We start from the raw sequence: 72,089 nt of genomic DNA, 5'->3' as shown, positions 1-72,089 counted from the left end.
GCAGTGAGTCCCAGACCAGAGGGTAGGTACGGCAGTATTGGGCAGTGAGCCACACACCACACAGGTACGGCAGTATTAGGCAGAGAGCCCCAGACCAGACAGGTAGATAATGATATACGGCAGTATTTAGGCAGTGAGCCCCAGACCAGAGGGTAGATACGGCAGTATTGGGCAGTGAGCCACACACCACACAGGTACGGCAGTATTAGGCAGAGAGCCCCAGACCAGACAGGTAGATAATGATATACGGCAGTATTTGGGCAGTGAGCCCCAGACCAGAGGGTAGATACGGCAGTATTGGGCAGTGAGCCACACACCACACAGGTACGGCAGTATTAGGCAGAGAGCCCCAGACCAGACAGGTAGATAATGATATACGGCAGTATTTAGGCAGTGAGCCCCAGACCAGAGGGTAGATACGGCAGTATTGGGCAGTGAGCCACACACCACGCAGGTACGGCAGTATTAGGCAGAGAGCCCCAGACCAGACAGGTAGATAATGATATACGGCAGTATTTAGGCAGTGAGCCCCAGACCAGAGGGTAGATACGGCAGTATTGGGCAGTGAGCCACACACCACGCAGGTACGGCAGTATTAGGCAGAGAGCCCCAGACCAGACAGGTAGATAATGATATACGGCAGTATTTAGGCAGTGAGCCCCAGACCAGAGGGTAGGTACGGCAGTATTGGGCAGTGAGCCACACACCACACAGGTACGGCAGTATTAGGCAGAGAGCCCCAGACCAGACAGGTAGATAATGATATACGGCAGTATTTAGGCAGTGAGCCCCAGACCAGAGGGTAGATACGGCAGTATTGGGCAGTGAGCCACACACCACGCAGGTACGGCAGTATTAGGCAGAGAGCCCCAGACCAGACAGGTAGATAATGATATACGGCAGTATTTAGGCAGTGAGCCCCAGACCAGAGGGTAGATACGGCAGAATTGGGCAGTGAGCCACACACCACACAGGTACGGCAGTATTAGGCAGAGAGCCCCAGACCAGACAGGTAGATAATGATATACGGCAGTATTTGGGCAGTGAGCCCCAGACCAGAGGGTAGATACGGCAGTATTGGGCAGTGAGCCACACACCACACAGGTACGGCAGTATTAGGCAGAGAGCCCCAGACCAGACAGGTAGATAATGATATACGGCAGTATTTAGGCAGTGAGCCCCAGACCAGAGGGTAGATACGGCAGTATTGGGCAGTGAGCCACACACCACGCAGGTACGGCAGTATTAGGCAGAGAGCCCCAGACCAGACAGGTAGATAATGATATACGGCAGTATTTAGGCAGTGAGCCCCAGACCAGAGGATAGGTACGGCAGTATTGGGCAGTGAGCCACACACCACACAGGTACGGCAGTATTAGGCAGAGAGCCCCAGACCAGACAGGTAGATAATGATATACGGCAGTATTTAGGCAGTGAGCCCCAGACCAGAGGGTAGATACGGCAGTATTGGGCAGTGAGCCACACACCACACAGGTACGGCAGTATTAGGCAGAGAGCCCCAGACCAGAGGGTAGATAGTATGATACGGCAGTATTGGGCAGTGAGCCACACACCACACAGGTACGGCAGTATTAGGCAGAGAGCCCCAGACCAGACGGTACATACGGCAGTATAGCCAGTGAGCCCCAGACCACAAAGGTAGAGATATACAGCAGTATTTAATTATTTATTAGGCAGGCAGTATTTAATTATTTATTAGCCAGTGAGCCCCAGACCAGACGGTACATACGGCAGTATAGCCAGTGAGCCCCAGACCACAAAGGTAGAGATATACGGCAGTATTTAATTATTTATTAGGCAGGCAGTATTTAATTATTTATTAGCCAGTGAGCCCCAGACCAGACGGTACATACGGCAGTATAGCCAGTGAGCCCCAGACCACAAAGGTAGAGATATACGGCAGTATTTAATTATTTATTAGCCAGTGAGCCCCAGACCAGACGGTACATACGGCAGTATAGCCAGTGAGCCCCAGACCACAAAGGTAGAGATATACGGCAGTATTTAATTATTTATTAGGCAGGCAGTATTTAATTATTTATTAGCCAGTGAGCCCCAGACCAGACGGTACATACGGCAGTATAGCCAGTGAGCCCCAGACCACAAAGGTAGAGATATACGGCAGTATTTAATTATTTATTAGCCAGTGAGCCCCAGACCAGACGGTACATACGGCAGTATAGCCAGTGAGCCCCAGACCACAAAGGTAGAGATATACGGCAGTATTTAATTATTTATTAGGCAGGCAGTATTTAATTATTTATTAGCCAGTGAGCCCCAGACCAGACGGTACATACGGCAGTATAGCCAGTGAGCCCCAGACCACAAAGGTAGAGATATACGGCAGTATTTAATTATTTATTAGGCAGGCAGTATTTAATTATTTATTAGCCAGTGAGCCCCAGACCCGACGGTACATACGGCAGTATAGCCAGTGAGCCCCAGACCACAAAGGTAGAGATATACGGCAGTATTTAATTATTTATTAGCCAGTGAGCCCCAGACCAGACGGTACATACGGCAGTATAGCCAGTGAGCCCCAGACTACAAAGGTAGATATATACGGCAGTATTTAATTATTTATTAGGCAGGCAGTATTTAATTTTTTATTAGCCAGTGAGCCCCAGACCAGACGGTACATACGGCAGTATAGCCAGTGAGCCCCAGACCACAAAGGTAGAGATATACGGCAGTATTTAATTATTTATTAGCCAGTGAGCCCCAGACCAGACGGTACATACAGCAGTATAGCCAGTGAGCCCCAGACCACAAAGGTAGAGATATACGGCAGTATTTAATTATTTATTAGGCAGGCAGTATTTAATTATTTATTAGCCAGTGAGCCCCAGACCAGACGGTACATACGGCAGTATAGCCAGTGAGCCCCAAACCACAAAGGTAGAGATATACGGCAGTATTTAATTATTTATTAGGCAGGCAGTATTTAATTATTTATTAGCCAGTGAGCCCCAGACCCGACGGTACATACGGCAGTATAGCCAGTGAGCCCCAGACCACAAAGGTAGAGATATACGGCAGTATTTAATTATTTATTAGCCAGTGAGCCCCAGACCAGACGGTACATACGGCAGTATAGCCAGTGAGCCCCAGACTACAAAGGTAGATATATACGGCAGTATTTAATTATTTATTAGGCAGGCAGTATTTAATTATTTATTAGCCAGTGAGCCCCAGACCAGACGGTACATACGGCAGTATAGCCAGTGAGCCCCAGACCACAGACCGCCAGACTGGCAGATTCAGTGCAGGCAGCAGTGCAGCACCAGTGGACTATATATATTTATATTTAATATAATTAATAATTATATATATAATAATTTAATGGCACAGCACAGCACCAGATGTATGCCCCAGCACAGAGGTGACAGTAGTACTACAGGCAGGTACACAGTTAGACTGTTCTTCTAAGCAGAGGAGAACATAGTATAGTACACAGCAGCACTGAGGGAGACAGCCCTAGCAAATAAAATAATTAATTACAGCACAGCTCACCAGAGGTAGACCGCACAGAGGAGACAGTAGTACTACAAGTACACAGTTAGACTGTTGTCCTAAGCTGAGAACAGAGTACACAGCAGCACTGAGGGAGACAGCACCAGCAAATAAAATAATCAATTACAGGCAGCACAGCACACCAGAGGTAGACCGCACAGAGGAGACAGTAGTACTACAAGTACACAGTTAGACTACTACACAGCAGCACTGAGAGACAGCACCAGCGATTGCAAAAGCTCAAGGTCAAGCTCAAGTTTAAGCCCCAGCAGCAGCACCAACACACCCTCTCCCAACCCACTACTTGACTGGAGTGAAGATGGCGGGGGCGCGGCAGCTGCTTATAAAGCCTCGCGAAATCCGACGCCGGGAGATGACGTTCTAATCACGCGGACGGACCGAGTCAGGCGGGAATCTCCGAGCGCTGCTCGGAATCGGGCTCGGAATGATGACGTCCGTGGGGGCTCGGATCTCTGAAATCCGAGCCCGCACATCTCTATTTTTAAGTGTGATGAAGTGGGGCACATCAGTACACCTTGCCCCGAGAAGAAGTCATCACTTGTTCCTGTGACTGGCCACGCAATGAATCCGGTGCCCGCTGTTCTGGGTATGGAAGGACCACCGGAACAGCCTTAAGGTACCTTGCAAGTGGATATGGTAGGAACTCAAGTAGCAGTCGGTCTACTAGACTCTGGTGTTGATGTGACTCTTGGGCCTTTAGCACTAGGGAGTACTGAGAACTTTATTCCTCAGACTGCAGCTGAGAGATGTGTGGGTGGGGTACACCCCGAGGTGCGCAGGGCTCAGGGATATCTGGACTGGGGAGGTGGAAGAAGCCCCAGGGATGTCAGAATACTGGACAATGTACATGATACCATATTGTAGGACACTGATCTGGGGAGGAGGTATGCTGCATATCAAATTGATAATGATGTTATTAATACTGCAATGCTATAAACCTCTGAGCGTCTGATACTCCCGCCATTCTTTTAACCCTAACAGACTAAGAAACCCACCATTGAAACTGCCCCTCCCTTTTCCCTTCAAACTGAGTCATTTATTTTGGCGAATTAAAGGTCACATTTATTAATCAGATTACAAATATAATCTTACTCGCTCAGGTGGCAAAGATAGCACTGCGGTCCACCAGCCCTCCAACGTAACTGAATCAAGCCTCCCGGGGAGGGGGGCCCCTTCTCGCAACTGAAACCTGTACCCGCCCGGGGCCCCCCAATTGCCCCCCTCGACGCCAGGCCTTGGATCTTGCACCCCCTCTTCTGGGGTGCCTCCGTTTCCTGGCGCCAATCTTTGGCTGGCCCGCAGTACTTCCGCCTCTGTTAAGACAATCTCTGCTGTATCTAGCACCGCCCAGGGTCCCCCAATTGCCCCCTCCGATGCCAGGCCTTGGATCTTGCACCCCCTCTTCTGGGGTGCCTCAGTTTCCTGGCGCCAAACTTTGGCTGGCCCGCAGTACTTCCGTTTCTGTTAAGACTATCTCTGCTGTAACTAGATGCTGTTTGGATGTTGCTCCTTCTTCGTCCAAGGGTGGGTGGGTGGGACAATCCTTACTGCGTGCCCTCTTGCTCTCTCTGATCCCCCCCTTATACCTGTCCTGTCCTTAAGTATGGGTCTACTCCCATGGGGAGGCGCCTATTACCTGCTTCTCTCTTTCCTTCCCCCTATTCAGTTCCTGCTACCTCCCTGCCCCCATCCTGATAACAGCTAGACAATGGGAGCACTTCATGGCCTTTGGTAGCCCAGACTTAATAGTTTATGGTCTCTCCTGGCTATTCGCCGTTCGCTCCTTTTAAACCTCTGAGCGTCTGATACTCCCGCCATTCTTTTAACCCTAACAGACTAAGAAACCCACCATTGAAACTGCCCCTCCCTTTTCCCTTCACCTGGAATAATCAAACTGAGTCATTTATTTTGGCGAATTAAAGGTCACATTTATTAATCAGATTACAAATATAATCTTACTCGCTCAGGTGGCAAAGATAGCACTGCGGTCCACCAGCCCTCCAACGTAACTGAATCAAGCCTCCCGGGGAGGGGGGCCCCTTCTCGCAACTGAAACCTGTACCCGCCCGGGGCCCCCCAATTGCCCCCCTCGACGCCAGGCCTTGGATCTTGCACCCCCTCTTCTGGGGTGCCTCCGTTTCCTGGCGCCAATCTTTGGCTGGCCCGCAGTACTTCCGCCAACGCTAGGTTCCTAGAACCATAGCCCGCCACCTCACCATGACCTTCCCTCGCCCTATTAATCTAGAACCTACATGTAACCATCTGCACGCTCTTCTCTACTCCTGAACTGAAATGCTTCCCCACTGTATCTCACCCTTGGACCCTGTTCTGGGAGTCCTCATTCTCCTCCTGTAAAGAAAACAGACCGCTGGAGACCCCTGTTCCTGAAGGTTGTTGCGAATGCCTCTCTGAGCATCGCTGCCTTAACAAGCTCTTTGCATGCGCCCTTTACTGCCGCCATGAGCTGCAGCTTCTCCCTGACACAGGCGCTAACGAGTCTTTCACCAGCTTGTTCACGCCATCTTGACAACCTTCCATAAATGAGGTGGACATGTTAAACCTTGCGGCTGCGCATGTGGTGCCGCTTCCCTAAAGGCTTCCAACTTTCCCCTTGAGTAGGCATCCGCACTGATGTTATCTACCCCTGGGACGTGCTTGGCGCGAAAGTTAATGTTGTGCCGCAGGCAAACCAATACCAAATGCCTTATCAGGTTGATCGCTGGTGGGGAGAAGGCACTCTGCCTGTTGACTGCTTGAACCACCCCCATGTTGTCACACCAGAAGGTTATTTCCTTGTTGGCTAACCTGTTACCCCACAACTCCAACACTACTATGATCGGGAACAGCTCTAGCAGCAGCATGTTCCTGGTCAGCCCTGCTCCAACCCAGCTCTGCGGCCACTGGGATGCGCACCATTCTCCCACGAGATATGCCCCAAAACCACAAGACCCTGCTGCATCGGTGTACAGCTGCAGCCTCTTGCTCGCCACAGGCGGTGCCGGAGAGATGCGAATACCATTAAATTCCCTTAGAAATGTTTCCCAACATGCCTTCTCTAATTTCTGTTGTCAGCTTAATCGGATGATGCATCTTTCTTACCCCTGCTGTGGCCCTTTCCAGTTGTCGGCAGCAGGGCAGGCGACAGGGGGGGTCAAGGGGGTCACTTGTACCGGGTCTCAAGCTTGTGAGGGACCCCAAGGTTCTGAGGGAGACTCGGGGGCTATAAGCATGGCTGTGTCAGTGCAGTGCCTAGCAATGTTTTAAAAAGGCACCTGCCTGGATTCCTGGGTACTTGACTGGAACCTCCCTCCGATATAAGTGAATATTAATTATATTTCCTTTGGAACAATAAAAAAAACATGTTTAATATGCATAATACTAACAATGTTCTGCTCAAGGGGGCGGGGTATTGGGCCCCCTAGATATATCAGTGTACCAGGCCCCAAGATTTCTGTTGCCAGCCCTGGTCGGCAGAAGATTCTGCTCATTGGGATAAACCCTGCATGTGAAATTCAGTGACCCCAGCAATGATTGGAGATGTTTTAGTGTAATCTTGTTCGCTCTGGCATGCTCCCCAATCTGCCTCATAAAGCCGGCAACCTTGTCCTCTGGTAACCTACACAGCCTGTCGGTGGTATCTATTTCTATTCCCAGATACGACAGTTTGTTCATAGGCCCCTCTGTTTTCTCCGTTGCTATGGGAACCCCAAAAGTGTGGAACAGCGCCTACGTGGATTTTAACAAACGCTCGCATGTGTCAGTGTTCGCCTGGCTGACCCTTAGAAAGTCATCCAGATGGTGCGCAAATGTCCTGCAGCCTGTCCCCACCTCAACGCACCTGTGCAGAATCGTGCTGAATTTTTCAAAAATGGCGCCATCCATGGGTAAGCATAGATCCACATAATAACTGCCCTTGAACTTTAGTCCCATGAATCCGTGACTATATGGGTGAAGGGGGAGGAGCCTAAATGCTGATTTGATATCTTCCCCAATTGGGCCTGTACCTCGCAGCTGCGCACTATTCTGAGCGCCTCTTGAAAAGACTGGTAAGCGACGCTGCACTGTTGCTTTTCCAAGGCGTCATTCACTGATTTTCCTGCTGGGAATGACAGGTGTTGGATGAGCCTGAATTTCCCATGACCTGGCCTTTCGGCATGCGCTTTGGACTCCCTGCGCTAACACATATCCGACTGACCTGCAGCTGCTCCGTGCCGCTGTCACTAATGGTTTCTTCACTATGGCAAATGTAAGGCTCTTGCTACTTTATGCACATACAATGTATGGGCCATTGGAACCTGGTTATACCATCATTTTGCCACCACACTAGAACTCCTGTCAAGAAAGAGTCCGTTTGCATACTACGCTTTCGGCATTGCCGTATCTCAGCGTCCGTCAGGGTCATCAGCCTGCCCACCTCCTCCGATCATTAGGCGTCTGCATGTGGAAGAGGAAGGGTTGCACTGCGAGGTGACATAAAGCATGTTAGTTTGTTCTGTGTGTAAATACGTTGCATCATGCAGTCTCCCAAACCTGAGCAATAATCCTATAATGCCACCTTCCCTGCATTCTCCTTTTTCCCTTTCCTACCCTGCCTCTATCCGTATACAAGTGACTGAATAGCTACCCCCATGGAAATTTGTAACATCCCATGAAGCCCCGTTGGCATTGGACATTTCACTAAGCTGTTTACCACCCATGTTACACAAAATGACTTTCATTTTACTGTGATTATTCTGCTTTGCTTATTCCTTTTCCGAATTTCCATCACATTCCGCCTAATTGGCAAGCTAACGTGCACTGAGCGGTTACCTGTACTGTGCAGTTATGTGTGCACCCATTTATTTATTTTTTAATGTATAATCTGTTAAAGGGCCCATCTACTTTGCACCCAGCGTCAGCAGTATTACTTCCCTGCTAAGGCCAAGCATGTACCCCTTAAAAACTTAACTTACAAACTTAGTTGCTGTGAGAACTATGGTTCCACCCCTGTGCCCTAATTATATTCATTACTTCTTATACATTAATTGACTTAACAAAATTCTAAACAGCAACAGATTTTGTATACAGCAGCCGATTAACCCAGCCCTTTTCATGAAATAACAGTAGTTTGGATCTGCCAAAGATATAAAAGTCTAATATGAAGTAAAATGCTTCTGCACAACCGTAATGAATTCACTTATTGATCTCCTGTACTACTACTATTCTTATTGTACATACACGCATGTAACAATGAATTTACTAATTTGTATGTGACACCATATTATATTACTGACTGCAGCTTAATGTAACCTGTTACCATTTATCATTCCCCCAATCATCAACATCTTTATAATACTGTCTATTATACCCCTATGATGTCTTGCACGCTGAAAATTGCACCATATAATGAATTTTCTTGCCTTATATTGCATTATATTAACTTCAAAAACAAAACAATGCGTTCCCATATTTGCATTCTGCCTATCTAAACTTATGCTTTGCCATATCCTAATAACAGTGCTGCACAATATTATATTATGTTACTTAAAACTATGTAATTCCCCTATACATGTGATCTGAAATAACTCAGCTCTGTAATCATACATTTCATGTTTGTACGGCGCTGCACAACACTTGTGGCGCCTTATAAATAATACTATAATAATAATATGTTTTACATTGCTGGGCAGCCAATGTTTGCTCTGCCTAGTGGGCGGGGTAGGTGAAGGTATTGTCATGATCTCTGCATGCTATGCTATGTAAACATGCCTTCAGTAATTTAATTAGGGGGAGGGGGGAAAGGGGACATTGTTTGCAACTTGCCTGAATTCTTTGGGCCTAATTCTTTGCTGTTTTTCTAAAGGCTGCAGCAAGTATAATAATAAATCCATAAGTACTAATTGTTTGGCCTTAAACTACTGTGCATTGATTTAGGTGCGTTTATTCCTTAGGGAAAAGTTACCCGGCATAATATAAACATGTGATAAAATTCTTGCTGCGTTAAAGATTGAATTCATAAAATTACAGAGACATTGGGAGTTTGTAGCAGGGTAGCAGGGTGCCTAATATGGAATTAAGTAAAAGACTAAGAAGGAATGCAATTGCAAATAAATATCCCCAGATATACCCCAAATAACTATCGAGATACTTATCCTAATATTTCTGGTTCACTATCTGGGATTCTGGATGTTCTTGCTGGATAAAGACAATCCTTACTGCGTGCCCTCTTGCTCTCTCTGATCCCCCCCTTATACCTGTCCTGTCCTTAAGTATGGGTCTACTCCCATGGGGAGGCGCCTATTACCTGCTTCTCTCTTTCCTTCCCCCTATTCAGTTCCTGCTACCTCCCTGCCCCCATCCTGATAACAGCTAGACAATGGGAGCACTTCATGGCCTTTGGTAGCCCAGACTTAATAGTTTATGGTCTCTCCTGGCTATTCGCCGTTCGCTCCTTTTTCCCTAATCCTGTTTCTCCCCAGGTGATCACTGCTGAACAACCAAGCAGCAGTACAAATGTATGTGGTTTGAAAAATTAATGTGATGTTGGTAATGGTAGCTAACAGAACAGAAGCTAAGGATGCTTCTGTTCCTCAGGTGACCCCTGCTGAGCCAAACAAAAGTAATGCACAAATATGTGAGAGGGATGCAGATTGTGTGTCCCGGAACATAACACTTTGCAATTTCACAGGGGTGGAAGTGGTCATACTGCATGTACCAAGGTAGAAGTGGGTGCTGTATCCTTGTCAGAGAATGTGGTAAATGTAGCAGTGTTAGGGGTTGCAGAAGATGTAAAAGCCCCCCCCCCCCCCTGTAATCACAACCCAGAAAAGCTGTGAGTTAATCTCTGCCTGTGTAGAAGGTGACTCACCTGAAAAAGAACCCTCTTCACCCCCCTCCCCTCCTGTAGACATGAATAGTTCAGACACTGTCCTGGGGGAGGGCAGGCCAGTATTACATGCCTGGTATCCCCACACTGATCAGCTGGTCAGAAGCGAGGCACTCCAGGCAGAACAGCAGACAGATCCCACTTTGGTCTCTTTCAGAGAGCGAGGCAAGGAGGTCACTCTGAGAAATACCTCAGACAGATTTTTGGTGGAAAATGGGCCATTATATTGTAAGCCCAATGCTTTAGAGGACCCAGTGGAAGACAAGCCAGTTACTGAGACAGTAACAGCAACAGGGTCCCCGCCCGGAGTGGAATGATTAATCTCAGCTCCTGTAACCTCTGCAGGACTGGGCTGTGGTGTGTCCAAGACAGGGGACAATGACCTGCTGGTATTCCCCCTTGCAGAAACGTGCCCCCCTTCACAATTCACACACACAGACACAGAGGGTGAATCTCCTTAAACAAGCATAGCAATGAGGTGTGAGGCATTGAGGTGTCAGTCAGCTCAGGAGAGGTACCGGGAGGGTGACAGTGTTAGGGCCATGGCTGAAATGATGTCCATCATAGTTATTGGTTACCTTATGTTGTTTCAAGGAACATTACAATCCCTGCTAGCATTGGCCCGAAGTCGCCTTACGGCTGCTGAAGCTAAGCAGAGGTTCTGGAATGTCTACACCACAGGGGGATGGCCGTTTGGGGTGTGGCGGAATGGTCTGGTACTGATCTCAGTGAGTCAAGCCAAACTGCCAGCTGCCGGGGAGAGTCCATGCCCAGGAGTCCGACGCACAGCTGGGGTGGGCTGTGTCAATGCCAGCCGGGATGGGAAAGGGGGACACAGCTTCCACTATATCAGTGTGCTCACAGACTATGGGTTCGAGGACACCTGTGTGCTTTTAGTTTGCCATCTCCTGGGCGAGGGGCAGGGACTAGGCCCATTGACCACCCTAGCCACAGCTATGGCGTCAGGTGGTGCCATGACAGAGGCCAAGTATAGGGAAGTGTTAGTAGAGATTCAGCAGAATCAGTGGTCAAACACCCCACACCGGTACCAAACCTGCTTTGCAGGAAAATGCACCTACAGATGGAGCGTGAGTCATCTTTGCAGGGGATTGCAGAAGATTTGCCATCCGCCATCCCCTGCCAGCCGCCGTAAGGGGACGCGCACGCACGAGATGCACGCCCGTCCCCTTACAATGGGGATCCCCTCCGGGTCCCCGCCGCCTCGCCGATGGTCGCCCCGGGTCCCCGCCGCCTCGCCGTTGGTCGCCCCGGGTCCCCGCCGCCTTGCCGCACCCCCCCTAACCCTGTCCGTCTCCCTGAAGTGGAGACGGACAGGGTTCCCGTCCCCCCACCGACGGGAAACTGAGACACACGTGCATGTACATTCTAATAGGTATATCACATTTTTACTGCCACGGATTCAGCTTTAAATAGTGGTCCTGTGAAATTAAACAGCAAGTCTTGAAAAAGGAAGTATTCCGAAACGCGTTGACGTGGTTGGTCTGACGTCACTCGCCGTCAGAAGTCTATCGTGCAGGTACTGGACCGTGCCCTGAGAGACAGCTACCCCTTCAGCGTCTGCAGCGCCGGGGATTGGTAACATCTAGCTGACTTGATGTATCGCGGTGACACCTGTTCATGTGCTGCTGTTTTTAACCTGTGTGTGGATCCTACGTGTGAATAAAAATCGTTTACCCTGATTTTGGAGTCCTTGGAGTGGATCCCAAAGATACCGTTACTTGAACGCGTGACAGTATGTTAATGTAAGTCTCGTTTACCTGCTTTTAGTTCTCCTGACAGTATGTTAATGTAAGTCTCGTTCTCCTGACAGTATGTTAATGTAAGTCTCGTTCTCCTGACAGTATGTTAATGTAAGTCTCGTTCTCCTGACAGTATGTTAATGTAAGTCTCGTTCTCCTGACAGTATGTCAATGTAAGTCTCGTTCTCCTGACAGTATGTTAATGTAAGTCTCGTTCTCCTGACAGTATGTCAATGTAAGTCTCGTTCTCCTGACAGTATGTTAATGTAAGTCTCGTTTACCTGCTTTTAGTTCTCCTGACAGTATGTTAATGTAAGTCTCGTTCTCCTGACAGTATGTCAATGTAAGTCTCGTTCTCCTGACAGTATGTTAATGTAAGTCTCGTTTACCTGCTTTTATACAAAGAAGTCTGTGGTTCAATCGTTTGTGGTGCAAAAGAAACTGCTATGTGAACGCGAGTGGGGAACATAAAGTAAGTGTGGTTTATATAGCCCACTAAAGCACAGTACCCGTGCCCCGGTTTCTCCTGCTCACAAGCTAAACCCAATTTTTGTCGAATATCTGTTACTTGTCTGGAGGATTGATGGCCTCCTAAGGAAAGAGAACCTAGCTGCTATTATCTTAGCGCCAGTTACAAATTACCCATTTAGTATTGTGTAGCCAAATAAAGCATGCCTCCTGTTATTATTATGTGTAATATCAGGACATGTCTTGTATTATGTGTGTAAACTATCGGTGACCCAGGGAGTGTAACCATCTGTATAGTTCTCTGGAGTTAGGATGTCAGATAAGATCTGAGACCCCTCATAAACCATGGTCCAGAAGAGAGGTTAGAGATGGTCTCCTTCCTCTTATCAGTGAAGCCTGTCTGCTATGGATCTCACTTGACAAGGAAGGAGGATCAATCACTTTGTAAACAGCAGATGAATTCTGCATGTACTGTAGAAGCAACATTACCTAGGGACAAGTTCCAGGAGGTAAGGGGTCAAATCCCAAGGGTGGGAGGGATGAGGGAGCCTGCAACTATAACTGTCCCTCTTGTCAATAGGTCACTGGTACTACTTGGGGGAACAGCAAACTGTGAAGTGACCAGAGATTTCTTGTGGAGACCCCCCCACTACAGGACCTGTACTTAGGTGTAAGATACCGTCCTTCATTTTTCCCTTTTATATTATTTTGAGTTGTACAGTATCTTGTGTGTACTTTTAAAATCATTGTACCATCTTGTAACCATTTTTATCACTTAAAGCTCAGTAGTATTTCTAGGAATAAATAATACATATTCCCAGTTCTGATTCTGTGTTCTTAGGACCTGTAAGCCAAAGAAGAGAACGCTACACCGTTACCATTTTTATACTGCATTGTGTGGTCAGGTGCGAGCCAAGCCGCTCCTTGCGCAGTTTCAAAGTGCTAAAATCAGGTTTTGGCTGGTGGCAGTGTACCTCAAAGAGGGGACCCGAGTGTACAAAGTGAACCCCAGTCTGGAGATTCTCAGATTGAAGTATCTGAATAGGCGACCGGTGGGTCCATGACACTGACGGTAACAGGGAATCCCCTATTGACCAGGTCCCGTGAGATCAGAAACCTCAATCTGTTGACCTGAAGGACATAGCCAGAGCGTAAGGCAAGCATCCGGTCACAGCCTCACTGCGCTCTCCATGATTCTGGCTTGGTGCCTCACTGCGCTCTCCATGCTTCGGGCTCGGTGCCTCACTGCACTCTCCATGCTTCGGGCTTGGTGCCTCGCTGCGCTCTCCATGCTTTGGGCTCGGTGCCTCGCTGTGCTCACTATGCTTTGGGCTCAGTGCCTCGCTGTGCTCACTATGCTTTGGGCTCAGTGCCTCACTGTGCTCACCATGCTTTGGGCTTGGTGCCTCACTCGATTACCCCCTAATGCTATGAAGGTCAAATTATGAGCTCACCCTCTAAAAGATTTTTCACATCCCATTGACGAATATATACAGCAGGTGTAATTGTGAGTAAGATATACAGTAACCGCTTCTACAGGCCAGAGACACAACCAGTGTGAGATGCTGATGACTCAAATACACTTTATTACATTTATTGCTGAACACACACCAAGCCGTCACTGTGACTCAGCACCCACAGTCTGTGCCAGGTATAAAGCTGCCGGAAGCACAGGATCATGTGACCACCGGGTCCTCAATGTCTGCTGTAACTGTTCACTTCCTCCGATTCCCTGTAAGATAAACGGTGACAATGTAACTGCTCCGTGCCACAGGTTCTCCTCGTCATCGTCTACATCATCGAATTCATCAGGAAAATATACAATATCATTGAGATCCAGTAAATAATTATTAAGGTAATAATATATAGGTACTTATGTAATATCTGGGCTCCCATTTTTCTTGTGAGACCGCGTCCCCTCGCCACGCTTCGGGCACGGTGGCTCGCTGCGCTCAACACACTATATAAGATCAACTCCATGCGTAGTTGGATAGTAGGGGTATGAAAAAATGGGGTGCATTTAACATGGGAGCCCAGATAATACATAAGTACCAATATATAGAAAAATGAACTCTCTCCCTGCCTCATTTCTGCTTCCATCCGCCCCCAAAATGCCCAAGTGTGTAACTCGCCACAGCTGTTTGGTGCCAGGGTTTGCACATGTGCAGAAAATGCGCGTGTGCAAACTCCCCACCATCGGAATGGGGCCGTATTCGGCCTCTTTCGATCTGTAACGGAATAGGTCCATTGTTTTAATTCTTTAGGCCTACAGTATATTGACCACTGTGTCATATTTGTGAGCTGTGAGACCTCTACGGCATCACCATGCCCAATACTAACCACAGAAACCGAATATGTAAGTGTCTTCTGCCCCTGGTGGATGATACATGTACTGCACCCAATACAGAGCACTTGAAGGATGCCACATTGTATTGGTAAGCCACATGGTGTTCGCAGAATATTATTTGCAAGTTTTGAATCTTTCCTAACTTATTTTATAGTAACATCATGTACATGTATGTATTCAGTCTGCTCCTGTACATGTATGTATTCAGTCTGCTCCTGTACATGTATGTATTCAGTCTGCTCCTGTACATGTATGTATTCAGTCTGCTCCTGTACATGTATGTATTCAGTCTGCTCCTGTACATGTATGTATTCAGTCTGCTCCTGTACATGTATGTATTCAGTCTGCTCCTGTACATGTATGTATTCAGTCTGCTCCTGTACATGTATGTATTCAGTCTGCTCCTGTACATGTATGTATTCAGTCTGCTCCTGTACATGTATGTATTCAGTCTGCTCCTGTACATGTATGTATTCAGTCTGCTCCTGTACATGTATGTATTCAGTCTGCTCCTGTACATGTATGTATTCAGTCTGCTCCTGTACATGTATGTATTCAGTCTGCTCCTGCACATGTATGTATTCAGTCTGCTCCTGCACATGTATGTATTCAGTCTGCTCCTGTACATGTATGTATTCAGTCTGCTCCTGTACATGTATGTATTCAGTCTGCTCGTGTACATGTATGTATTCAGTCTGCTCGTGTACATGTATGTATTCAGTCTGTTCCTGTACATGTATGTATTCAGTCTGCTCCTGTACATGTATGTATTCAGTCTGCTCCTGTACATGTATGTATTCAGTCTGCTCCTGTACATGTATGTATTCAGTCTGATCCTGCAGCTACTGTATGCATTGTAATTCATGTGTGTGTTCCACAAATATCATTGTGCTACATCCACATCTGAGCACTGCAAAGGGGAATTCCCTACAAACACCGACACATATACTGCATTGCCACTGTGAGTGCGGGTAATGCCACTGTGAATGCAGGTAATGCCTCTGTGAGTGCGGGTAATGTCTATGTGAGTGCGGGTAATGTCTATGTGAGTGCGGGTAATGTCTATGTGAGTGCGGGAAATGTCTATGTGAGTGCGGGTAATGTCTATGTGAGTGCGGGTAATGTCTATGTGAGTGTGGGTAATGTCTATGTGAGTGTGCGTAATGCCACTGTGAATGCAGGTAATGCCTCTGTGAGTGTGGGTAATGTCTATGTGAGTGCGGGTAATGTCTATGTGAGTGCGGGTAATGTCTATGTGAGTGTGGGTAATGTCTATGTGAGTGCGGGTAATGCCTCTGTGAGTGCGGGTAATGTCTATGTGAGTGCGGGTAATGTCTATGTGAGTGCGGGTAATGCCTATGTGAGTGCGGGTAATGTCTATGTGAGTGTGGGTAATGTCTATGTGAGTGCGGGTAATGTCTATGTGAGTGCGGGTAATGTCTATGTGAGTGTGGGTAATGCCACTGTGAATGCAGGTAATGCCTCTGTGAATGCAGGTAATGCCTCTGTGAGTGCGGGTAATGTCTATGTGAGTGCGGGTAATGTCTATGTGAGTGCGGGTAATGCCTCTGTGAGTGCGGGTAATGCCTCTGTGAGTGCGGGTAATGCCTCTGTGAGTGTGGGTAATGCCACTGTGAATGCAGGTAATGCCTCTGTGAATGCAGGTAATGCCTCTGTGAGTGTGGGTAATGTCTATGTGAGTGCGGGTAATGTCTATGTGAGTGCGGGTAATGTCTATGTGAGTGCGGGTAATGTCTATGTGAGTGCGGGTAATGCCTCTGTGAGTGCGGGTAATGCCTCTGTGAGTGCAGGAAATGTCTATGTGAGTGCGGGTAATGTCTATGTGAGTGCGGGTAATGTCTATGTGAGTGCGGGTAATGTCTATGTGAGTGTGGGTAATGTCTATGTGAGTGTGCGTAATGCCACTGTGAATGCAGGTAATGCCTCTGTGAGTGTGGGTAATGTCTATGTGAGTGCGGGTAATGTCTATGTGAGTGCGGGTAATGTCTATGTGAGTGTGGGTAATGTCTATGTGAGTGCGGGTAATGCCTCTGTGAGTGCGGGTAATGTCTATGTGAGTGCGGGTAATGTCTATGTGAGTGCGGGTAATGCCTATGTGAGTGCGGGTAATGTCTATGTGAGTGTGGGTAATGTCTATGTGAGTGCGGGTAATGTCTATGTGAGTGCGGGTAATGTCTATGTGAGTGTGGGTAATGCCACTGTGAATGCAGGTAATGCCTCTGTGAATGCAGGTAATGCCTCTGTGAGTGTGGGTAATGTCTATGTGAGTGCGGGTAATGTCTATGTGAGTGCGGGTAATGTCTATGTGAGTGCGGGTAATGTCTATGTGAGTGCGGGTAATGCCTCTGTGAGTGCGGGTAATGCCTCTGTGAGTGCGGGTAATGCCTCTGTGAGTGCAGGAAATGTCTATGTGAGTGCGGGTAATGTCTATGTGAGTGTGGGTAATGTCTATGTGAGTGCGGGTAATGTCTATGTGAGTGCGGGTAATGTCTATGTGAGTGCGGGTAATGTCTATGTGAGTGCGGGTAATGTCTATGTGAGTGTGGGTAATGCCACTGTGAGTGCGGGTAATGTCTATCTGAGTGCGGGTAATGTCTATGTGAGTGTGGGTAATGTCTATGTGAGTGTGGGTAATGCCATTGTGAGTGCTGGTAATGCCACTGTGAGTGCTGGTAATGCCACTGTGAGTGCGGGTAATGTCTATGTGAGTGTGGGTAATGCCTCTGTGAGTGCGGGTAATGTCTATGTGAGTGCGGGTAATGTCTATGTGAGTGCGGGTAATGTCTATGTGAGTGTGGGTAATGCCTCTGTGAGTGTGCGTAATGCCACTGTGAATGCAGGTAATGCCTCTGTGAGTGTGGGTAATGTCTATGTGAGTGCGGGTAATGTCTATGTGAGTGCGGGTAATGTCTATGTGAGTGTGGGTAATGTCTATGTGAGTGCGGGTAATGCCTCTGTGAGTGCGGGTAATGTCTATGTGAGTGCGGGTAATGTCTATGTGAGTGCGGGTAATGCCTATGTGAGTGCGGGTAATGTCTATGTGAGTGTGGGTAATGTCTATGTGAGTGCGGGTAATGTCTATGTGAGTGCGGGTAATGTCTATGTGAGTGTGGGTAATGCCACTGTGAATGCAGGTAATGCCTCTGTGAATGCAGGTAATGCCTCTGTGAGTGTGGGTAATGTCTATGTGAGTGCGGGTAATGTCTATGTGAGTGCGGGTAATGTCTATGTGAGTGCGGGTAATGCCTCTGTGAGTGCGGGTAATGCCTCTGTGAGTGCGGGTAATGCCTCTGTGATTGCGGGTAATGTCTATGTGAGTGCGGGTAATGTCTATGTGAGTGTGGGTAATGTCTATGTGAGTGCGGGTAATGCCTCTGTGAGTGCGGGTAATGTCTATGTGAGTGCGGGTAATGTCTATGTGAGTGCGGGTAATGCCTATGTGAGTGCGGGTAATGTCTATGTGAGTGTGGGTAATGTCTATGTGAGTGCGGGTAATGTCTATGTGAGTGCGGGTAATGTCTATGTGAGTGTGGGTAATGCCACTGTGAATGCAGGTAATGCCTCTGTGAATGCAGGTAATGCCTCTGTGAGTGTGGGTAATGTCTATGTGAGTGCGGGTAATGTCTATGTGAGTGCGGGTAATGTCTATGTGAGTGCGGGTAATGTCTATGTGAGTGCGGGTAATGCCTCTGTGAGTGCGGGTAATGCCTCTGTGAGTGCGGGTAATGCCTCTGTGAGTGCAGGAAATGTCTATGTGAGTGCGGGTAATGTCTATGTGAGTGTGGGTAATGTCTATGTGAGTGCGGGTAATGTCTATGTGAGTGCGGGTAATGTCTATGTGAGTGCGGGTAATGTCTATGTGAGTGTGGGTAATGCCACTGTGAGTGCGGGTAATGTCTATCTGAGTGCGGGTAATGTCTATGTGAGTGTGGGTAATGTCTATGTGAGTGTGGGTAATGCCATTGTGAGTGCTGGTAATGCCACTGTGAGTGCTGGTAATGCCACTGTGAGTGCGGGTAATGTCTATGTGAGTGTGGGTAATGCCTCTGTGAGTGCTGGTAATGTCTATGTGAGTGTGAGTAATGTCTATGTGAGTGCGGGTAATGTCTATGTGAGTGCGGGTAATGTCTATGTGAGTGTGGGTAATGTCTATGTGAGTGTGGGTAATGTCTATGTGAGTGCGGGTAATGTCTATGTGAGTGTGGGTAATGTCTATGTGAGTGCGGGTAATGCCTCTGTGAGTGCGGGTAATGTCTATGTGAGTGCGGGTAATGTCTATGTGAGTGCGGGTAATGCCTATGTGAGTGCGGGTAATGTCTATGTGAGTGTGGGTAATGTCTATGTGAGTGCGGGTAATGTCTATGTGAGTGCGGGTAATGTCTATGTGAGTGTGGGTAATGCCACTGTGAATGCAGGTAATGCCTCTGTGAATGCAGGTAATGCCTCTGTGAGTGCGGGTAATGTCTATGTGAGTGCGGGTAATGTCTATGTGAGTGCGGGTAATGCCTCTGTGAGTGCGGGTAATGCCTCTGTGAGTGTGGGTAATGCCACTGTGAATGCAGGTAATGCCTCTGTGAATGCAGGTAATGCCTCTGTGAGTGTGGGTAATGTCTATGTGAGTGCGGGTAATGTCTATGTGAGTGCGGGTAATGTCTATGTGAGTGCGGGTAATGTCTATGTGAGTGCGGGTAATGTCTATGTGAGTGTGGGTAATGTCTATGTGAGTGTGGGTAATGTCTATGTGAGTGCGGGTAATGTCTATGTGAGTGTGGGTAATGTCTATGTGAGTGCGGGTAATGCCTCTGTGAGTGCGGGTAATGTCTATGTGAGTGCGGGTAATGTCTATGTGAGTGCGGGTAATGCCTATGTGAGTGCGGGTAATGTCTATGTGAGTGTGGGTAATGTCTATGTGAGTGCGGGTAATGTCTATGTGAGTGCGGGTAATGTCTATGTGAGTGTGGGTAATGCCACTGTGAATGCAGGTAATGCCTCTGTGAATGCAGGTAATGCCTCTGTGAGTGCGGGTAATGTCTATGTGAGTGCGGGTAATGTCTATGTGAGTGCGGGTAAAGCCTCTGTGAGTGCGGGTAATGCCTCTGTGAGTGTGGGTAATGCCACTGTGAATGCAGGTAATGCCTCTGTGAATGCAGGTAATGCCTCTGTGAGTGTGGGTAATGTCTATGTGAGTGCGGGTAATGTCTATGTGAGTGCGGGTAATGTCTATGTGAGTGCGGGTAATGTCTATGTGAGTGCGGGTAATGCCTCTGTGAGTGCGGGTAATGCCTCTGTGAGTGCGGGTAATGCCTCTGTGAGTGCAGGAAATGTCTATGTGAGTGCGGGTAATGTCTATGTGAGTGCGGGTAATGTCTATGTGAGTGCGGGTAATGTCTATGTGAGTGCGGGTAATGTCTATGTGAGTGTGGGTAATGTCTATGTGAGTGTGCGTAATGCCACTGTGAATGCAGGTAATGCCTCTGTGAGTGTGGGTAATGTCTATGTGAGTGCGGGTAATGTCTATGTGAGTGCGGGTAATGTCTATGTGAGTGTGGGTAATGTCTATGTGAGTGCGGGTAATGCCTCTGTGAGTGTGGGTAATGCCACTGTGAATGCAGGTAATGCCTCTGTGAATGCAGGTAATGCCTCTGTGAGTGTGGGTAATGTCTATGTGAGTGCGGGTAATGTCTATGTGAGTGCGGGTAATGTCTATGTGAGTGCGGGTAATGTCTATGTGAGTGCGGGTAATGCCTCTGTGAGTGCGGGTAATGCCTCTGTGAGTGCGGGTAATGCCTCTGTGAGTGCAGGAAATGTCTATGTGAGTGCGGGTAATGTCTATGTGAGTGCGGGTAATGTCTATGTGAGTGCGGGTAATGTCTATGTGAGTGTGGGTAATGTCTATGTGAGTGTGCGTAATGCCACTGTGAATGCAGGTAATGCCTCTGTGAGTGTGGGTAATGTCTATGTGAGTGCGGGTAATGTCTATGTGAGTGCGGGTAATGTCTATGTGAGTGTGGGTAATGTCTATGTGAGTGCGGGTAATGCCTCTGTGAGTGCGGGTAATGTCTATGTGAGTGTGGGTAATGTCTATGTGAGTGCGGGTAATGTCTATGTGAGTGCGGGTAATGTCTATGTGAGTGTGGGTAATGCCACTGTGAATGCAGGTAATGCCTCTGTGAATGCAGGTAATGCCTCTGTGAGTGTGGGTAATGTCTATGTGAGTGCGGGTAATGTCTATGTGAGTGCGGGTAATGTCTATGTGAGTGCGGGTAATGTCTATGTGAGTGCGGGTAATGCCTCTGTGAGTGCGGGTAATGCCTCTGTGAGTGCGGGTAATGCCTCTGTGAGTGCAGGAAATGTCTATGTGAGTGCGGGTAATGTCTATGTGAGTGTGGGTAATGTCTATGTGAGTGCGGGTAATGTCTATGTGAGTGCGGGTAATGTCTATGTGAGTGCGGGTAATGTCTATGTGAGTGTGGGTAATGCCACTGTGAGTGCGGGTAATGTCTATCTGAGTGCGGGTAATGTCTATGTGAGTGTGGGTAATGTCTATGTGAGTGTGGGTAATGCCATTGTGAGTGCTGGTAATGCCACTGTGAGTGCTGGTAATGCCACTGTGAGTGCGGGTAATGTCTATGTGAGTGTGGGTAATGCCTCTGTGAGTGCGGGTAATGTCTATGTGAGTGCGGGTAATGTCTATGTGAGTGCGGGTAATGTCTATGTGAGTGTGGGTAATGCCTCTGTGAGTGTGCGTAATGCCACTGTGAATGCAGGTAATGCCTCTGTGAGTGTGGGTAATGTCTATGTGAGTGCGGGTAATGTCTATGTGAGTGCGGGTAATATCTATGTGAGTGTGGGTAATGTCTATGTGAGTGCGGGTAATGCCTCTGTGAGTGCGGGTAATGTCTATGTGAGTGCGGGTATTGTCTATGTGAGTGCGGGTAATGCCTATGTGAGTGCGGGTAATGTCTATGTGAGTGTGGGTAATGTCTATGTGAGTGCGGGTAATGTCTATGTGAGTGCGGGTAATGTCTATGTGAGTGTGGGTAATGCCACTGTGAATGCAGGTAATGCCTCTGTGAATGCAGGTAATGCCTCTGTGAGTGTGGGTAATGTCTATGTGAGTGTGGGTAATGTCTATGTGAGTGCGGGTAATGTCTATGTGAGTGCGGGTAATGCCTCTGTGAGTGCGGGTAATGCCTCTGTGAGTGCGGGTAATGCCTCTGTGATTGCGGGTAATGTCTATGTGAGTGCGGGTAATGTCTATGTGAGTGTGGGTAATGTCTATGTGAGTGCGGGTAATGCCTCTGTGAGTGCGGGTAATGTCTATGTGAGTGCGGGTAATGTCTATGTGAGTGCGGGTAATGCCTATGTGAGTGCGGGTAATGTCTATGTGAGTGTGGGTAATGTCTATGTGAGTGCGGGTAATGTCTATGTGAGTGCGGGTAATGTCTATGTGAGTGTGGGTAATGCCACTGTGAATGCAGGTAATGCCTCTGTGAATGCAGGTAATGCCTCTGTGAGTGTGGGTAATGTCTATGTGAGTGCGGGTAATGTCTATGTGAGTGCGGGTAATGTCTATGTGAGTGCGGGTAATGTCTATGTGAGTGCGGGTAATGCCTCTGTGAGTGCGGGTAATGCCTCTGTGAGTGCGGGTAATGCCTCTGTGAGTGCAGGAAATGTCTATGTGAGTGCGGGTAATGTCTATGTGAGTGTGGGTAATGTCTATGTGAGTGCGGGTAATGTCTATGTGAGTGCGGGTAATGTCTATGTGAGTGCGGGTAATGTCTATGTGAGTGCGGGTAATGTCTATGTGAGTGTGGGTAATGCCTCTGTGAGTGTGCGTAATGCCACTGTGAATGCAGGTAATGCCTCTGTGAGTGTGGGTAATGTCTATGTGAGTGCGGGTAATGTCTATGTGAGTGCGGGTAATGTCTATGTGAGTGTGGGTAATGTCTATGTGAGTGCGGGTAATGCCTCTGTGAGTGCGGGTAATGTCTATGTGAGTGCGGGTAATGTCTATGTGAGTGCGGGTAATGCCTATGTGAGTGCGGGTAATGTCTATGTGAGTGTGGGTAATGTCTATGTGAGTGCGGGTAATGTCTATGTGAGTGCGGGTAATGTCTATGTGAGTGTGGGTAATGCCACTGTGAATGCAGGTAATGCCTCTGTGAATGCAGGTAATGCCTCTGTGAGTGTGGGTAATGTCTATGTGAGTGTGGGTAATGTCTATGTGAGTGCGGGTAATGTCTATGTGAGTGCGGGTAATGCCTCTGTGAGTGCGGGTAATGCCTCTGTGAGTGCGGGTAATGCCTCTGTGATTGCGGGTAATGTCTATGTGAGTGCGGGTAATGTCTATGTGAGTGTGGGTAATGTCTATGTGAGTGCGGGTAATGCCTCTGTGAGTGCGGGTAATGTCTATGTGAGTGCGGGTAATGTCTATGTGAGTGCGGGTAATGCCTATGTGAGTGCGGGTAATGTCTATGTGAGTGTGGGTAATGTCTATGTGAGTGCGGGTAATGTCTATGTGAGTGCGGGTAATGTCTATGTGAGTGTGGGTAATGCCACTGTGAATGCAGGTAATGCCTCTGTGAATGCAGGTAATGCCTCTGTGAGTGTGGGTAATGTCTATGTGAGTGCGGGTAATGTCTATGTGAGTGCGGGTAATGTCTATGTGAGTGCGGGTAATGCCTCTGTGAGTGCGGGTAATGCCTCTGTGAGTGCGGGTAATGCCTCTGTGAGTGCAGGAAATGTCTATGTGAGTGCGGGTAATGTCTATGTGAGTGTGGGTAATGTCTATGTGAGTGCGGGTAATGTCTATGTGAGTGCGGGTAATGTCTATGTGAGTGCGGGTAATGTCTATGTGAGTGTGGGTAATGCCACTGTGAGTGCGGGTAATGTCTATCTGAGTGCGGGTAATGTCTATGTGAGTGTGGGTAATGTCTATGTGAGTGTGGGTAATGCCATTGTGAGTGCTGGTAATGCCACTGTGAGTGCTGGTAATGCCACTGTGAGTGCGGGTAATGTCTATGTGAGTGTGGGTAATGCCTCTGTGAGTGCTGGTAATGTCTATGTGAGTGTGAGTAATGTCTATGTGAGTGCGGGTAATGTCTATGTGAGTGTGGGTAATGCCATTGTGAGTGCTGGTAATGCCACTGTGAGTGCTGGTAATGCCACTGTGAGTGCGGGTAATGTCTATGTGAGTGTGGGTAATGCCTCTGTGAGTGCGGGTAATGTCTATGTGAGTGCGGGTAATGTCTATGTGAGTGCGGGTAATGTCTATGTGAGTGTGGGTAATGCCTCTGTGAGTGTGCGTAATGCCACTGTGAATGCAGGTAATGCCTCTGTGAGTGTGGGTAATGTCTATGTGAGTGCGGGTAATGTCTATGTGAGTGCGGGTAATGTCTATGTGAGTGTGGGTAATGTCTATGTGAGTGCGGGTAATGCCTCTGTGAGTGCGGGTAATGTCTATGTGAGTGCGGGTAATGTCTATGTGAGTGCGGGTAATGCCTATGTGAGTGCGGGTAATGTCTATGTGAGTGTGGGTAATGTCTATGTGAGTGCGGGTAATGTCTATGTGAGTGCGGGTAATGTCTATGTGAGTGTGGGTAATGCCACTGTGAATGCAGGTAATGCCTCTGTGAATGCAGGTAATGCCTCTGTGAGTGTGGGTAATGTCTATGTGAGTGTGGGTAATGTCTATGTGAGTGCGGGTAATGTCTATGTGAGTGCGGGTAATGCCTCTGTGAGTGCGGGTAATGCCTCTGTGAGTGCGGGTAATGCCTCTGTGATTGCGGGTAATGTCTATGTGAGTGCGGGTAATGTCTATGTGAGTGTGGGTAATGTCTATGTGAGTGCGGGTAATGCCTCTGTGAGTGCGGGTAATGTCTATGTGAGTGCGGGTAATGTCTATGTGAGTGCGGGTAATGCCTATGTGAGTGCGGGTAATGTCTATGTGAGTGTGGGTAATGTCTATGTGAGTGCGGGTAATGTCTATGTGAGTGCGGGTAATGTCTATGTGAGTGTGGGTAATGCCACTGTGAATGCAGGTAATGCCTCTGTGAATGCAGGTAATGCCTCTGTGAGTGTGGGTAATGTCTATGTGAGTGCGGGTAATGTCTATGTGAGTGCGGGTAATGTCTATGTGAGTGCGGGTAATGTCTATGTGAGTGCGGGTAATGCCTCTGTGAGTGCGGGTAATGCCTCTGTGAGTGCGGGTAATGCCTCTGTGAGTGCAGGAAATGTCTATGTGAGTGCGGGTAATGTCTATGTGAGTGTGGGTAATGTCTATGTGAGTGCGGGTAATGTCTATGTGAGTGCGGGTAATGTCTATGTGAGTGCGGGTAATGTCTATGTGAGTGCGGGTAATGTCTATGTGAGTGTGGGTAATGCCTCTGTGAGTGTGCGTAATGCCACTGTGAATGCAGGTAATGCCTCTGTGAGTGTGGGTAATGTCTATGTGAGTGCGGGTAATGTCTATGTGAGTGCGGGTAATGTCTATGTGAGTGTGGGTAATGTCTATGTGAGTGCGGGTAATGCCTCAGTGAGTGCGGGTAATGTCTATGTGAGTGCGGGTAATGTCTATGTGAGTGCGGGTAATGCCTATGTGAGTGCGGGTAATGTCTATGTGAGTGTGGGTAATGTCTATGTGAGTGCGGGTAATGTCTATGTGAGTGCGGGTAATGTCTATGTGAGTGTGGGTAATGCCACTGTGAATGCAGGTAATGCCTCTGTGAATGCAGGTAATGCCTCTGTGAGTGTGGGTAATGTCTATGTGAGTGTGGGTAATGTCTATGTGAGTGCGGGTAATGTCTATGTGAGTGCGGGTAATGCCTCTGTGAGTGCGGGTAATGCCTCTGTGAGTGCGGGTAATGCCTCTGTGATTGCGGGTAATGTCTATGTGAGTGCGGGTAATGTCTATGTGAGTGCGGGTAATGTCTATGTGAGTGCGGGTAATGCCTCTGTGAGTGCGGGTAATGTCTATGTGAGTGCGGGTAATGTCTATGTGAGTGCGTGTAATGCCTATGTGAGTGCGGGTAATGTCTATGTGAGTGTGGGTAATGTCTATGTGAGTGCGGGTAATGTCTATGTGAGTGCGGGTAATGTCTATGTGAGTGTGGGTAATGCCACTGTGAATGCAGGTAATGCCTCTGTGAATGCAGGTAATGCCTCTGTGAGTGTGGGTAATGTCTATGTGAGTGCGGGTAATGTCTATGTGAGTGCGGGTAATGTCTATGTGAGTGCGGGTAATGCCTCTGTGAGTGCGGGTAATGCCTCTGTGAGTGCGGGTAATGCCTCTGTGAGTGCAGGAAATGTCTATGTGAGTGCGGGTAATGTCTATGTGAGTGTGGGTAATGTCTATGTGAGTGCGGGTAATGTCTATGTGAGTGCGGGTAATGTCTATGTGAGTGCGGGTAATGTCTATGTGAGTGTGGGTAATGCCACTGTGAGTGCGGGTAATGTCTATCTGAGTGCGGGTAATGTCTATGTGAGTGTGGGTAATGTCTATGTGAGTGTGGGTAATGCCATTGTGAGTGCTGGTAATGCCACTGTGAGTGCTGGTAATGCCACTGTGAGTGCGGGTAATGTCTATGTGAGTGTGGGTAATGCCTCTGTGAGTGCTGGTAATGTCTATGTGAGTGTGAGTAATGTCTATGTGAGTGCGGGTAATGTCTATGTGAGTGCGGGTAATGTCTATGTGAGTGCGCGTAATGTCTATGTGAGTGTGGGTAATGTCTATGTGAGTGTGGGTAATGCCACTGTGAATGCAGGTAATGCCTCTGTGAGTGTGGGTAATGTCTATGTGAGTGCGGGTAATGTCTATGTGAGTGTGGGTAATGTCTATGTGAGTGCGGGTAATGTCTATGTGAGTGCGGGTAATGCCTCTGTGAGTGCGGGTAATGCCTCTGTGAGTGCGGGTAATGGCTATGTGAGTGCAGGAAATGTCTATGTGAGTGCGGGTAATGTCTATGTGAGTGTGGGTAATGTCTATGTGAGTGCGGGTAATGTCTATGTGAGTGCGGGTAATGTCTATGTGAGTGTGGGTAATGCCACTGTGAGTGCGGATAATGTCTATCTGAGTGCAGGTAATGCCACTGTGAGTGCGGGTAATGTCTATGTGAGTGTGGGTAATGCCACTGTGAGTGCTAGTAATGCCACTGTGAGTGCTGGTAATGCCTCTGTGAGTGTGGGTAATGTGTATGTGAGTGCGAGTAATGCCACTGTGAGTGCGGGTAATGTCTATGTGAGTGTGGGTAATGCCTCTGTGAGTGCTGGTAATGTCTATGTGAGTGCGAGTAATGTCTATGTGAGTGCGGATAATGCCTCTGTGAGTGTGGGTAATGCCACTGTGAGTGCGGGTAATGTCTATGTGAGTGTGGGTAATGCCTCTGTGAGTGTGGGTAATGTCTATGTGACTAATGGAGTGATGTTACTGTACTCTGTGTCTGAGGGAGTCATGTCACTGTACTCTGTGCCTGATGGAGTGATGTCACTGTACTCTGTGCCTGAGGTAGTGATGTCACTGTACTCTGTGTCTGATGGAGTGATGTCACTGTACTCTGTGCCTGAGGGAGTGATGTCACTGTACTCTGTGCCTGAGGGAGTGATGTCACTGTACTCTGTGTCTGATGGAGTGATGTCACTGTACTCTGTGCCTGAGGGAGTGATGTCACTGTACTCTGTGCCTGAGAGAGTGATGTCACTGTACTCTGTGCCTGAGAGAGTGATGTCACTGTACTCTGTGCCTGAGGGAGTGATGTCACTGTACTCTGTGCCTGAGAGAGTGATGTCACTGTACTCTGTGCCTGAGAGAGTGATGTCACTGTACTCTGTGCCTGAGGGAATGATGTCACTGTACTCTGTGCCTGAGGGAGTCATGTCTCTGTACTCTGTGCCTGAGGGAGTGATGTCACTGTACTCTGTGCCTGAGGGAGTGATGTCACTGTACTCTGTGTCTGATGGAGTGATGTTACTGTACTCTGTGCCTGAGGGAGTGATGTCACTGTACTCTGTGCCTGAGAGAGTGATGTCACTGTACTCTGTGCCTGAGGGAGTGATGTCACTGTACTCTGTGTCTGATAGAGTGATGTCACTGTACTCTGTGCCTGAGGGAGTGATGTCACTGTACTCTGTGCCTGAGAGAGTGATGTCACTGTACTCTGTGCCTGAGAGAGTGATGTCACTGTACTCTGTGCCTGAGGGAGTGATCTCACTGTACTCTGTGTCTGATGGAGTGATGTCACTGTACTCTGTGCCTGAGGGAGTGATTTCACTGTACTATGTGCCTGACGGAGTGATGTCACTGTACTATGTGCCTGAGGGAGTGATTTCACTGTACTATGTGCCTGAGGGAGTGATGTCACTGTACTCTGTGCCTGAGGGAGTGATGTCACTGTACCCTGTGTCTGATGGAGTGATGTCACTGTACCCTGTGCCTGAGGGAATGATGTCACTGTACTCTGTGCCTGAGGGAATGATGTCACTGTACCCTGTGCCTAATGGAGTGATGTCACTATACTCTGTGCCTGAGGGAATGATGTGACTGTACTCTGTGCCTGGTGTAATGATATTACTGTACCCCATCCCTGAGTGTATTATGTGACTGTACCCCGTGCCTGAGGGAGTGATGTCACTGTACCCTCTGCCTGATGGTATGCTGTGACTGTACCCCATGCCTGAGGGAGTCATGTCACTATACTCTGTGCCTGAGGGAATGATGTGACTGTACCCCGTGCCTGAGGGAGTCATGTCACTATACTCTGTGCCTGATGGAATGATGTGACTGTACCCTGTGCCTGATGGAATGATGTGCCTGTACCCTTTGCCTGAGTGTATGATGTGACTGTACCCTGTGCCTGAGGGAATGATGTCACTGTACCCTGTGCCTGAGTGTATGATGTGACTGTACCCTGTGTCTGAGGGAATGATGTCACTGTACCCTGTGACTGATGGAATGATGTGCCTGTACCCTGTGCCTGAGTGTATGATGTGACTGTACCCTGTGCCTGAGTGTATGATGTGCCTGTACCCTGTGACTGAGTGTATGATGTGCCTGTACCCTGTGACTGAGTGTATGATGTGCCTGTACCCTGTGCCTGAGTGTATGATGTGCCTGTACCCTGTGCCTGATGGAATGATGTCACTGTACCCTGTGCCTGAGGGAATGATGTCACTGTACACAGGGTGACATTAAATAGAGGTCGATTTTGGATTTTTGGCGATAAATAGGAAACAAAATGGCGTATTCGCATTTTTTACAAATTGTCCATTTAATAGGGTGTGCAGCGGCCCGTATTTCGCATTTTTGTGCGATAATTCACACTTTCTAAGAGTGCGCAAAAAAATCGCAAATTATTTCGCATCCAGATGTTTTCGCACAGAAAAGTATACAAATCGCGTATTTAATTTGATGCGCAAACAGAAATCGCACTTTTGAGTTGTCTATAAATCGCACTTTTTTCAGACCAGGTTCTGATGTGCGAATTGGTCAGAGACATGCACAGATCATTGTGATCTGTGAATGTTTCTGGTGTAAAACTAGAGTTAAATTAAAAATTGAAAAAAAAAAAAACAACCAGCGTGGGGGCCCTCTCCTGAGTATAACCAGCCCCAGGCTCCAAGAGCCGGTACTGGTTTTATAAAATCACGGGGCAAACCAAATAGGGGTCCCCTAAATTTTATAAAACCAGAAACAGGCTGAAGGGCCGGTGCTGGTTCCCAAAATACGGGGGACAAAATGAGTAGGGGTCCCCCGTATTTCAAGAACCAGCACCGGGCCCAACCAGCCACCAGGGTAATGCCACAGCCGGGGGGAGACTTTTTATACAAGTCACCCCAGCCAAAACATTATCCCCCTGACCGGTCAGCATGGGCAGGGGTCCTGGGGAAGTGGGGACCCCCCAATGAAGGGGTCCCCCCCCTCCAGGACTTACCTGACCAGGCTGAAACCCAGGGCTGTCCTTGATGCCCCTGGGCTGTGGGCATCGAGCTGATATTTGGAGTAAAAAATAGAAAAACTATTGTGTATTGCTGTGGCCAGCACCGCATGCAGGGACTTGGAGAACCACAAGTCCCAGCATGAGGGGCAATAAAGGGCCCGCTGGGACTAGTAGTGCCCCAGCCATACGCTGGTCTTCCGTAGAAGCCCCGAAGATCAGCGTTGTGAGTATATTTTGCTTCCACAGGTTCCCCACTATGGATTCTACAGGACAAGGGGACCGATCTACTATCATCACAGGTATGTATGGATGGATGGGCTCCGTATGTAATAAAGTTGTACTGTAAGTGTGTGTGTGTGTGTTTGTTTAACTATTTGTACTGCTGGGGGACTACTAGTCCCAGTGGGCCCTTTATTGCCCTGCATGCTGAGACTTGTGGTTCTCCAAGTCCCTGCATGTGGTGCAGGCTTGTAGTGCCACAGCAATACACAATAGTTTTTCTATTTTTTACACCAAATATCAGCTCGATGCCCACAGCCTAGGGGCATCGCGGACAGCCTCGGGATTCAGCATGGGCAAGTAAGCTCTGGAGGGGGGGGACCCCACTTCCCCAGGACCCCTGCCCATGCTGTCCGGTCAGGGGGTGAATGCTTTGGCCGGGGGGAACTTGTATAAAAAGTCTCCCCCCGGCTGTGGCAATACCCTGCTGGCTGGTTGGGCCCGGTGCTGGTTCTTGAAATACGGGGGACCCCTACTCATTTTTTCCCCCGTATTTTGGGAACCAGGACCGGCCCTTCAGCCTGGTGCTGGTTTTATAAAATCAAGGGGACCCCTATTTGGTTTGGTCCCATGATTTTATGAAACCAGGACTGGCTCTTTGAGCCCGGGGCTGGTTATGCTCAGGAGGGGAACACACGCGTTTTGTTTCGCTATTTTTTTTCTTACCAAAAATCGCATGTTTTGAAATGTGCACATTTCCATGACTTAAAATCGCCACATATCGCTCCATATCGCAATTTTTCCCTGCGAATTCGCATTTCATTAAATACAAGGGGAAAATGCGAGTTCTAAAAGTGCGACTTGCGGCGATATGGTGCGATTTCTAAAAATGCGATAAAATCGCATTCTATTAAATGTCACCCTCTGTGTCTGATGGAGTGATGTCACTGTACTCTGTGCCTGAGGGAGTGATGTCATTATGCCCTGTGTCTGAGGGAGTGATGTCACTGTACTCTGTGCCTGAGTGTATGATGTCACTGTACTCTGTGCCTGAGTGTATGATGTCACTGTACCCTGTGCCTGAGGGAGTGATGTCACTGTACTCTGTGCCTGAGTGTATGATGTCACTGTACTCTGTGCCTGAGTGTATGATGTCACTGTACCCTGTGCCTGAGGGAGTGATGTCACTGTACTCTGTGCCTGAGTGTATGATGTCACTGTACTCTGTGCCTGATGGAATGTTGTCACTGTACTCTGTGCCTGAGGGAGTGATGTCACTGTACTCTGTGCCTGAGTGTATGATGTCACTGTACTCTGTGCCTGAGGGAATGATGTCACTGTACTCTGTGACTGAGTGTATGATGTCACTGTACTCTGTGCCTGAGGGAATGATGTCACTGTACCCTGTTCCTGAGGGAATGATGTCACTGTACTCTGTGCCTGTGTGAATGTACTAGTTACTGTACCCTGCATATATTCACATCAACAGTGAAAAATGAGACTACAGTTCTCCCTTTTATTTTCTACATAGAAATCCTCAAGCAGCAGTTCTGCAGGGATAATACTGTACGTATAGGAGTAAAGTACACTGACCACTTACTTGGGTACAGTGCATTTTGGTGTGCAAAACGGGGTGCAACATTTCTTGTTGCCAGTACACTGGCTGTCCATTGTGCAGTCTCCGGGAGGTAATGGGGTCCTGCATCTTGTAGCTGGGATCGGGCAGCTTCCCGGCTTCTCTAATATAATTCTTTTTCCCTGTGGTTTCACTGCAACAAACCAAACAGGTTTTTGAATCGTGCCCATTACATCCCCAACTCCTTCCGACCGAGCTGTCATATGTTTGTTATAGCTTGTGACACGTGTATGAGAAGCCTGGTTACAGTGTGTCCTCTCTTTTATTAGTTGCATATATTTATCTTTCTGCTGATATCACTAGTAACGAGCCTACTTTGGCCACCAGAGAGGTCCACAGACCAGGCCGTCTGTCGCTGATGGAAGGTACAACTTAATCTCATACAGGTCTCTGGGTTTAAGCTTTTTCAAATGTGATATAATTTTGGGCAGTTGAGTTGGATACGTGTAATGCTGGTGTAGGCTATACTGGAGTGTGCGATGCGGAATCACTGGATAGGACGCCACGGTCATATAACAGATGCCACACGTGTATACAGAGCCATCTGTATCTGGGCTGTGTGGCCGAGCATTGGTCTCAGAGGCATAACTGCCATTGTGCAGCAGGTGCATTGCCCAGGGGCCCAATGCTGCCCGGAAACACCAATGACTTCTTGGTTCGAGGTAGAGGAGGGGGCCTGCCACTCACACATTCAGCCACAGACTGGTCTAGTTTGGTTGATAAATAAATGGAGAAGAAACATTGGTATATTATTAAGTGTAAATAACCAGGGCTGCATCCTATGTAACTAATGTGATGATCACCCAGCTCACCCTAGGGTGTCACCCAGGCACCAGCAGGATCCCTGCATTGCTAGCGGCAGCCATAGTAAGAGCACTTCTGCTTCCCGTCACAGTCCCAGTCACTTCCATACTCACATACATGTAAATCACATCATGAATGGACCTGGGCTATACTCTCATTACCTCATTATCCGGAATGGTTTCACTAGACCTTCTGTTACTTTATGTTCCCATACAAGCTATAGGTCATTGGTGACAATGGCAACAAGCGAACTAATGACATTGCCATAACATTGACAATAGCGGGAGGCTGCAGGGGTAGAGGAGGTGAAGGTACTGTGGCAGGGACATCATATTTACACATGAGGGTAATGTAGAGGATCCAGCCCAGGTTTTAGAGCAGCATCAGGAAAATTTGATCCAGTCCAGGTTTCCAGAACTGATGTGATCATTATTTCGCTGATTAGCAGCACTTGTGGCTTCCTGTTATATGTGTGTCCAGGGCAGGAGGTCACTGCTCCCAATTCTGAAATGTATTGTTACATGAAGTGCTTAGGCCCTGACTGAAATCTGTGGAAGACCCTGGTATGCTGTAACCTTGCTTGCCGAGCTGTTAACGGGCGTGGTATAGGGGTCTGACAGTCATTATCCCGACTCGCTGCGCTCGCCACGCTGTGCTCGCCGCTACGCGAGCCACCTATTCTATTCTCCCTCTATGGGGGTCGTGGACCCCCATGAGGGAAAATAGCCAATGGGAACCTTGCTGTCAGTGTTTTGACAGTCGGGATCCCGATGTCGGGTGAATGCCGACTGTCGGGACCCCGTCCGGCGCCCGCTGTTAACCTGGTTTGCTGTTTACCTGCTACAAAATAAAGCCCATTCTTCGTCTATATCATGTGTATGTGATTCCTTGTCACAGTACATACATATACGGTTTATCTTCAGCTTCTATATAGTCAAAAATCAGAATGAAAGTTACCAAAAATCGCACAGAGGACCTTATTCAGGTCTGTTTGCTTGCATGCAAATTCGTATGCGAGCTCGATGTTTTGCTTATTATTTCCGTGCAGGATTAGATCCACCTGCATTCACAAGGGGACACCCAGCCCCTGCCCGCCTCCCTCTGAGCGAGTGTGAATCTCACCAGCGGGCCTGCCCATGGATATATTCCCTGATACGTATGTGCTCACACCGCACCATCAGTCCACGGACCGGATTCTACATTAGGGCCTAAGGTCTCTGAATTCTATCATCATGTAGTATTTATTTCTGGTCACTGATATCAGTCAGTGTGCTGGGGAAACAATGTCATTTCTCTGGCCATCGGGAGCAGGTACGTCACTACTGGGCCACCCGGGACTATATGTCGTCATTGCTGACATTTTATCACTCTGCTACAGCGTTCATATTACGGCTGAATCTCAGCCAACTCTCAGACACTTACCAGCCGGATCCACGCACTGCACATCACAGACACTGAAGCAGCACTTCTGGCTGCCGCTACAGTCCCAGTCACCGTTACACAACGTCTTTGGGGGGACAAAGCAGATAAAATCTGGCTTTGGTGGACACTTTCCTGGTTTATCACCTGGAGAGAGAAAAGGAAAAATGCCTCATTGCCTCATGATCTGTAGCTGTCACTGGTGATCCTGTTTTCTTACACGGGGGGGGGGGGGGGGGGGGGGGGGCATATGAATACATGGGTTCCTTTAGTTTGCGTGATCAGGGTTTTCTGCGTATTTTAAGCCCTGCGGATTCCTACATGGAATGACGAGGACCGATCTACAATGGATTTAGGTGAAATATATTTTAACAGGTCCCTATTGGATTTCTACAAGGGGATGGAGGCCATGTGTCCACATAGATAGTATGTAATGACGTGTGCATGTATGTTTATTACAGTTGTACTGGTGCAGTGCGTGTGTTATTGTATGAATATTTATTTGGTGGTAGAACAACATACGCCAGCAGGCCCTTTAATGTCCCGCATGTTGGTACTTGGAGTTCTCCAAGCATACTTGGCATGCTGGGACATGTAGTTCCACAGCCAAAACCAATATTTCTCCTATTTGTCACACAAATGCCACCAACCCGGTACCCACATCCCATTGGTGCCATGGAATTGCCCCAGGCTTCAGCCATGGCCATTTTGTGCCCTGTAGAGGGGGCCTTTATTGGGGGGCCCCATCTCCCCCAGGAACCCCATTCAGAGTTGACTAGTATCTGGGTTAGGCCATGGGGACCACTATAAATGTGTCCGCTGTCTAATGACCTTTAACCTTACTGACTAGTGGAGCTCGTTATCGGGGACCCTATGTCTTTTGTCCCTCATATTTTGCTGGTTATTTAAATACAGGGGGCGGCTTCTCAGTCTTTCTCCATATGTTTGGAACCAGCACCGGCTTAACTAGCCCGGGGCTGGTAATGGTTAGAAGCCCCCCCCCCCCCCCCGCACCAATTGTTTTATTTTACACATTGATGCCTTGCAATGATCTGACTGATACAGACAATGCTTCAGCGTCGGACATTCTCCGTCAGAACATAGACCTTATCCCGTTCATATACAGCTGAGTTGCTGATTGGCCAAAACATCTGATCTTAGTAAATTTCCCTCTTAGAGAGTATTGTCAGTGTGTAAAAGCAGACTTATAACATACATATACACCACAGCAGGGTCACCGGACACACCACAGCACGGTCAGCGGACACACCACAGCAGGGTCACCGGATACACCACAGCAGGGTCACCGGACACACCACAGGAGGGTCACCAGACACACCACAGAAGGGTCACCAGGCACACCATAGCACGGTCACCGGACACACCACAGCAGGGTAACCAGACACAGCACAGCAGGGTCACCGAACACACCACAGCAGGGTCACCGGGCACACCACAGCAGGGTCACCGGTCACACCACAGCAGGGTCACCGGACACACCACAGCAGGGTCACCGGACACAGCACAGCAGGGTCACCAGGCACAACATAGCAGGGTCACCGGACACACCACAGCAAGGTCACCAGACACACCACAGCACGGTCACACCACAGCAGGGTCACCGGACACACCACAGCAGGGTCACCGGACACACCACAGCAGGGTCACCGGACACACCACAGCAGGGTCACCGGACACACCACAGCAGGGTCACCGGACACACCACAGCACGGTCACCGGACACACCACAGCAGGGTCACCGGACACACCACAGCACGGTCACCGGACACACCACAGCAGGGTCACCGGACACACCACAGCAGGGTCACCAGGCACAGCATGGTCACCGGACACACCACAGCAGGGTCACCGGACACACCACAGCAGGGTCACCGGACACACCACAGCAGGGTCACCGGACACACCACAGCAGGGTCAACAGGCACACCACAGCACGGTCACCGGACACACCCCAGCAGGGTCACCGGACACACCACAGCAGGGTCAACAGGCACACCACAGCAGGGTTACCGGACACACCACAGCAGGGTCACCAGACACACCACAGCAGGGTCACCGGACACACCACAGCAGGGTCACCAGACACACCACAGCAGGGTCACCGGACACACCACAGCAGGGTCATCGGGCACACCACAGCAGGGTCACCGGACACACCACAGCAGGGTCACCGGACACACGACAGCAGGGTCACCGGACACAGCACAGCACGGTCACCGGACACACCACAGCAGGGTCACCGGACACACCACAGCACGGTCACCGGACACACCACAGCAGGGTCACCGGACACACCACAGCAGGGTCAACAGGCACACCACAGCACGGTCACCGGACACACCCCAGCAGGGTCACCGGACACACCACAGCAGGGTCAACAGGCACACCACAGCAGGGTCACCGGACACACCACAGCAGGGTCACCAGACACACCACAGCAGGGTCACTGGGCACACCACAGCAGGGTCAATGGACACACCACAGCAGGGGACACACCACAGCAGGGTCACCGGACACACCACAGCAGGGTCACCGGACACACCACAGCAGGGTCATCGGGCACACCACAGCAGGGTCACCGGACACACGACATCAGGGTCACCGGACACACGACAGCAGGGTCACCGGACACACCACAGCACGGTCACCGGACACACCACAGCAGGGTCACCGGACACACCACAGCACGGTCACCGGACACACCACAGCAGGGTCACCGGACACACCACAGCAGGGTCAACAGGCACACCACAGCACGGTCACCGGACACACCCCAGCAGGGTCACCGGACACACCACAGCAGGGTCAACAGGCACACCACAGCAGGGTCACCGGACACACCACAGCAGGGTCACCAGACACACCACAGCACGGTCACCGGGCACACCACAGCAGGGTCACTGGACACACCACAGCAGGGTCACCGGACACACCACAGCAGGGTCACCGGACACACCACAGCAGGGTCATCGGGCACACCACAGCAGGGTCACCGGACACACAACATCAGGGTCACCGGACACACGACAGCAGGGTCACCGGACACACCACAGCACGGTCACCGGACACACCACAGGAGGGTCACCAGGCACACCATAGCAGGGTCACTGGACACACCACAGCAAGGTCACCAGACACACCACAGCACGGTCACACCACAGCAGGGTCACCGGAGACACCACAGCAAGGTCACCGGACACAATACAGCAGGGTCACCGGACACACCACAGCAGGGTCAACAGGCACACCACAGCAGGGTCAACAGGCACACCACAGCAGGGTCACCGGAGACACCACAGCACGGTCACCGGACACACCACAGCAGGGTCACCGGACACACCACAGCAGGGTCAACAGACACCACAGCACGGTCACCGGACACACCCCAGCAGGGTCACCGGACACACCACAGCAGGGTCAACAGGCACACCACAGCAGGGTCACCGGACACACCACAGCAGGGTCACCAGACACACCACAGCAGGGTCACCGGGCACACCACAGCAGGGTCACCGGACACACCACAGCAGGGTCACCGGACACACGACATCAGGGTCACCGGACACACGACAGCAGGGTCACCGGACACACCACAGCACGGTCACCGGACACACCACAGGAGGGTCACCAGGCACACCATAGCAGGGTCACTGGACACACCACAGCAAGGTCACCAGACACACCACAGCACGGTCACACCACAGCAGGGTCACCGGAGACACCACAGCACGGTCACCGGACACACCCCAGCAGGGTCACCGGACACGCATTAGGAGGTACCTAATTTGTTAAACTAATTTATACTAATTAATATAGTTCATCTTAGGTAGGATACAGAAGGTAAACATGTGGTTGCTATTAGATACACCTACATGGTACTGCCAGGCCTCTGATAGATATTCCCATTTCAATACATTATAGCTTTTATCCGATAAGGTTATCACTATAGCTACCGTGGAGGCGTGGGGCAGACGTGGGGCAGATGTGGGGCAGATGTGGGGGAAGATATGGGGAAGATGTGGGAAAGATGTGGGGAAGATGTGGGGCAGACATGAGGCAGATGTGAGGCAGACGTGGGGCAGACGTGGGGCAGATGTGAGGCAGACGTGGGGCAGACGTGGTGCAGATGTGGGGAAGAGCAGTCGGGTATTTATTTGGCTTTCAGATGGTGACTATATAACGTGACATGAGGATAATCCATTCATCACGTACAGTATGTGGAAATGCCTAATCCATCACTGTCGGTGCCTACAAAACAGCTTCCGTAATCCTGTCACTCAGAGGCTCGTTATCAGGTGATAAACTACCCTGAGCTATGTACACACTGGATGATGTGTCATCCAATCTGACAGATTAGACCTCGGGGCACATCTGGCAGTGTGTATGTATGATATGTGCACCCACACCATCATCAGTGAATGCAACATGGCATCCAACATTGTACCCCCCCACCTCACATTGGCAAGTGTGTATGCCAATGCCGGCTCCCAATCACCCACATTGTTATCTGTGTACCCAGCTCTCTCAGACATGGGGCGGGATGCTATATAGCAGAAATGCGGTAAAAACCCCGTTTTCGGGGTTTCTACCGCATCTCTATATGCTATATGGCGCCTCCGCAGTGTCAGCGCTGCGGAGGGAATCGCCAGCTAAAGCTGGCGAATCCCTGCAGAAGCCTATGGGCTTCTTACCGCAGCGCTGTTTGAGGGATCCGTCACGGATCCCTCCCAGCGTGCCCTGCGGCCGGCGCCGGGGTCTGCGCATGCGCAGATGGACTCCCGGGTCACAGACCCGGAAGTCCAGTGCCGGCACCGCATCGCAAGGGACAGCTCTTACCGCAAGAGCTGTCCCTTGCATGAATAACGGCATATGTTATAGCATATGCCGTTATTAAAAATGCGATGTCCGGCGAAGGGGGCCGCGGATGTTACAACATCCCGCCCATGGCAAGCCCTGACAGTAACTGTTAGCACATGATAACCTATCCCACATGATATATACAGTAGATACACATTTATACTTACAGAACATTCCCAAGGAATGACTTTGGACAACATTCCTTTTAAACCATCAATCATGCACTTATTTTGAGATTATTTTTAGTCCTTTTTTTTAATGATGCATTTAATTGAGGTGGTATCCAGGACCTCTATAGTCACACCCTCCTTTTTTAAATTATACATTATAAAATACTCTCATAACTTGGAATCAAAGCCATGACCTTCCATATTGCAGTCAGACACCCTTCTCATTGATCTATATAATTGTATTGAGGATCTATCATATTATTTTGAAATGTGTGTCTTAAATAAAGCAGGAACATATACTGTAGAATCAGTGGTCAGCACAATAGCATTCCTGACATCAGCATAATACACGTAGATTCTGAAACATCTATATTGTGTCCTCCTGCACTGGTAATGCAGCACACGTATACAGTAGGTAGATGCACACGTATACAGTAGGTAGATGCACACGTATACAGTAGGTAGATGCACACATATACAGTAGGTAGATGCACACGTATACAGTAGGTAGATGCACACGTATACAGTAGGTAGATGCACACGTATACAGTAGGTAGATGCACACATATACAGTAGGTAGATGCACACGTAAACAGTAGGTACATGCACACGTATACAGTAGGTAGATGCACACATATACAGTAGGTAGATGCACACGTATACAGTAGGTAGATGCACACATATACAGTAGGTACATGCACACGTATACAGTAGGTAGATGCACATATATACAGTAGGTATATGCACACGCAAACAGTAGGTAGATGCACACGTATACAGGAGGTAGATGCACACGTATTCAGTAGGTAGATGCACACGTATACAGTAGGTAGATGCACACATATACAGTAGGTAGATGCACACGCAAACAGTAGGTAGATGCACACGTATACAGGAGGTAGATGCACACGTATACAGGAGGTAGATGCACACGTATTCAGTAGGTAGATGCACACGTATACAGTAGGTAGATGCACTTGTATACAGGAGGTAGATGCACACGTATACAGTAGGTAGATGCACACGTATACAGTAGGTAGATGCACACGTATACAGTAGGTATATGCACATGCATACAGTAGGTAGATGCACATGCATACAGTAGGTAGATGCACATGTATACAGGAGGTAGATGCATACGTATACAGTAGGTAGATGCACACGTATACAGTAGGTACATGCACACGTATACAGTAGGTAGATGCACACGTATACAGTAGGTAGATGCACACGTATACAGTAGGTAGATGCACACGTATACAGGAGGTAGATGCACACGTATACAGTAGGTAGATGCACACGTATACAGTAGGTAGATGCACACGTATACAGGAGGTAGATGCACACATATATAGTAGGTAGTAGGTATATGCACACGCATACAGTAGGTAGATGCACACGTATACAGTAGGTAGATGCACATGTATACAGGAGGTAGATGCACACGTATACAGTAGGTAGATGCACACGTATACAGGAGGTAGATGCAAACATATACAGTAGGTAGATGCACACGCATACAGTAGGTAGATGCACACGTATACAGTAGGTATATGCACATGCATACAGTAGGTAGATGCACACGTATCCAGGAGGTAGATGCACACGTATACAGTAGGTAGATGCACACATATACAGTAGGTAGATGCACACATATACAGTAGGTAGATGCACTCGAATACAGTAGATGCACACATATACAGTAGGTAGGTGCACACGTATACAGTAGGTAGATGCACATGCATACAGTAGGAAGATGCACACGTATACAGGAGGTAGATGCACATGTATACAGTAGGTAGATGCACATGTATACAGTAGGTAGATGCACACGTATAAAGTAGGTAGATGCACATGCATACAGTAGGTAGATGCACACGTATACAGTAGGTAGATGCACATGTATACAGTAGGTAGATGCACACATATAAAGTAGGTAGATGCACACGCATACAGTAGGTAGATTCACACGTAGAAAGTAGGTAGTTGCACACATATACAGTAGGTAGATGCACACATATAGAGTAGGTAGATGCAAACGTATACAGTAGGTAGATGAACACGTATACCGGAAGTAAATGCACACGCATACAGTAGGTAGATGCACACGTATAAAGTAGGTAGATGCACACGCATACAGTAGGTATATGCACATGTATACAATAGGTAGATGCACACGTAAAAAGTAGGTAGATGCACACTCATACAGTAGGTAGATGCACACGTATACAGTAGGTAGATGCATACGTAAAAAGTAGGTAGATGCACACTCATACAGTAGGTAGATGCACACGTATACAGTAGGTAGATGCAAACGTATAAAGTAGGTAGATGCACACGCATACAGTAGGTAGATGCACACGTATACAGGAGGTAGATGCACACGCATACAGTAGGTAGATGCACACATATACAGTAGGTAGATGCACACGTATAAAGGAGGTAGATGCACACGTATACAGTAGGTAGATGCACACGTATACAGTAGGTATATGCACATGCATACAGTAGGTAGATGCACACATATACAGTAGTTAGATCTACACGCATACAGTAGGTAGTTGCACACGCATACAGTAAGTAGTTACACACGTATACAGTAGGTAGATGCACACATATACAGTAGGTAGATGCACACGTATACAGTAGGTAGATGCACACGCATACAGTAGGTAGATGCACACATATACAATAGGTAGGTGCACATGCATACAGTAGGTAGATGCACAAGTATACAGTAGGTAGATGCACACGTATACAGTAGGTAGATACACAAGTATACAGTAGGTAGATGCACACGTATACAGTAGGTAGATGCACAAGTATACAGTAGGTAGATGCACACGTATACAGTAGGTAGATGCACACGCATACAGTAGGTAGATGCACACATATACAGTAGGTAGATGCACACGTATACAGGAGGTAGATGCACACATATACAGTAGGTAGATGCACACGTATACACTAGGTAGATGCACACGTATACAGTAGGTAGATGCACATATATACAGTAGGTAGATGCACACGTATACAGTAGGTAGATGCACACATATAAAGTAGGTAGATGCACACGTATACAGTAGGTAGATGCACACGTATACAGTAGGTAGATGCACACATATACAGTAGGTAGATGCACACGTATACAGTAGGTACATGCACACGTATACAGTAGGTAGATGCACACGTATACAGTAGGTAGATGCACACGTATACAGTAGGTAGATGCACACATATACAGTAGGTAGATGCACACGTATACAGTAGGTACATGCACACGTATACAGTAGGTAGATGCACACGTATACAGTAGGTATATGCACACGCAAACAGTAGGTAGATGCACACGTATACAGGAGGTAGATGCACACGTATTCAGTAGGTAGATGCACACGTATACAGTAGGTAGATGCACACATATACAGTAGGTAGATGCACACGCAAACAGTAGGTAGATGCACACGTATACAGGAGGTAGATGCACACGTATACAGGAGGTAGATGCACACGTATTCAGTAGGTAGATGCACACGTATACAGTAGGTAGATGCCCTTGTATACAGGAGGTAGATGCACACGTATACAGTAGGTAGATGCACACGTATACAGTAGGTAGATGCACACGTATACAGTAGGTATATGCACATGCATACAGTAGGTAGATGCACATGCATACAGTAGGTAGATGCACATGTATACAGGAGGTAGATGCATACGTATACAGTAGGTAGATGCACACGTATACAGTAGGTACATGCACACGTATACAGTAGGTAGATGCACACGTATACAGTAGGTAGATGCACACGTATACAGGAGGTAGATGCACACGTATACAGTAGGTAGATGCACACGTATACAGTAGGTAGATGCACACGTATACAGGAGGTAGATGCACACATATACAGTAGGTAGTAGGTATATGCACACGCATACAGTAGGTAGATGCACACGTATACAGTAGGTAGATGCACATGTATACAGGAGGTAGATGCACACGTATACAGTAGGTAGATGCACACGTATACAGGAGGTAGATGCAAACATATACAGTAGGTAGATGCACACGCATACAGTAGGTAGATGCACACGTATACAGTAGGTATATGCACATGCATACAGTAGGTAGATGCACACGTATCCAGGAGGTAGATGCACACGTATACAGTAGGTAGATGCACACATATACAGTAGGTAGATGCACACATATACAGTAGGTAGATGCACTCGAATACAGTAGATGCACACGTATACAGTAGGTAGGTGCACACGTATACAGTAGGTAGATGCACATGCATACAGTAGGAAGATGCACACGTATACAGGAGGTAGATGCACATGTATACAGTAGGTAGATGCACACGCATACAGTAGGTAGATGCACACATATACAGTAGGTAGATGCACACGTATACAGGAGGTAGATGCACACATATACAGTAGGTAGATGCACACGTATACACTAGGTAGATGCACACGTATACAGTAGGTAGATGCACATATATACAGTAGGTAGATGCACACGTATACAGTAGGTAGATGCACACATATAAAGTAGGTAGATGCACACGTATACAGTAGGTAGATGCACACGTATACAGTAGGTAGATGCACACATATACAGTAGGTAGATGCACACGTATACAGTAGGTACATGCACACGTATACAGTAGGTAGATGCACACGTATACAGTAGGTAGATGCACACGTATACAGTAGGTAGATGCACACATATACAGTAGGTAGATGCACACGTATACAGTAGGTACATGCACACGTATACAGTAGGTAGATGCACACGTATACAGTAGGTATATGCACACGCAAACAGTAGGTAGATGCACACGTATACAGGAGGTAGATGCACACGTATTCAGTAGGTAGATGCACACGTATACAGTAGGTAGATGCACACATATACAGTAGGTAGATGCACACGCAAACAGTAGGTAGATGCACACGTATACAGGAGGTAGATGCACACGTATACAGGAGGTAGATGCACACGTATTCAGTAGGTAGATGCACACGTATACAGTAGGTAGATGCCCTTGTATACAGGAGGTAGATGCACACGTATACAGTAGGTAGATGCACACGTATATAGTAGGTAGATGCACACGTATACAGTAGGTATATGCACATGCATACAGTAGGTAGATGCACATGCATACAGTAGGTAGATGCACATGTATACAGGAGGTAGATGCATACGTATACAGTAGGTAGATGCACACGTATACAGTAGGTACATGCACACGTATACAGTAGGTAGATGCACACGTATACAGTAGGTAGATGCACACGTATACAGGAGGTAGATGCACACGTATACAGTAGGTAGATGCACACGTATACAGTAGGTAGATGCACACGTATACAGGAGGTAGATGCACACATATACAGTAGGTAGTAGGTATATGCACACGCATACAGTAGGTAGATGCACACGTATACAGTAGGTAGATGCACATGTATACAGGAGGTAGATGCACACGTATACAGTAGGTAGATGCACACGTATACAGGAGGTAGATGCAAACATATACAGTAGGTAGATGCACACGCATACAGTAGGTAGATGCACACGTATACAGTAGGTATATGCACATGCATACAGTAGGTAGATGCACACGTATCCAGGAGGTAGATGCACACGTATACAGTAGGTAGATGCACACATATACAGTAGGTAGATGCACACATATACAGTAGGTAGATGCACTCGAATACAGTAGATGCACACGTATACAGTAGGTAGGTGCACACGTATACAGTAGGTAGATGCACATGCATACAGTAGGAAGATGCACACGTATACAGGAGGTAGATGCACATGTATACAGTAGGTAGATGCACATGTATACAGTAGGTAGATGCACACGTATAAAGTAGGTAGATGCACATGCATACAGTAGGTAGATGCACACGTATACAGTAGGTAGATGCACATGTATACAGTAGGTAGATGCACACATATAAAGTAGGTAGATGCACACGCATACAGTAGGTAGATTCACACGTATAAAGTAGGTAGTTGCACACATATACAGTAGGTAGATGCACACATATAGAGTAGGTAGATGCACACGTATTCAGTAGGTAGATGCACACGTATACAGTAGGTAGATGCCCTTGTATACAGGAGGTAGATGCACACGTATACAGTAGGTAGATGCACACGTATACAGTAGGTAGATGCACACGTATACAGTAGGTATATGCACATGCATACAGTAGGTAGATGCACATGCATACAGTAGGTAGATGCACATGTATACAGGAGGTAGATGCATACGTATACAGTAGGTAGATGCACACGTATACAGTAGGTACATGCACACGTATACAGTAGGTAGATGCACACGTATACAGTAGGTAGATGCACACGTATACAGGAGGTAGATGCACACGTATACAGTAGGTAGATGCACACGTATACAGTAGGTAGATGCACACGTATACAGGAGGTAGATGCACACATATACAGTAGGTAGTAGGTATATGCACACGCATACAGTAGGTAGATGCACACGTATACAGTAGGTAGATGCACATGTATACAGGAGGTAGATGCACACGTATACAGTAGGTAGATGCACACGTATACAGGAGGTAGATGCAAACATATACAGTAGGTAGATGCACACGCATACAGTAGGTAGATGCACACGTATACAGAAGGTATATGCACATGCATACAGTAGGTAGATGCACACGTATCCAGGAGGTAGATGCACACGTATACAGTAGGTAGATGCACACATATACAGTAGGTAGATGCACACATATACAGTAGGTAGATGCACTCGAATACAGTAGATGCACACGTATACAGTAGGTAGGTGCACACGTATACAGTAGGTAGATGCACATGCATACTGTAGGAAGATACACACGTATACAGGAGGTAGATGCACATGTATACAGTAGGTAGATGCACATGTATACAGTAGGTAGATGCACACGTATAAAGTAGGTAGATGCACATGCATACAGTAGGTAGATGCACACGTATACAGTAGGTAGATGCACATGTATACAGTAGGTTGATGCACACATATAAAGTAGGTAGATGCACACGCATACAGTAGGTAGATTCACACGTATAAAGTAGGTAGTTGCACACATATACAGTAGGTAGATGCACACATATAGAGTAGGTAGATGCAAACGTATACAGTAGGTAGATGAACACGTATACCGGAAGTAGATGCACACTCATACAGTAGGTAGATGCACATGTATACAGGAGGTAGATGCATACGTATACAGTAGGTAGATGCACACGTATACAGTAGGTACATGCACACGTATACAGTAGGTAGATGCACACGTATACAGTAGGTAGATGCACACGTATACAGGAGGTAGATGCACACGTATACAGTAGGTAGATGCACACGTATACAGTAGGTAGATGCACACGTATACAGGAGGTAGATGCACACATATACAGTAGGTAGTAGGTATATGCACACGCATACAGTAGGTAGATGCACACGTATACAGTAGGTAGATGCACATGTATACAGGAGGTAGATGCACACGTATACAGTAGGTAGATGCACACGTATACAGGAGGTAGATGCAAACATATACAGTAGGTAGATGCACACGCATACAGTAGGTAGATGCACACGTATACAGTAGGTATATGCACATGCATACAGTAGGTAGATGCACACGTATCCAGGAGGTAGATGCACACGTATACAGTAGGTAGATGCACACATATACAGTAGGTAGATGCACACATATACAGTAGGTAGATGCACTCGAATACAGTAGATGCACACGTATACAGTAGGTAGGTGCACACGTATACAGTAGGTAGATGCACATGCATACAGTAGGAAGATGCACACGTATACAGGAGGTAGATGCACATGTATACAGTAGGTAGATGCACATGTATACAGTAGGTAGATGCACACGTATAAAGTAGGTAGATGCACATGCATACAGTAGGTAGATGCACACGTATACAGTAGGTAGATGCACATGTATACAGTAGGTAGATGCACACATATAAAGTAGGTAGATGCACACGCATACAGTAGGTAGATTCACACGTATAAAGTAGGTAGTTGCACACATATACAGTAGGTAGATGCACACATATAGAGTAGGTAGATGCAAACGTATACAGTAGGTAGATGAACACGTATACCGGAAGTAGATGCACACGCATACAGTAGGTAGATGCACACGTATAAAGTAGGTAGATGCACACGCATACAGTAGGTATATGCACATGTATACAGTAGGTAGATGCACACGTAAAAAGTAGGTAGATGCACACTCATACAGTAGGTAGATGCACACGTATACAGTAGGTAGATGCACATGTAAAAAGTAGGTAGATGCACACTCATACAGTAGGTAGATGCACACGTATACAGTAGGTAGATGCAAACGTATAAAGTAGGTAGATGCACACGCATACAGTAGGTAGATGCACACGTATACAGGAGGTAGATGCACACGTATACAGTAGGTAGATGCACACGTATACAGTAGGTAGATGCACACGCATACAGTAGGTAGATGCACACATATACAGTAGGTAGATGCACACGTATAAAGGAGGTAGATGCACACGTATACAGTAGGTAGATGCACACGTATACAGTAGGTATATGCACATGCATACAGTAGGTAGATGCACACATATACAGTAGTTAGATCTACACGCATACAGTAGGTAGTTGCACACGCATACAGTAAGTAGTTACACACGTATACAGTAGGTAGATGAACACATATACAGTAGGTAGATGCACACGTATACAGTAGGTAGATGCACACGCATACAGTAGGTAGATGCACACATATACAATAGGTAGGTGCACATGCATACAGTAGGTAGATGCACAAGTATACAGTAGGTAGATGCACACGTATACAGGAGGTAGATGCACACGTATACAGTAGGTAGATGCACACGTATACAGTAGGTAGTTGCACACGTATACAGTAGGTAGATGCACACATATACAGTAGGTAGATGCACACGCATACAGTAGGTAGGTGCACACATATACATTAGGTAGATGCACACGTATACAGTATGTAGATGCACACGTATACAGTAGGTAGATGCACACATATACAGTAGGTAGGTGCACACGTATACAGTAGGTAGATGCACACGTATACAGTAGGTAGATGCACATGCATACAGTAGGTAGTTGCACACATATATAGTAGGTAGATGCACACGTATACAGTAGGTAGATGCACACGTATACAGTAGGTAGTTGCACATGCATACAGTAGGTAGATACAGTAGGTAGATGCATTGTCACACTACAGGTGTCAGTCACAGTATGTACATTTAGTGTCGCTCAGTGCAGTCCTGAAGTCAGGTGTGGTACAGTACTTACGAGGAGTTACAGCAGGAGATGCTGCGGTGCCCACACAGAACAGGGTGAGCAGCAGGATGGACCCAGTAACCGGAGACATGTCTGTGTGCTGGTGATGGGTGTAATGCCCTGATTACATGCCGGGTGCTTTATAGGAACCAGGAAGGGAGGAACAGAGAACATGATAAACAACATTTACATTTATTTCACAATACTATTATTATAATATTCACAGCGCACAGCAGTAAATGCTAATTGTGTAAGGAGTTGTGTAACAGAGATCATCTTAATGACTGATTTCCACATCTCACATTATTAATGTCACAACTACTGCGGATTAGAAGTGTTCAGCTGTCACGCATCATGGGGAGAACAGCCTGGGGCAAACGTGTCATCACTGGAGGGGATTTCCCAGCCAGGTTCTCAGAGTGCAGTCCATTGTCAGTCAGCATCATGGGGAGAACAGCCTGGGGCAAATGTGTCATCACTGGAGGGGATTTCCCAGCCAGGTTCTCAGTGTGCAGTCCGCTGTCACGCATCATGGGGAGAACAGCCTGGGGCAAATGTGTCATCACCGGAGGGGATTTCCCAGCCAGGTTATCAGTGTGCAGTCCGCTGTCACGCATCATGGGGAGAACAGCCTGGGGCAAATGTGTCATCACCGGAGGGGATTTCCCAGCCAGGTTCTCAGTGTGCAGTCCGCTGTTAGTCAGCATCATGGGGAGAACAGCCTGGGGCAAATGTGTCATCACTGGAGGGGAATTCCCAGCCAGATTCTCAGTGTCAGAGTGCAGTCCGCTGTCAGTAAGTATCATGGGGAGAACAGCCTGGGGTAAACGTGTCATCACTGGAGGGGATTTCCCAGCCAGGTTCTCAGTGTCAGAGTGCAGTCCGCTGTCAGTCAGCATCATGGGGAGAACAGCCTGGGGTACATGTGTCATCACTGGAGGGGATTTCCCAGCCAGGTTATCAGTGTCAGAGTGCAGTCCGCTGTCAGTCAGCATCATGGGGGGAACAGCCTGGGGTAAATGTGTCATCACTGGAGGGGATTTCCCAGCCAGGTTCTCAGTGTGCAGTCCGCTGTCAGTCAGCATCATGGGGAGAACAGCCTGGGGCAAATGTGTCATCACTGGAGGGGATTTCCCAGCCAGGTTCTCAGTGTGCAGTCCGCTGTCACGCATCATGGGGAGAACAGCCTGGGGCAAATGTGTCATCACCGGAGGGGATTTCCCAGCCAGGTTCTCAGTGTGCAGTCCGCTGTCACGCATCATGGGGAGAACAGCCTGGGGCAAATGTGTCATCACCGGAGGGGATTTCCCAGCCAGGTTCTCAGTGTGCAGTCCGCTGTTAGTCAGCATCATGGGGAGAACAGCCTGGGGAAAATGTGTCATCACTGTAGGGGAATTCCCAGCCAGATTCTCAGTGTCAGAGTGCAGTCCGCTGTCAGTAAGTATCATGGGGAGAACAGCCTGGGGTAAACGTGTCATCACTGGAGGGGATTTCCCAGCCAGGTTCTCAGTGTCAGAGTGCAGTCCGCTGTCAGTCAGCATCATGGGGAGAACAGCCTGGGGTACATGTGTCATCACTGGAGGGGATTTCCCAGCCAGGTTATCAGTGTCAGAGTGCAGTCCGCTGTCAGTCAGCATCATGGGGGGAACAGCCTGGGGCAAATGTGTCATCACTGGAGGGGAATTCCCAGACAGGTTCTCAGGGTCAGAGTGCAGTCCGCTGTCAGTAAGTATCATGGGGAGAACAGCCTGGGGTAAACGTGTCATCACTGGAGGGGATTTCCCAGCCAGGTTCTCAGTGTCAGAGTGCAGTCCGCTGTCAGTCAGCATCATGGGGAGAACAGCCTGGGGTACACGTGTCATCACTGGAGGGGATTTCCCAGCCAGGTTATCAGTGTCAGAGTGCAGTCCGCTGTCAGTCAGCATCATGGGGGGAACAGCCTGGGGTAAACGTGTCATCACTGGAGGGGATTTCCCAGCCAGGTTCTCAGAGTGCAGTCCGCTGTCAGTAAGTATCATGGGGAGAACAGCCTGGGGTAAAGGTGTCATCACTGGAGGGGATTTCCCAGCCAGGTTCTCAGTGTCAGAGTGCAGTCCGCTGTCAGTCAGCATCATGGGGGGAACAGCCTGGGGCAAATGTGTCATCACTGGAGGGGATTTCCCAGCCAGGTTCTCAGAGTGCAGTCCATTGTCAGTCAGCATCATGGGGAGAACAGCCTGGGGCAAATGTGTCATCACTGGAGGGGATTTCCCAGCCAGGTTCTCAGAATACAGTCCATTGTCAGTCAGCATCATGGGGGGAACAGCCTGGGGTACACGTGTCATCACTGGAGGGGATTTCCCAGCCAGGTTCTCAGTGTGCAGTCCGCTGTCAGTCAGCATCATGGGGAGAACAGCCTGGGGCAAATGTGTCAACACTGGAGGGGAATTCCCAGCCAGGTTCTCAGGGTCAGAGTGCAGTCCGCTGTCAGTCAGCATCATGGGGGGAACAGCCTGGGGCAAATGTGTCATCACTGGAGGGGATTTCCCAGCCAGGTTCTCAGTGTGCAGTCCGCTGTCAGTCAGCATCATGGGGGAACAGCCTGGGGTAAACGTGTCATCACTGGAGGGGATTTCCCAGCCAGGTTCTCAGTGTCAGAGTGCAGTCCGCTGTCAGTCAGCATCATGGGGAGAACAGCCTGGGGTAAATGTGTCATCACTGGAGGGGATTTCCCAGCCAGGTTCTCAGAGTACAGTCCGCTGTCAGTCAGCATCATGGGGAGAACAGAGTGGGGTAAACGTGTCATCACTGGAGGGGATTTCCCAGCCAGGTTCTCAGTGTGTAGTCCGCTGTCAGTCAGCATCATGGGGGGAACAGCCTGGGGTAAATGTGTCATCGCTGGAGGGGATTTCCCAGCCAGGTTCTCAGTGTCAGTGTGCAGTCCGCTGTCAGTCAGCATCATGGGGAGAACAGCCTGGGGTAAATGTGTCATCACTGGAGAGGATTTCCCAGCCAGGTTCTCAGTGTCAGAGTGCAGTCCGCTGTCAGTCAGCATCATGGGGGGAACAGCCTGGGGTAAATGTGTCATCCCTGGAGGGGATTTCCCAGCCAGGTTCTCAGTGTCAGAGTGCAGTCTGCTGTCAGTCAGCATCATGGGGGGAACAGCCTGGGGTAAATGTGTCATCACTGGAGGGGATTTCCCAGCCAGGTTCTCAGAGTGCAGTCCGCTGTCAGTCAGCATCATGGGGGAACAGCCTGGGGTACACGTGTCATCACTGGAGGGGATTTCCCAGCCAGGTTCTCAGAGTGCAGTCCGCTGTCAGTCAGCATCATGGGGAGAACAGCCTGGGGTACACGTGTCATCACTGGAGGGGATTTCCCAGCCAGGTTCTCAGAGTGCAGTCCGCTGTCAGTCAGCATCATGGGGGGAACAGCCTGGGGTAAATGTGTCATCACTGGAAGGGATTTCCCAGCCAGGTTCTCAGAGTGCAGTCCGCTGTCAGTCAGCATCATGGGGGAACAGCCTGGGGTACACGTGTCATCACTGGAGGGGATTTCCCAGCCAGGTTCTCAGTGTCAGAGTGCAGTCCGCTGTCAGTCAGCATCATGGGGAGAACAGCCTGGGGTAAATGTGTCATCACTGGAGGGGATTTCCCAGCCAGGTTCTCAGAGTGCAGTCCGCTGTCAGTCAGCATCATGGGGGAACAGCCTGGGGTAAATGTGTCATCACTGGAGGGGAATTCCCAGCCAGGTTCTCAGTGTCAGAGTGCAGTCTGCTGTCAGTCAGCATCATGGGGGAACAGCCTGGGGTAAATGTGTCATCACTGGAGGGGATTTCCCAGCCAGATTCTCAGAGTGCAGTCCATTGTCAGTCAGCATCATGGGGGAACAGCCTGGGGTAAACGTGTCATCACTGGAGGGGATTTCCCAGCCAGGTTCTCAGTGTCAGTGTGCAGTCCGCTGTCAGTCAGCATCATGGGGAGAACAGCCTGGGGTAAACGTGTCATCACTGGAGGGGATTTCCCAGCCAGGTTCTCAGAGTACAGTCCATTGTCAGTCAGCATCATGGGGGGAACAGCCTGGGGAAAATGTGTCATCACTGGAGGGGATTTCCCAGCCAGGTTCTCAGTGTCAGAGTGCAGTCCGCTGTCAGTCAGCATCATGGGGGAACAGCCTGGGGTACACGTGTCATCACTGGAGGGGATTTCCCAGCCAGGTTCTCAGAGTGCAGTCCGCTGTCAGTCAGCATCATGGGGGAACAGCAGGGGTAAACGTGTCATCACTGGAGGGGATTTCCCAGCCAGGTTCTCAGAGTGCAGTCCGCTGTCAGTCAGCATCATGGGGGGAACAGCCTGGGGTAAATGTGTCATCACTGGAGGGGATTTCCCAGCCAGGTTCTCAGTGTCAGAGTGCAGTCTGCTGTCAGTCAGCATCATGGGGAGAACAGCCTGGGGTAAATGTGTCATCACTGGAGGGGATTTCCCAGCCAGGTTCTCAGAGTGCAGTCCGCTGTCAGTCAGCATCATGGGGGGAACAGCCTGGGGTAAATGTGTCATCACTGGAGGGGAATTCCCAGCCAGGTTCTCAGTGTCAGAGTGCAGTCTGCTGTCAGTCAGCATCATGGGGAGAACAGCCTGGGGTACATGTGTCATCACTGGAGGGGATTTCCCAGCCAGGTTCTCAGTGTGCAGTCCGCTGTCAGTCAGCATCATGGGGGGAACAGCCTGGGGTAAACGTGTCATCACTGGAGGGGATTTCCCAGCCAGGTTCTCAGTGTCAGAGTGCAGTCCGCTGTCAGTCAGCATCATGGGGAGAACAGCCTGGGGTAAACGTGTCATCACTGGAGGGGATTTCCCAGCCAGGTTCTCAGTGTCAGAGTGCAGTCCGCTGTCAGTCAGCATCATGGGGAGAACAGCCTGGGGTAAATGTGTCATCACTGGAGGGGATTTCCCAGCCAGGTTCTCAGAGTGCAGTCCGCTGTCAGTCAGCATCATGGGAGAACAACCTGGGGTAAATGTGTTATCACTGGAGGGGATTTCCCAGCCAGGTTCTCAGTGTCAGAGTGCAGTCAGCTGTCAGTCAGCATCATGGGGAGAACAGCCTGGGGTAAATGTGTCATCACTGGAGGGGATTTCCCAGCCAGATTCTCAGAGTGCAGTCCGCTGTCAGTCAGCATCATGGGGGAACAGCCTGGGGTAAACGTGTCATCACTGGAGGGGATTTCCCAGCCAGGTTCTCAGTGTCAGAGTGCAGTCCGCTGTCAGTCAGCATCATGGGGGGAACAGCCTGGGGTAAACGTGTCATCACTGGAGGGGATTTCCCAGCCAGGTTCTCAGAGTGCAGTCCGCTGTCAGTCAGCATTATGGGGGAACAGCCTGGGGTAAATGTGTCATCACTGGAGGGGATTTCCCAGCCAGGTTCTCAGAGTGCCGTCCGCTGTCAGTCAGCATCATGGGGGGAACAGCCTGGGGTACACGTGTCATCACTGGAGGGGATTTTCCAGCCAGGTTCTCAGAGTGCAGTCCGCTGTCAGTCAGCATCATGGGGGAACAGCCTGGGGTAAATGTGTCATCACTGGAAGGGATTTCCCAGCCAGGTTCTCAGTATGCAGTACGCTGTCAGTCAGCATCATGGGGAGAACAGCCTGGGGTAAATGTGTTATCACTGGAAGGGATTTCCCAGCCAGGTTCTCAGTGTGCAGTCCGCTGTCAGTCAGCATCATGGGGAGAACAGCCTGGGGTAAACGTGTCATCACTGGAGGGGATTTCCCAGCCAGGTTCTCAGTGTCAGAGTGCAGTCCGCTGTCAGTCAGCATCATGGGGGGAACAGCCTGGGGTAAATGTGTCATCACTGGAGGGGATTTCCCAGCCAGGTTCTCAGTGTCAGAGTGCAGTCCGCTGTCAGTCAGCATCATGGGGAGAACAGCCTGGGGTACACGTGTCATCACTGGAGGGGATTTCCCAGCCAGGTTCTCAGTGTCAGAGTGCAGTCCGCTGTCAGTCAGCATCATGGGGGGAACAGCCTGGGGTAAATGTGTCATCACTGGAGGGGATTTTCCAGCCAGGTTCTCAGAGTGCAGTCCGCTGTCAGTCAGCATCATGGGGAGAACAGCCTGGGGTAAATGTGTCATCACTGGAGGGGAATTCCCAGCCAGGTTCTCAGTGTCAGAGTGCAGTCCGCTGTCAGTAAGTATCATGGGGAGAACAGCCTGGGGTAAACGTGTCATCACTGGAGGGGATTTCCCAGCCAGGTTCTCAGTGTCAGAGTGCAGTCCGCTGTCAGTCAGCATCATGGGGAGAACAGCCTGGGGTAAATGTGTCATCACTGGAGGGGATTTCCCAGCCAGGTTCTCAGTGTCAGAGTGCAGTCTGCTGTCAGTCAGCATCATGGGGAGAACAGCCTGGGGTAAATGTGTCATCACTGGAGGTGATTTCCCAGCCAGGTTCTCAGAGTGCAGTCCGCTGTCAGTCAGCATCATGGGGAGAACAGCCTGGGGTAAATGTGTCATCGCTGGAGGGGATTTCCCAGCCAGGTTCTCAGAGTGCAGTCCGCTGTCAGTCAGCATCATAGGAGAACAGCCTGGGATAAATGTGTCATCACTGGAGGGGATTTCCCAGCCAGATTCTCAGTGTCAGAGTGCAGTCCGCTGTCAGTCAGCATCATGGGGGGAACAGCCTGGGGTAAACGTGTCATCACTGGAGGGGATTTCCCAGCCAGGTTCTCAGTGTCAGAGTGCAGTCCGCTGTCAGTCAGCATCATGGGGAGAACAGCCTGGGGTAAATGTGTCATCACTGGAGGGGATTTCCCAGCCAGGTTCTCAGAGTGCAGTCCGCTGTCAGTCAGCATCATGGGGAGAACAGCCTGGGGTAAATGTGTCATCACTGGAGAGGATTTCCCAGCCAGGTTCTCAGTGTCAGAGTGCAGTCCGCTGTCAGTCAGCATCATGGGGGGAACAGCCTGGGGTAAATGTGTCATCCCTGGAGGGGATTTCCCAGCCAGGTTCTCAGTGTCAGAGTGCAGTCTGCTGTCAGTCAGCATCATGGGGGGAACAGCCTGGGGTAAATGTGTCATCACTGGAGGGGATTTCCCAGCCAGGTTCTCAGAGTGCAGTCCGCTGTCAGTCAGCATCATGGGGGAACAGCCTGGGGTACACGTGTCATCACTGGAGGGGATTTCCCAGCCAGGTTCTCAGAGTGCAGTCCGCTGTCAGTCAGCATCATGGGGAGAACAGCCTGGGGTACACGTGTCATCACTGGAGGGGATTTCCCAGCCAGGTTCTCAGAGTGCAGACCGCTGTCAGTCAGCATCATGGGGGGAACAGCCTGGGGTAAATGTGTCATCACTGGAAGGGATTTCCCAGCCAGGTTCTCAGAGTGCAGTCCGCTGTCAGTCAGCATCATGGGGGAACAGCCTGGGGTACACGTGTCATCACTGGAGGGGATTTCCCAGCCAGGTTCTCAGTGTCAGAGTGCAGTCCGCTGTCAGTCAGCATCATGGGGAGAACAGCCTGGGGTAAATGTGTCATCACTGGAGGGGATTTCCCAGCCAGGTTCTCAGAGTGCAGTCCGCTGTCAGTCAGCATCATGGGGGGAACAGCCTGGGGTAAATGTGTCATCACTGGAGGGGATTTCCCAGCCAGGTTCTCAGAGTGCAGTCCGCTGTCAGTCAGCATCATGGGGGGAACAGCCTGGGGTAAATGTGTCATCATCACTGGAGGGGATTTCCCAGCCAGGTTCTCAGAGTGCAGTCCGCTGTCAGTCAGCATCATGGGGAGAACAGCCTGGGGTAAATGTGTCATCATCACTGGAGGGGATTTCCCAGCCAGGTTCTCAGAGTGCAGTCCGCTGTCAGTCAGCATCATGTGGAGAACAGCCTGGGGTAAATGTGTCATCACTGGAGGGGAATTCCCAGCCAGGTTCTCAGTGTCAGAGTGCAGTCTGCTGTCAGTCAGCATCATGGGGGAACAGCCTGGGGTAAATGTGTCATCACTGGAGGGGATTTCCCAGCCAGATTCTCAGAGTGCAGTCCATTGTCAGTCAGCATCATGGGGGAACAGCCTGGGGTAAACGTGTCATCACTGGAGGGGATTTCCCAGCCAGGTTCTCAGTGTCAGTGTGCAGTCCGCTGTCAGTCAGCATCATGGGGAGAACAGCCTGGGGTAAACGTGTCATCACTGGAGGGGATTTCCCAGCCAGGTTCTCAGAGTACAGTCCATTGTCAGTCAGCATCATGGGGGGAACAGCCTGGGGTAAATGTGTCATCACTGGAAGGGATTTCCCAGCCAGGTTCTCAGTATGCAGTACGCTGTCAGTCAGCATCATGGAGAGAACAGCCTGGGGTAAACGTGTCATCACTGGAGGGGATTTCCCAGCCAGGTTCTCAGTGTCAGAGTGCAGTCCGCTGTCAGTCAGCATCATGGGGAGAACAGCCTGGGGTAAATGTGTCATCACTGGAGGGGATTTCCCAGCCAGGTTCTCAGAGTGCAGTCCGCTGTCAGTCAGCATCATGGGAGAACAACCTGGGGTAAATGTGTTATCACTGGAGGGGATTTCCCAGCCAGGTTCTCAGTGTCAGAGTGCAGTCAGCTGTCAGTCAGCATCATGGGGAGAACAGCCTGGGGTAAATGTGTCATCACTGGAGGGGATTTCCCAGCCAGATTCTCAGAGTGCAGTCCGCTGTCAGTCAGCATCATGGGGGAACAGCCTGGGGTAAATGTGTCATCATCACTGGAGGGGATTTCCCAGCCAGGTTCTCAGTGTCAGAGTGCAGTCCGCTGTCAGTCAGCATCATGGGGGGAACAGCCTGGGGTAAACGTGTCATCACTGGAGGGGATTTCCCAGCCAGGTTCTCAGAGTGCAGTCCGCTGTCAGTCAGCATTATGGGGGAACAGCCTGGGGTAAATGTGTCATCACTGGAGGGGATTTCCCAGCCAGGTTCTCAGAGTGCCGTCCGCTGTCAGTCAGCATCATGGGGGGAACAGCCTGGGGTACACGTGTCATCACTGGAGGGGATTTTCCAGCCAGGTTCTCAGAGTGCAGTCCGCTGTCAGTCAGCATCATGGGGGAACAGCCTGGGGTAAATGTGTCATCACTGGAAGGGATTTCCCAGCCAGGTTCTCAGTATGCAGTACGCTGTCAGTCAGCATCATGGGGAGAACAGCCTGGGGTAAATGTGTTATCACTGGAAGGGATTTCCCAGCCAGGTTCTCAGTGTGCAGTCCGCTGTCAGTCAGCATCATGGGGAGAACAGCCTGGGGTAAACGTGTCATCACTGGAGGGGATTTCCCAGCCAGGTTCTCAGTGTCAGAGTGCAGTCCGCTGTCAGTCAGCATCATGGGGGGAACAGCCTGGGGTAAATGTGTCATCACTGGAGGGGATTTCCCAGCCAGGTTCTCAGTGTCAGAGTGCAGTCCGCTGTCAGTCAGCATCATGGGGAGAACAGCCTGGGGTACACGTGTCATCACTGGAGGGGATTTCCCAGCCAGGTTCTCAGTGTCAGAGTGCAGTCCGCTGTCAGTCAGCATCATGGGGGGAACAGCCTGGGGTAAATGTGTCATCACTGGAGGGGATTTTCCAGCCAGGTTCTCAGAGTGCAGTCCGCTGTCAGTCAGCATCATGGGGAGAACAGCCTGGGGTAAATGTGTCATCACTGGAGGGGAATTCCCAGCCAGGTTCTCAGTGTCAGAGTGCAGTCCGCTGTCAGTAAGTATCATGGGGAGAACAGCCTGGGGTAAACGTGTCATCACTGGAGGGGATTTCCCAGCCAGGTTCTCAGTGTCAGAGTGCAGTCCGCTGTCAGTCAGCATCATGGGGAGAACAGCCTGGGGTAAACGTGTCATCACTGGAGGGGATTTCCCAGCCAGGTTCTCAGTGTCAGAGTGCAGTCTGCTGTCAGTCAGCATCATGGGGAGAACAGCCTGGGGTAAATGTGTCATCACTGGAGGTGATTTCCCAGCCAGGTTCTCAGAGTGCAGTCCGCTGTCAGTCAGCATCATGGGGAGAACAGCCTGGGGTAAATGTGTCATCGCTGGAGGGGATTTCCCAGCCAGGTTCTCAGAGTGCAGTCCGCTGTCAGTCAGCATCATAGGAGAACAGCCTGGGATAAATGTGTCATCACTGGAGGGGATTTCCCAGCCAGATTCTCAGTGTCAGAGTGCAGTCCGCTGTCAGTCAGCATCATGGGGGGAACAGCCTGGGGTAAACGTGTCATCACTGGAGGGGATTTCCCAGCCAGGTTATCAGTGTCAGAGTGCAGTACGCTGTCAGTCAGCATCATGGGGGAACAGCCTGGGGAAAATGTGTCATCACTGGAGGGGATTTCCCAGCCAGGTTCTCAGTGTCAGAGTGCAGTCCGCTGTCAGTCAGCATCATGGGGGAACAGCCTGGGGTACACGTGTCATCACTGGAGGGGATTTCCCAGCCAGGTTCTCAGAGTGCAGTCCGCTGTCAGTCAGCATCATGGGGGAACAGCCTGGGGTAAACGTGTCATCACTGGAGGGGATTTCCCAGCCAGGTTCTCAGAGTGCAGTCCGCTGTCAGTCAGCATCATGGGGGGAACAGCCTGGGGTAAATGTGTCATCACTGGAGGGGATTTCCCAGCCAGGTTCTCAGTGTCAGAGTGCAGTCTGCTGTCAGTCAGCATCATGGGGAGAACAGCCTGGGGTAAATGTGTCATCACTGGAGGGGATTTCCCAGCCAGGTTCTCAGAGTGCAGTCCGCTGTCAGTCAGCATCATGGGGGGAACAGCCTGGGGTAAATGTGTCATCACTGGAGGGGAATTCCCAGCCAGGTTCTCAGTGTCAGAGTGCAGTCTGCTGTCAGTCAGCATCATGGGGAGAACAGCCTGGGGTACATGTGTCATCACTGGAGGGGATTTCCCAGCCAGGTTCTCAGTGTGCAGTCCGCTGTCAGTCAGCATCATGGGGGGAACAGCCTGGGGTAAACGTGTCATCACTGGAGGGGATTTCCCAGCCAGGTTCTCAGTGTCAGAGTGCAGTCCGCTGTCAGTCAGCATCATGGGGAGAACAGCCTGGGGTAAACGTGTCATCACTGGAGGGGATTTCCCAGCCAGGTTCTCAGTGTCAGAGTGCAGTCCGCTGTCAGTCAGCATCATGGGGAGAACAGCCTGGGGTAAATGTGTCATCACTGGAGGGGATTTCCCAGCCAGGTTCTCAGAGTGCAGTCCGCTGTCAGTCAGCATCATGGGAGAACAACCTGGGGTAAATGTGTTATCACTGGAGGGGATTTCCCAGCCAGGTTCTCAGTGTCAGAGTGCAGTCAGCTGTCAGTCAGCATCATGGGGAGAACAGCCTGGGGTAAATGTGTCATCACTGGAGGGGATTTCCCAGCCAGATTCTCAGAGTGCAGTCCGCTGTCAGTCAGCATCATGGGGGAACAGCCTGGGGTAAATGTGTCATCATCACTGGAGGGGATTTCCCAGCCAGGTTCTCAGTGTCAGAGTGCAGTCCGCTGTCAGTCAGCATCATGGGGGGAACAGCCTGGGGTAAACGTGTCATCACTGGAGGGGATTTCCCAGCCAGGTTCTCAGAGTGCAGTCCGCTGTCAGTCAGCATTATGGGGGAACAGCCTGGGGTAAATGTGTCATCACTGGAGGGGATTTCCCAGCCAGGTTCTCAGAGTGCCGTCCGCTGTCAGTCAGCATCATGGGGGGAACAGCCTGGGGTACACGTGTCATCACTGGAGGGGATTTTCCAGCCAGGTTCTCAGAGTGCAGTCCGCTGTCAGTCAGCATCATGGGGGAACAGCCTGGGGTAAATGTGTCATCACTGGAAGGGATTTCCCAGCCAGGTTCTCAGTATGCAGTACGCTGTCAGTCAGCATCATGGGGAGAACAGCCTGGGGTAAATGTGTTATCACTGGAAGGGATTTCCCAGCCAGGTTCTCAGTGTGCAGTCCGCTGTCAGTCAGCATCATGGGGAGAACAGCCTGGGGTAAACGTGTCATCACTGGAGGGGATTTCCCAGCCAGGTTCTCAGTGTCAGAGTGCAGTCCGCTGTCAGTCAGCATCATGGGGGGAACAGCCTGGGGTAAATGTGTCATCACTGGAGGGGATTTCCCAGCCAGGTTCTCAGTGTCAGAGTGCAGTCCGCTGTCAGTCAGCATCATGGGGAGAACAGCCTGGGGTACACGTGTCATCACTGGAGGGGATTTCCCAGCCAGGTTCTCAGTGTCAGAGTGCAGTCCGCTGTCAGTCAGCATCATGGGGGGAACAGCCTGGGGTAAATGTGTCATCACTGGAGGGGATTTTCCAGCCAGGTTCTCAGAGTGCAGTCCGCTGTCAGTCAGCATCATGGGGAGAACAGCCTGGGGTAAATGTGTCATCACTGGAGGGGAATTCCCAGCCAGGTTCTCAGTGTCAGAGTGCAGTCCGCTGTCAGTAAGTATCATGGGGAGAACAGCCTGGGGTAAACGTGTCATCACTGGAGGGGATTTCCCAGCCAGGTTCTCAGTGTCAGAGTGCAGTCCGCTGTCAGTCAGCATCATGGGGAGAACAGCCTGGGGTAAATGTGTCATCACTGGAGGGGATTTCCCAGCCAGGTTCTCAGTGTCAGAGTGCAGTCTGCTGTCAGTCAGCATCATGGGGAGAACAGCCTGGGGTAAATGTGTCATCACTGGAGGTGATTTCCCAGCCAGGTTCTCAGAGTGCAGTCCGCTGTCAGTCAGCATCATGGGGAGAACAGCCTGGGGTAAATGTGTCATCGCTGGAGGGGATTTCCCAGCCAGGTTCTCAGAGTGCAGTCCGCTGTCAGTCAGCATCATAGGAGAACAGCCTGGGATAAATGTGTCATCACTGGAGGGGATTTCCCAGCCAGATTCTCAGTGTCAGAGTGCAGTCCGCTGTCAGTCAGCATCATGGGGGGAACAGCCTGGGGTAAACGTGTCATCACTGGAGGGGATTTCCCAGCCAGGTTCTCAGTGTCAGAGTGCAGTCCGCTGTCAGTCAGCATCATGGGGGAACAGCCTGGGGTACACGTGTCATCACTGGAGGGGATTTCCCAGCCAGGTTCTCAGAGTGCAGTCCGCTGTCAGTCAGCATCATGGGGGAACAGCCTGGGGTAAACATGTCATCACTGGAGGGGATTTCCCAGCCAGGTTCTCAGAGTGCAGTCCGCTGTCAGTCAGCATCATGGGGGGAACAGCCTGGGGTAAATGTGTCATCACTGGAGGGGATTTCCCAGCCAGATTCTCAGAGTGCAGTCCGCTGTCAGTCAGCATCATGGGGGAACAGCCTGGGGTAAATGTGTTATCACTGGAGGGGATTTCCCAGCCAGGTTCTCAGAGTGCAGTCCGCTGTCAGTCAGCATCATGGGGGGAACAACCTGGGGTAAATGTGTCATCATCACTGGAGGGGATTTCCCAGCCAGGTTCTCAGAGTGCAGTCCGCTGTCAGTCAGCATCATGGGGAGAACAGCCTGGGGTACACGTGTCATCACTGGAGGGGATTTCCCAGCCAGGTTCTCAGAGTGCAGTCCGCTGTCAGTCAGCATCATGGGGGAACAGCCTGGGGTACACGTGTCATCACTGGAGGGGATTTCCCAGACAGGTTCTCAGAGTGCAGTCCGCTGTCAGTCAGCATCATGGCGAGCGTAGCGAGGCACCGTGTCTGAAGCATGGCGAGTACAGAGAGGCACCGTGCCTGAAGCATGGCGAGCGTAGTGAGGCACCGTGCCTGAAGCATGGCGAGCACAGCGAGGCACTGTGCCTGAAGCATGGCGAGCGTAGGGAGGCACCATGCCTGAAGCATGGCAACACAGCGAGGCACCATGCCTGAAGCATGCGAGCGTAGCGGTGAACCGTGCCTGAATAATGGCGAGCATAATGAGGCACCGTGCCTGAATCATGGCGAGCATAACGAAGCACTGTGCCTGAATCATAGCAGCGTAACGAGGCACCGTGCCTGAAACATGGCGAGCGTAACGAGGCATCATGCCTGAACCATGGTGAGCGTAACGACGCACCGTGCATGAATCATGGCAAGCGTAGCGATGCACCGTGCCTGAAGCATGGCAAGCTTAACGAGGCACCGTGCCTGAAGCATGGCGAGCACAGAGAGGCACCGTGCCAGAAGCATGGCAAGTGTAGGGAGGCACCATGTTCGAAGCATGGCGAGCGTAGGGAGGCACCATGCCTGAAGCATGGCGAGCGTAGCGATGCACCGTGCCTGAAGCATGGCGAGCGTAGTGAGGCACCGCGTCCGAAGCATGGCGAGCACAGCGAGGCACCGTGCCCGAAGCATGGCGAGCGTAGGGAGGCACCGAGCCTGACGAATGGCAAGCACAGCGAGGCACCATGCCTGAAACATGGCGAGCACAGCGAGGCACCATGCCTGAAGCATGGCGAGCACAGCGAGGCACCACGTCAGAAGCATGGCGAGCACAGCGAGGCACCGCGTCCGAAGCATGGCGAGCACAGCGAGGCACCGCGTCCGAAGCATGGCGAGCGTAGTGAGGCACTTTGCCTGCAGCATGGCAACACAGTGAGGCACCATGCCTGACACATGGCAAGCAGAGCAAGGCCCCGTGCCTGAAGCATGGCGAGCGTAGCGATGCACCGTGCCTTAAGCATGGCGAGCACAGCGAGGCACCGTGTCCGAAGCATGGCGAGCAAAGCGAGGCACCGCGTCCGAAGCATGGCGAGCGTAGTGAGGCACTTTGCCTGAAGCATGGCAAGCAGAGCAAGGCCCCGTGCCTGAAGCATGGCGAGCGTAGCGATGCACCGTGCCTTAAGCATGGCGAGCGTAGTGAGGCACCGTGCCTGAAGCATGGCGAGCACAGCGAGGCACCGTGCCCGAAGCATGGCGATCGTAGGGAGGCACAGAGCCTGCCGAATGGCAAGCACAGCGAGGCACCATGCCTGAAACATGGCGAGCACAGCGAGGCACCATGCCTGAAGCATGGCGAGCACAGCGAGGCACCAGGTCAGAAGCATGGCGAGCACAGCGAGGCACCGCGTCCGAAGCATGGCGAGCGTAGTGAGGCACTGTGCCTGACACATGGCAAGCAGAGCGATGCACCGTGCCTGAAGCATGGCGAGCGTAGTGAGGCACCGCGTCCGAAGCATGGCGAGCACAGCGAGGCACCATGCCTAAAACATGGCGAGCACAGCGAGGCACCGTGCCTGAAGCATGGCGAGTGTAGCGAGTGTCAGTAACTGTGTCACCATTCGGCTCAAAAAACAGTGAAAAACCCCATGTCGACCTTATGACCCTGTCACCCTAACCCATGTCGATCTTCTGTCATGTTGACCTTCCTGCATGTCGACCTAGTGTAGTCGACCTAATGCTTGTAGACCTAGGCGGCCAATACAATCATTCGGAGGAGAGGCGCGGAAGATGAAACATCTCTGCGTCTCTCCTCAGTCCGGCTCGGGTACCGGCCACAATCGCCGGTGTTTGTTATTTTCAGAAGACCTGGACTACTTCAGACAGAAGAGGACGTGATCTTCGCCGGAGGACCTTGGTAAGTTGGATTTCCTTCCACAGGTCCCCCTATGGATTTCTTCAGCGCTGGAGCCTCGGACCCTGGACCAGCCCCGTAACCAAGGCCCGGACACTGTAGCCCCGGACCCAGGAACCAAGGCACCGGACTCTGGACCCTGGAGCCCCAGACCCCGGACCAGCCCCGGACCCAGTACAAAGGTCTATTTTTTTACACCAAGATCAGCCCGGTGGCCACCACTCCAGGGCCACTGGGGACAGCACCAGGCTTCAGCCCACTCCCCCAGGGCCACTGGCCAGGCTGACTGATCGGTAGGGTGATTTTTTGGCCGCAGGCTGTGACATTTCCCTGCTGGCTGGTTTGGCCTGGGGCTGATTCTTAAAATACGGGGGACCCCTACTCATTTTGTCCCCCGTATTTTGGGAACCAGCCCGGACCTGGAACCTGGGGCTGGTTTTTAAAAAAAAACGGGGAACCCCTATTTGGTTGGTTTCCTGATTTTTTTATTACCAGCCCCGAATCTTTCAGCCTGGTGCTGGTTATGGCTTTGTTTTTTTTTTATTTATTTATTTTTCTATTTTTTTAACACTGAAGCCTGAACGGATCGGACTGATCCATGCAGGCTAAAGCCAAATACGACGGGAAAATAAAGTGTATTTTCCTGCCGTATTTGGCCATCCATTCGCGGCCGTTTCACGCCAATTAGCGGCCGTATTTTCAATACGGCCGCTTAGTAAATCAGGATTCACCATTCTTTTGAATGGTGATTTCTGTCGTATTCTAACGATGGTGTAATCATTCGTATTTGTAAATACAAATACGAATGTCCCATCAATACTGTCACGGACCCACCGGTCGCCTGCTCAGATACGTCAATCTGAGCAGCTCAGGCCGTGACTGGGGTTCACTTTGGACACTCGGGTCCCCTCTTTGAGGTACACTGCCACCAGCCAAAACCTGATTTTAGCGCTTGAAACTGCGCAAGAGGCGGCTTGGCTCGCACCTGACCGCACAATACAATATACAAATGGTAACGTTGGAGCATTCTCTTCTGAGGCTAATGAGTCTTAAGTACACAGAATCAGAGACTGAAAATATGTATTATTTATTGCTAGAAATACTACAGAGCTTTAAGTGATAAAAATGGTTACAAGATAGTATAATGATTTTAAAAGTACAGAAATGTATGACATATTCTGATGCAAAAGCTTCAATAAAAAATATTATTAAAAAAAAAAGTACACACAAGTTAAATGCAATTTCAGAAATAAAAGGGTATAAAAAGAAATGACAGAACCGTATATTACACATAAATGTAGATTCTGGCGTGAGGGGGTCTCCACAAGAAACAAGCAGTCGCTTCCAGCTCAATGCTGTGCCCCAAGAAGTACCAACTAGGTATTCAAAGGTACAGTTTAAAAGTTTTTATCTGAAGCCTTCCTCATCCCTCCCACCCTTGGGATTTTTAACCATTCTCTTGCTGAGCCTAGGGAAGGTCCATAGATATAGGATCTTTCCCATAAAGAATTTGTCCCTGCTTTGAAGTAGATTTTATACATTCCTCAAGTGATAAGAGGTAATTTAGTGGAGGGCAGAGCACCTTTGGCCTGTTGGCCGGACACTATTGCTCTTCCCCCCTATCTGGTTTATGAGGGGTTTCCGATCTTATCTAACATCCTAACTTCAGAGGAGTCCACAGATGGTCAAACTGAGGGAATACAGGCCTCAAACTCAAACCAGGGTCACCTACAGTTCACACACATAATACAAGACATGTCCTGATTCCAAACATAATGATCACAGGAGACATAACTTTACAACAATATCAGACATACATTGATCGAACAGATAATCATAACAAGAGGCATACGTTAATTTGATTGATCACCTGATCTGATCGTTACAAATACGAATACAAAACTTTGTATTTTTGGCATAGTAAATGCCAAAAATATGAATACACCCCAAAAAAATTGTATTTTCGCATGCAAAATTGCAAATGCGATTTATTTTTTCACGAATTTAGCTTAGTAAATTCCCCCCCCTCTATAGCACACTACAGGTGTGTGTGTGTGTGGGGGGGGGGGGGGCTTTCAAGATTTTGCTATGGGGTCCAAAAAATTCTAGTTATGCCCCTGAATGGAGCTAATTAACAGACTGCTGAATGGGGCTCACTAACAGACCATTGGACAGAGCTCAGTAACCGACTGCTGTATGGAGCTCACTAACAGACCGCTGTGCAGAGCTCATTAACAGACCGCTGGGTGGAGCTCACTAACAGACCGCTGGACAGAGCTTACTAACAGACTGCTGAATGGTGCTCACTAACAGACCACTGGATGGAGCTCACTAATATACTGCTGGATGGGCTCACTAACAGACCGCTGGGCGGAGCTCACTAACAGACCGCTGGACGGAGCTCACTAACAGACCGCTGGACGAAGCTCACTAAAAGATCACTGGACAGAGCTCACTAATAGACCGCTGGAAGGAGCTCAGTAACAGACCGTTGAGCTGAGCTCATTAACAGATTACTGGGCATAGATCACTTAACAGATCGCTTGGTGGAGCTCCCTAACAAATCGCTGGACAGAGCTCACTAACAGACCACAGGGCAGAGCTCACTAACAGACTGCAGGGCAGAGCTCACTAACAGACCACTGGGAGAGCTCAGTAACAGACCACTTGGCGGAGCTCACTATCAGACCACTGCACAGAGCTCACTAACAGCCCGCGGGACAGAGCTCACTAACAGACCACTGGGCAGAGCTCACTAACAGACCACTGGGCAGAGCTCAGTAACAGACCACTGGGCAGAGCTCAGTAACAGACCACTGCACAGAGCTCACTAACAGCCCGCGGGACAGAGCTCACTAACAGACCACTGGGCAGAGCTCACTAACAGACCACTGGGCAGAGCTCACTAACAGCCTGCGGGACAGAGCTCACTAACAGCCCGCGGGACAGAGCTCACTAACAGACCACTGGGCAGAGCTCACTAACAGACCACTGGGCAGAGCTCACTAACAGCCTGCGGGACAGAGCTCACTAACAGCCCGCGGGACAGAGCTCAGTAACAGACCACTGCACAGAGATCACTAACAGCCTGCGGGACAGAGCTCACTAACAGACCACTGGGCAGAGCTCACTAACAGACCACTGGGCAGAGCTAAGAACAGACCACTGGGCAGAGCTCAGTAACAGACCACTTGGCGGAGCTCACTAACAGACCACTTGGCGGAGCTCACTAACAGACCACTGCACAGAGCTCACTAACAGCCCGCGGGACAGAGCTCACTAACAGACCACTGGGCAGAGCTCACTAACAGACCACTGGGCAGAGCTCACTAACAGACCACTGGGCAGAGCTCACTAACAGACCACTGGGCAGAGCTCAGTAACAGACCACTGGGCAGAGCTCAGTAACAGACCACTTGGCGGAGCTCACTAACAGACCACTACACAGAGATCACTTACAGTCTGCGGGACAGAGCTCACTAACAGATCACTGGGCAGAGCTCACTAACAGACCACTGGGCAGAGCTAAGAACAGACCACTGGACAGAGCTCACTAACAGACCGCTGGACAGAGCTCACTAACAGACCGCTGGAGCTCATTAATGCCTGGTACACACCAGAACGAAAAAACATTTGGTATCCCAATTGCACACTGAGTGAAACATAACTACATAATAATCAGATAACACAGAGATTTTGGTTGCGTATATCTGCAGATATAGGGCTAAGCCCCCAGGCCATACGTCAAGGCATCTCTGTCACTGGGGGTCCCTAATACTGGGTATGGGTCTGGGGTGTGGGCCCCCAACATGCCGACACAGGCTGAGTACTCCAGGGCAGCACACAAATTAAAATTAGTAGGGGTTAATAAGAAGCACATAAGTGCTATTTATGGAAGTGAAGGTGTGATTAAAATACAAAATATATACAATGTGATAGGAAAGAATAAGTGTTAATATCAACCAGCCATATCAACATGAGGGGGACCACACTCCCAAACCCATCCCATAAGCAGTAACATATATGTCTGGGCTTAATAGCCCAGTGTAAGGCCACATGATAATGGCTTACTACATCTGAGAGCCAGCTTACCTAGAGCTACCCCTGCCTTCTCCAATGGCACTCAGGTGTCAGCAATCCCTCCTAATGCTGACCCAGCTATGCCTCTCAACTGCACAACACTTTTGTTGGTAAGCTGCTCAATCAGAGGTGTGTCACTCAGGTGCCAAAAGGGAGGGGTAATTCTGGCTAGGAAAAAACATTTGGTATCCCAATTGCACACTGAGTGAAACATAACTACATAATAATCAGATAACACAGAGATTTTGGTTGCGTATATCTGCAGATATAGGGCTAAGCCCCCAGGCCGTACGTCAAGGCATCTCTGTCACTGGGGGTCCCTAATACTAGGTATGGGTCTGGGGTGTGGGCCCCCAACATGCCGACACAGGCTGAGTACTCCAGGGCAGCACACAAATTTTAATTAGTACACACCAGAACGATCCTGATTGATAGTAGATTGTTAGTAGATCTGCTAACGATCTGCATCCAATCTGATCCCAATCCAATCTGAGTCTGTATCTAGTTGAATGGGTCTTTTACAGATCCTACCTGCTGAACGACCAAACGACAGCGGGGAAGCGCATCGGATTGGAATTGAATCGTAATTGGATTGGAATTGGATGTAAACATGCCCAATCTACATACAATCTACATCCAATTGGTCAGAATTGGATCCAGATTGATGGGATTGAGCCCTAATCATTCTGGTGTGTACCCTACATAACAGACCGATTGGCAGAGCCCACTAGCAGACCACTGGGCAGAGCTCACTAACAGACTGCTGGGCAGAGCTCACTAACAGGCTGCAGGGCAGAGCTCACTAACAGACCAAAGGGCAGAGCTCACTAACAGACCACTGGACGGAGCTCACTAACAGACCGCAGAGCAGAGTTCACTAACAGACCACTGGGTGAATCTCACTAACAGACCAGTGGGCAGAGCTCAAAACAGACCAAAGGACAGAGCACACTAACAGCCCGCTGGACAGAGCTCACTAACAGATCACTGGATGGAGCTCACTAACAGCCCGCTGGACAGAGCTCTCTAACAGACCACTGGGCAGAGCTCACTAACAGACCACTAACAGCTCACTAACAGACCACTGGACAGAGCTCACTAACAGACCGCTTGGTGGAGCTCACTAACAGACCGCTGGACAGAGCTCGCTAACAGACCGCTGGGTGGAGCTCACTTACAGACCATTGGACAGAGCTCACTTACAAACCATTGGACAGAGCTCACTAACAGACCGCTGGTCAGAGCTCAATCACAGACTTCTTCTGGGCGGAGCTCACTAACAGACCGCTGGGTGGAGCTCACTTACAGACCATTGGACAGAGCTCACTATCAGACTGCTGGGCGGAGCTTGCTAACAGACCGCTGGGTGGAGCTCGCTAACAGACCGCTGGGTGGAGCTCACTTATAGACCATTGGACAGAGCTCACTAACCATATTGATTGATTCTGTTACACTGTTGTGTATCTTCCGTGTTCTTCACCAAGAATTATGCTACAATTTGACATTGTAAGAAATTAGTTTTTTTATGTTGTGTTTTTATTAATGTGGTTTTATTTTAAACTTTTATTACAAAATTTGTTTTGAGCTATACAGTAAATACATTTTATTTTAACGAGAATATCCCGTGTGAGAGAACAGCGCTACATTTGTTTCTTTGTTCTTGAATAAGCCATATAAGGGTGGCTGGCCTTCGTTGGCTTAGTGGGGTACCACGAACTAGACTTTATCTTAGTATTAGGGACCCACCAGAAGTGAAGTTACCTAGATTTTGGTCGGTAGGATGGTATTTTTTGTCCCAAAACGTATAACAAGAACCTGGTAGACTGGTTTTTCTTCCTTTGTGCTTTGGTATTAGACAAATCAGTGAATCACAGAATGTAAATATTGAGACATCGCAGCCTTGGAGTAATATGTGGATGAGTAATGGGATGTCATGCTGGGTACACACCATGAAGTCACGCAAGCACAGTGTCTGCTCAAATACTGTCTCACCTACTAGCTTTTGAAGAAGGAGCGCTGCTCCGAAACGTCAGCTTTTGATCACCCAAATACACTATTTGTCAAGACCTCTGAGTGCCGCCTGTACTTTGTTCTGTTATCCATATTGTGTGAAGGCACCGGGGCAGCTGCCATTGTGAGGAGAGTGCTAGGCCGCAACCCCACCAAATATATATATATATATATATATATAGCAGCGGGATGAACCAGCACTCTCACCAAATCCAGCAATAGCCTGCGTGCCCTTGCGAATATTGTACAACAGCAGGTAGGGAACATAAGTTTCCTCGATGTCCCCAAGCACGGCACTGACAGGTCTTTCACAAAAGAAGTAGCTTTATTCTCAACGTTTCGAGGAACGTATCCCCGTCGTCAGGAGGTGTGTCTACTTCTCCTGACGACGGGGATACGTTCCTCGAAACATTGAGAATAAAGCTACTTCTTTTGTGAAAGACCTGTCAGTGCCGTGCTTGGGGACATCGAGGAAACTTATGTTCCCTACCTGCTGTTGTTATATATATATATATATATATATATATATATCAAAAGAAAAGTCCAATTAGCGCGCAAGTCCTTGTTCTTTTTAAATAGCAGGAATGAAACTGGCTTCTTCCACACAGAATATCACAGCACTTCAGATCATATGAGACCGGCAGCTTCCTCAAATTACCCTTGCGGGCACCTGGATTCTCAGGTAGTGGATTTTCTAAGAGAAGAAAAGAGGAGCGCTCCAAATAGTGCTTTATCTTTTTTTTATTTTTCAGCACAATAAAATATCCGACAGGTACACTTTAGAATGGCATCACGTACCGCAATAAACGGTTAGGCACAACCGCGGGTGATAAACAGCATAAATCAAAGCTGACAAGCAGCAGAATAGCAGGATGACTGGATACAAGTGCTCTCACCACTCTCTCCAACACGGAGTTCAGACCGACGCCAGGCCACGCCCCTACGCGTTTCGTCACGAGGACTTCGGCCCTCTGACGAAGTCCTCGTGACGAAACGCGTAGGGGCGTGGCCTGGCGTCGGTCTGAACTCCGTGTTGGAGAAAGTGGTGAGAGCACTTGTATCCAGTCATCCTGCTATTCTGCTGCTTGTCAGCTTTGATTTATGCTGTTTATCACCCGCGGTTGTGCCTAACCGTTTATTGCGGTACGTGATGCCATTCTGAAGTGTACCTGTCGGATATTTTATTGTGCTGAAAAATAAAAAAAAGATAAAGCACTATTTGGAGCGCTCCTCTTTTCTTCTCTTAGAATATATATATATATATATATATATATATATATATATGCTGCAATGCTGGCACTCTATTCCTCCGTCCGGTAAACGAGCCTGGTGCCTTCGCAGTGCGATCAGGCTAAGCTGGGCGAGTGGTACAAATATGGGTTGAAGCGCTGCACTCAGGACGAGATAAATGAATCCACACGTAGCCATGCTATAGTGGTTGACGTTTCAGCCTCGCAGCTTTTATCAAAACAGCAAACATACAGGGCTTACTCACCCCTATAAATGGAGCAGGATCACTCATTTGTGCAGAGACAGCGGCCATCACTTGCCGCCCACATGGGGCGGGTTGGAATGACGTCACTGATTAGGAGACTGTTGCCATAGTTCCCGGTCAACAGTATAAAAGTCTACATGTGACAATAAAGTTGTTGTTGGAAAAAAAAGGTTTAAGTGTTAAAAAACTTAATTGCTAAAATATAATCAAGTGCTAGATTAGGACATTGGTTGTGAAACAAACTGCCCGCTATCACTGCAAAACTTGTGATTCACTCTAAAAAACAAACATATCATACTTAACAGTTCAAACATGAACATAGCAATAGCGGGTAATCTTCTTAAAGTGACAATACGAGTACATATGGGGTGACATTTATTAGAGATCGATGTTGGGTTTTTGGCGATTTTTATCGCAAAAACGGCCGTTTTCGCACTTTTTCCCGAATTCGCATAATTAATGAGATGCAAAAATCGGCAAAAATGCGATATTTGCCGTGAAATCGCACTTTCTGAAAGTGCAAAAAAAAATCTATCTCCGGAACTCGCATCCAGATGTTTTCGCATTGAAAAATATACAATTCGCATATTTAATG

At 49.4% G+C, this 72,089-nt stretch overlaps 1 protein-coding gene across 2 annotated transcripts; it reads right to left on the bottom strand.

Annotated features, from left to right (window-relative positions):
• Positions 1 to 14,211: 14,211 nt before the first annotated feature.
• On the bottom strand, positions 14,212 to 71,552 carry LOC146062829 (antileukoproteinase-like). Of its 2 annotated transcripts, XM_083174835.1 has the most exons (5): positions 71,495 to 71,552; positions 48,468 to 48,593; positions 34,031 to 34,174; positions 31,769 to 31,937; positions 14,212 to 14,380 (listed from the first exon to the last, which is right to left on the bottom strand). In XM_083174835.1, the coding sequence occupies exons 2-5, from the start codon at positions 48,544 to 48,546 to the stop codon at positions 14,344 to 14,346; spliced, it is 429 nt and encodes a 142-aa protein (XP_083030961.1). In that variant the 5' UTR covers positions 48,547 to 48,593; positions 71,495 to 71,552; the 3' UTR covers positions 14,212 to 14,343. The 2 variants fall into 2 exon arrangements, with proteins under 2 accessions (XP_083030961.1, XP_083030962.1); XM_083174836.1 differs by lacking the exon at positions 71,495 to 71,552 and having other exon boundaries at positions 48,468 to 48,607.
• Positions 71,553 to 72,089: the final 537 nt, after the last annotated feature.

Source organism: Crinia signifera, chromosome 3 (genome assembly GCF_055691185.1).
Source record: "Crinia signifera chromosome 3, ASM5569118v1, whole genome shotgun sequence".
Taxonomy (NCBI): domain Eukaryota; kingdom Metazoa; phylum Chordata; class Amphibia; order Anura; family Myobatrachidae; genus Crinia; species Crinia signifera.
Note: the sequence above shows the minus strand (reverse complement) of the source record. Positions and strands in the feature narration are given on the sequence as shown.

What these genes read in the sequence shown, in the direction of transcription:
- LOC146062829 (XM_083174835.1), bottom strand. Translation starts at nt 48,546, where the DNA reads ATGTCTCCGGTTACTGGGTCCATCCTGCTGCTCACCCTGTTCTGTGTG. An exon ending in ATCTCCTGCTGTAACTCCTC is followed by an intron (nt 34,175 to 48,467) that starts GTAAGTACTGTA and finishes TTCTCTCTCCAG; the next exon opens with GTGATAAACCAGGAAAGTGT. An exon ending in GCAGTGCGTGGATCCGGCTG is followed by an intron (nt 31,938 to 34,030) that starts GTAAGTGTCTGA and finishes GGTTTGTTGCAG; the next exon opens with TGAAACCACAGGGAAAAAGA.